Consider the following 72,089-nt stretch of genomic DNA (forward strand, 5'->3'; position numbering starts at 1 on the left):
ATACACTAATCAACATAATTACGATCAGTTCATTTCTGATTCAACATGGTGGAGATTTTGTTTGTTCATTTAGGTTTTTTTTTTCATATATAGATTTGTATGAACACTTGTTCTTACCATTTGGCTCTCGATCACTTGCTATTTCCAAATGCTAAATCGACATAGAAGCAAATTAAATGCTCAAGCAATCCCTCCGTTACTAGAAGATGCGATCCATGACAACAAGAAACGCCATGACGAGCTCTGCGTCCACCACTCCCGGTTGAATCACCAAGCTGAACACATCATCTCCCAGTGTCACTGAGTTGTTCTTCACCTTCTTCCTACTGATCCGTGCCACTTCCTCTCCCTTCCCGTCCTTGATCTTGCAGTTTCTTCTTCTGAAGCAGCCTTCGGTCCTGAAGCTGGCCGTGGAAGACGATGAATCTGCAGTTCTGCCCATGAACACCTCTGCTTGCTCACATCCGTTGAGGATGGACCTCCTCCTCATGGAGAAAACCTGAGTACTTCTGCGAGTACTCATTTCCAGACCATCTACGCATTTGAATCCACTCCATCTGCCATGCATGCTCAGAATCTGCTACGTACATAATTAAGATTTCTAAACTCATAATTCTCGAGCAAGAAACTAATCATTGCAAATTATTACATGTACCTGAGGCTTCAGAGCCATGAGAGCCTTCCCTTCTCCATCCATGAGCAGGAGCGCTCCTGCAAAGCACTTGTGCTTCCTCGAATAGTTGTCGACCCGGAAGGCCAGTCTCCCCTCGCTGTCGTAGATGGAGAACCCATCTGATCCTTGAAACGCCATGCTCGACTTCTTCCACACTGTCCACGCTGACGCATCATCGTTTAATTTGCTCAATGAAGGATGAACCCTGGACATGATCATCAATGGATGGAACAGCAACAAAGTTTATGTTTCGTAGATTTGTAGTCTTCGTTTCTTTGCGATTCGACAAGGTTAAAAGGTTTGAAATCATTGATCATACATTAATTAATTAACGTCGTCTTTCCTGTGAGTACTCTTGTTTAGAAAAATGCTATGAAGAATGTGATTCTAATAGGCTGTTTTATTTTACTCACCGAAAGAGAATACCACGCAACTTGTTATTATAATAGATAATGCCTTAATTTCTATTGATATTCAGTGCACGATGTGAAGAAAAGCACAATGATGTCAAATTTTAGGAAGATCTTGAATGGACAGAAGGTGGGGCCCGTCGAATTTGCATGCATCACGAGCTTTGCTGGTCTCCATGGAAGTAGAGGCAACTTGCAAAAGGACAGACAAGACAGGATGCACCTCGTTGTCTTAGATATGCCATCTCTTTTAGATGCTTCTGAAATATTTTAGTTTAAGTGTTTGATAACAGCTAGGTCTTTCTGATTAGAATCTTGTCTCGTGGCCTATCAATTTCAGAGTCATGCTGTTTGAGCCTTTTATGTTATGTCATTAGTGATCATATATAGATTGGCAAATATAAGGTTTTCTTTGAATTGGTTAGAAGAAAATATAATCTGATGTGGCAGATCCCGAGTAGTCTTACATGACAGCGAAAGTCAAGAAGCCGATCGATGTGGTGAGTCGAAGAGTCAATAGTCAACCTTTGGTGGATTGACTCGGCTCTTATCTTGACCACTCCGATCTCGATCATCTTAGCCACTCAGCTATCTCTTGGCCATCTCAACAAACTCGGTCACTCGATCCTTATCTCGATCGGCCACGCACTCTGATCTCAGTCATCTCAGCCACTCAACCTATCTCTCGACCATCTCGACAAGCTTGGTTACTCAACCCTTGTCTCGTCACTCCGACTTCGATCATCTCGGCCACTCGGCCTATCTCTTGGTCATCTCGACAAGCTCGGTCACTCGACCCTTGTCGCGGCCACTCCGACCTTGATCATTTTAGTCACTCGGCCCTTGTTTCGGCCGTTCCGACCTCGACCTGGTCTTTCTCCCTCTCGGTCATTCCCATCCCATAAGATGTCAAAAGCTCCCAAGCATGCGAACCTTGTCAAAGGATCAATGCGGTTACGAGGTTGTCAGACCTTGTCCCTTAGATCTCCTTGTGTCTACGCCTATGATCAAAAGGTAAGAATAATCAGCAATGTCAAGTCATCGGATGGTTACGAGGTTTACAGATTTGGTCCCCTAGATGCCACATGTCGAAGCCATTTTGATAGTGATTCTCAGAGCTTGCCTCTTCAATTACAACAGGGGTCTGCCCCCGGTACTGACGTGAATATTCCTTCCCGTGAGTATATATTTCCTCCTACAGGTATGAAACCTCTCTCTCGACTTCCAGCTACTTCATACACATCTCCTTCCTCTTCCTTGATTGACTTGAGCGTCAGAGTGGCTTGCCAGGAATTCCCGACACCCTATTAATCCATTTGCTCAACTTTTTTCAGGTCCCTTCGTTGGCGGAAGTGACATGACAGATTATTAACTGATGGATTAACCGTCCACGACATCCGGGCAGTTGGAACATAACCTTTACCCATATATATATACATATGACACTACCTAGTCAATAATAATAATTCATAATTAATAAACTTTTATTTGTTCTGAATTGGGTTCAGTAGTTCATCCGTGTGAAAAGAATTAATCCAAGGGAGTTGTTTAGGATTTGGCCCTTCAAATGGACGACCTGCTGATGCAATTCAATAATCCAATTCATGCCATTCTTTTCCACTTATTAAATACGGCGCCAAGGAATTGTTCTTTTGTTTGTTTGTTTTTCTTTTTTCTTCTTTCCAAAACAAAAGTAAAAAAAATCATTTACGTTTGCTAATTTGACAACGTCCTGAAAAATCATCGCTGACTTACCGCTAAGACTGAATTAGTCAGAGCAGCAGACGTGTGATATCAGAAAGTGTCGTGCCTTGAGTAAGCATTTTCTGAGGTTCATGCTGTCTGTCAATGGCTATCAATGACTGTTTCTCAGTTTCTACATGGACCTGCCTCCTTGTAGCAGATCCGCCCGGAATTGGACTTCGCCCACTGTATTGAGAAGGCGCCGGGCGCCCACCTTCTCACTCTGACACCGTCGGCTGGATCTCGTCCAATCGCCCGATTCGATGCGCACGATCCAAGACGAACAGATCCGTCGGTCTTAAACGCCGACGAAGCGGTAACATTCATGGAAAACACCCGATGGTTTACATAATCTCTCATAAAGTAAGAGGGCTTTAAGAGGAAGAACACAGAAAAATGATGGGCGTTGCTTTAGGAATATTAAATAGTACTGGGGTTTATTTGTGTTTTTAGTCGGCTGTCTTCTCACGTGAAATATATATTTTCTTCTAATTTTTCTTTCGTCCTTTTTCTCTCCTCGTCGTATCTTCTCTCCCTCGAGTTTCCATTCGGTTGTTTCGGAGAAATTTTAGGGGGTTTTCAGAGTCCCATCCCGCTTGGTTCGGTCGCGATCTTTGGAATCCAGTCCACAGCTGGCAAGAGTGAAGTTTCCTCCGGATTCAGCGAGATTTAGGACTTTCTTTGGGGAATTTTATCTTCTTCTTCTTCTGTTGCGGTTTTGGTTTCGGGTCTGGACTTGTTGGTTCTTCAATTGATTGGCATTGGAAAAAAGGTGGAATTTTTTTATTGATAGCTGGGTTTCTTTTGGGCTTCAGTGTTGCAAAGGTTTGAAAAGGAATTGTTGATTGCTTGAGGGGTTGTAGTAGTTCTTGAAGCTATACTGCTATTTCACTTAAAAGGATAAGCGAAGAGAGGCATTGTTCGAGTCCGAGTCGATCTTTGCTTTGTGGTGGTTTCTGTTCATCTTGCTTCAGGTATTTGGGGCAAATTTTAGCTTTTGAGCTTGCTTTTTACTCTTTATGATCCATAACAATGTGGCAAGTGTTTGAACCCTATTGTTATCTGAAAGTTGGGACCTTTCCAATTGAAAGGTCATATCTTCTGGTTAACCGCAATTATATTGCTCTCTGACTTCATAAAGATTTCTTCTTGCTTGTTCTTCTGCATTGCCTCCGCTTAGTCCTAGAAGACAATTTAGCAGGAAAACATATGTTATAGTGTCTGTTTACCAGTGTTTCATCCTCGTCTCTTACATATTGGTGAGGAATCTCAAGACTAACAAGAACCTGCATTGGAATTTAGCTTTGAAGATCTTGTCCATGAAGCTCTTAGGGTCAGTTGAGAGTATTCACCACTTAATGATTCTCCTTGGACTCAATGTATTGCTGTTTGCGTACCAGTATAAGGCCCAAGCACCAGGTGCATCTGCTGCGAGTTCATTGAATACACTTCTTCAGGATTATGCTTACCGTGCTCTGGTTCGCCCCATCACTGGAGTTACCTACAATGGTACTGTCCCTACGAATCTCACTGGTATCAGGATTGCAGCAGTAAGACTCAGGAGCGGGAGTTTGAGAAGGAAAGGTATAAGCTATAAGGAATTTCAGATCCCATCTGGGGTCATTGTGCAGCCCTATGTGGAAAGGCTGGTATTGGTGTATCACAATCTGGGTAACTGGTCACATTTCTACTACCCTCTTCCTGGTTATACCTATTTGACTCCTGTTCTTGGGCTACTTGCTTATGACGCAACAAATTTGGCTGCCATAAATTTGCCAGAACTAAGGATTCTGGTTTCAGGGTTATTGATCTCTATCAATTTCACAAGAGTAACTCCTGTTCGCAGTGGTGCCATAGCTAGATGTGTGTGGTTTGATGTAAATGGCTCATCTAATTTACAGGAATTGGTGTCAAGCAATACTTGTTCAACATACGGCTCAGGCCACTTCTCCATTGTGGTCAACTCAGTGAGTAGAGATAGCTCCTTCAGCAGCACCTAGTTTACCTCCGGGGCCAGTGCCAGTGCCAGTGCCTAGCACTGGTGGTTCAAAGATCAGCAATTCTCAGGCATGGAGAATTGTTGGGGGTGTCATTGGTGGTCTTGTGGCTCTAGTTGTCGTAATGCTACTTGTTTATTGTATACACCGCACTAGAAAGAAAAAGAAGATGGCACAGTTGGAGCAGCATGCAGATGCAGGAGTACCTCTGCAAACAGCAAGGGTTGGAAATACACCGATTCCTGCAGCTTCAGGGACTCGGACACAGCCATTCCTCGAGAATGAACTTGTCGCTTAGATGCTATTGCTTTTGCCAATTAAGGGATCACTTCAAGGATGGAACATCAGGACTAGCTGGAGACTGTCTCTTCAGGTGTTTCATATGTAAAAAACCAGCAGGCCACCATTTGCTATATTCCACATTGTCTTGCATTGGTTGAGATGGGTTAAACTCTCATCATATCTTTGCGGTATCCATTCTTTTTTGTAAAGTTGTTTGTGTTCAAATGGTTCCAGTATCTTGTTGGTTGAAATGCCTTATTGCATTTGTTGCAACTGGAGATTTTTCTATTATTTATTTGTTGGTTGTCATGCTTAGAGAAATCTTGCTAATAAAGCTGAGTTATGATTTGTTTCATGTTGCATTGTCCCATTCAAATAGATATGCTTTTATTCTTGACAAATCTCTGCTCATCAAGCTAGCAAAATTTCTTGATAAGATTGTGTTCTTCATTAGTTCATCATGCTATCAGTTTCTGATGTTGCCAAATGCTCATAGCTCGTCTGCATGTCTGACTTAACTATTTGCAGTGTATGCCAATCTTATTTAGAAAAGTTCCTTTAGGAATGTGTTTTAAAAAAGAGATAAAATTATAGTTTTATGATAGTGATAAATTAAAAGTTAAAATGGTATAAATTAATCTTTTCAGTACATTTGCTCAAACTTTTCATTCTATTCCTTCTACTTTCACTTCTGAGTGATTCTGATGAAGCAGTTTATGATACTAATTTCAAGGCATGCTTTTACTTCTTTTTCTTTTCATTTGTTTTAGTGAAGCGAAACAGAAGAACTCCTGATTCTTGACTACTGACGAGATTCATCATGTTCTTTTTACCCTTTTCCTAAGCTATTACTTCTGATAGATTATCTTCTCAACACTTTGATTGCTTCCCCATTCTTCCACCATTTGCTATTGCCAACTTAAGTTCTGATGAACAAGCACTTTTTAGAATGATGAGAAGCTTATGATATATGATTGTTCCGGTTGGATACCGCGGATGATCAAGCCATCAATCAATGAACAATCCGATGTGGGCAACTTCCTGGCGGAGCTCGAAGGAGAGGATGATAAGGATCTGAAATGCACTTCAACAGAAGGTGAAAATGGTGTCAGGGAGTCCCGGCAGACCACTTCGACGCTTAAGTTAATTTTCCGTGGAAGAAAAAATGAAAATGTCAAAGAAGAAGAAGAAGTTCAGAAAATTGAACCAGCCAGCGGAGAAGAAGAAACCCTCTAGAAAATCTTTGTTAGAATTTATATAGCCGTTGAGATAGCATTCCCACGTCAACTAGGGAAACATCATTATGGAAGTGTAATTTGATGGATATTAATCGTTTCCGTTTCTTTTTGACATTATGTGCAGAAAAGAAGGTATTCAAGAGAATCAGATCTGACAACTTCATAACTGCTCTTTTATTCTTATGCTGCTACGTGTCTCAAGAATATTCGCAGCCTGTTCATGGACCCGCAAAAGACAAAGATTCATACTTAGGATATGGAATGAGTCTGAAGGTGTGTGAAATTGGGACTCGAGGCTGAGATGACATCTGAGGCCAAGATGATCAAGGTGTTGAGATACTGAGGTGAGGTGCCGAGATGATCGAGATAATATTAATGTTTCCCTATTGTCTTATCCTAATTAACTCACTCTTGGACTTCCACTTTAACAATCGACACAGATCATGAGATGCTCCAAAGGCCTCATCAGATTAATTACTTTAATTGTGAGTTGCTGATATGTGGAATTAAATCCCTTTGCTTAATTAAGTGACCAATTAACTAATAATACAATATTTAGTTAAATGACTAGTGGAGAGAAAAGAAGTTACCTGTCCAGACTTTTGCTTTTAGCAAAAGCTTCTTTAGTCCTTATCAACTAAATCATCTCCCACAAAGAAGTGTTTGCACAAGGCTGAGACAATGAACCTGTGTTTTTTTTAAAAAGTATTTTAACATCTCTAATAATTGGAGAATTTTTTTCTTTTTTTAATCATTTCGCGTGGTTATAAATCTCGTTGATTCCTCCTTTGGTTAATAGAAAGGTGGATAATGAAGTGTGCCGATCGATGAGCAATGAAACAATTAATAGCTCACTTAGGAAGGCCAACATGAAGGCAGCGACATTGGAGGAGTTGGCCGAAGGGTAGAAGAAGGCCACTCTGCTGTTGTCGCTGCTGAAGGACGTGCTGTCGTCACCGGAGAATCAATCGGCGGCGGAGTTGCTGGTGGACGTTGTCGGTTGCTTCGCTAAGGCTCTATCTTTATTGGAGCTGGAGAGGGTGGAGGCCGATGAGCCGCCGCACTCTGTTCCCGCTGCAAACTCCCGGCCACGCTCCGGCGAACAGAGAAGCGATCGAGATTGGAATGGATGAAGGGAAAGATCCGTACTCCTCGAAATATCAATTATCGAGGAAGGTACGCATGCAGATAGATGTGCTCTAGTTTTTAATATCATATTAGTTCATAATCTTATTTATTAAATGTCTTTGTTTCTTTCTTTTTATGATAATTTATGAAAGGACATAAGTAAATTTAAAAAATTCTTGGATGATAAAAAAAACACCTGATTTATAATGATCTTCTCGTTTTACCTCCTGTCAATGTTAATTTTTTAAAGATGAATTTTCAAATTATATCATATTTAAAAAATTAAATATAAAAATTATTTATATAATTTGAATGTATGTAACTTCAACCTCTATCTTCTTCTCTCTTTCTCCACTTGTGAAAATTAAATCACCCTTCCTCTCACTTATTGATTTATATAATTTAAATTTATTTTTATTTAATTATTAAAATCAAAATTAAGATTTGAGATCAAATCTATATTCTCCAAACTCTACTCTTTTATGTGATTACAAATTCATAAAAATTTAAATAGTCTAGGTCTATCAATAAATTTTGGTCAAAATTCACTAATCGACCTATAGAGCTTTGATTGCAGCCATTTCAAATCCTATGAGTTTTTAAAGTGCAAAGAGTTTAAATATGTCATGTTTTACTATTTTCTAACTTCCCTAGTAGCCAAGGAGAAAAAATATTCAACTAGAACGCTTGGAAAAGTTAGCATAATGTTAGAGCACCTCTCGAGAGCTCAAAATTGGTATAATGTGAGCTCTCTAGGTCTACCTTTGAACTCCTTGCAACCTTAGAAACCCACATGACTTGAAATTGGTATAATGTGAGCTCTCTAGGTCTATCAATGGGTTTTGACTGAAATCCACTAATGGACCTACATTATTTGAATTTATATAAACTTGCACACATCCGGTATAGTTAAATAAGAGGAAGGTAAATATGATGTCAAACATTGATTCTAATCAAAGAACATTGTAGGCATGGTGTGGAGAGACCAAATCCAAATTAGACATGATATAAGAGCAGACCAAGACCAAGTTGAATCTGGTCTCCCAACATTAGGCCCTGATCCACATGCACTACCCCTTGTATATTTCACACTCTCAATAGTGACAATTTGAATTATTCTCCTCTGATCATTCTTTATTCTCTTTACTTCTTTCTCGTAAAAAGAAAAACTCTCATGTGCCAAACTTGAGTCTGATCCACATAACCTCACCTCCATTATTAATCAACCTCGACACCTAGGATTAGCAAGGTCAACCTTCCCCCCTTTTGTATCTTACACTAATCTTACGTGTTGACTTCACCATAAGCAAGATGACACTAACAAAAATAAATTAAACGTACTGCTAATGACTCGATATTTCCACCTTGATAATGTACCAAGGGAAAATGGAGACAAAACAAACAGCTTATATTAAAGGAAAGAAACAGAGCCTATTTATAGGCTTTTATCGAAGAGTATTTCAACCCCTATCTCCTAATTAATAGGATCTAAAAAAATCAATAAACTAAAAACTTGGAGAAACTATGACGTGGATAAAATTACTGACTACAACTTCCAATAGATAAAACTTTTAAATCTTATCACCCTCCCTTAAACTAAATGTTTGAAAAACATTCAGTTTAAGAATTATCAAATGAGCATACTCCAATCAGCCTCCTTAGCCTTTGAAATATAGATAACTTCAATGGCTTGGTCATAATATCAACAATTTGATCTTCACTTGTGCAGAAGTAAAACTCAATTACTCCATCCTTCGTCAAGTCCCTTAAAAAATGAAACCTGACATCTATGTGCTTGCTTCTTCCATGCATGACAGGATTTTTAGAGAGTTTAATAGCTGAGCTATTATCACAATAAATTTTAACAGCACCTTCTTGCTTGAAATATAACTCTTCAAGTATTTTCTTTAGCCAAATTGCTTGAGAAGCACAAACTGTTGCAGCTACAAATTCTGCTTCTGTTGTGGATAAAGTCACAATTGGTTGCTTCTTTGAACACCATGAAATAGCTGCTGAACTCATCATGAAAACATATCCCGAGGTACTTTTTCTATCATCGAGATCACCTGCATAATCACTGTCAGTAAAACCAATTAAATCTGATTTTTCATTTTTCTTGTAGAACAAACCATATTCAATGGTTCCTTTCAAGTATCTAAAAATTCTCTTGGCGGCTTGAAGATGTATCTCCTTTGGACATTCCATGTATCTGCTGATAAGACTTACAGCATGCATAATATCAGGTCTTGTAGCTGTTAAATACATCAAACTCCCAACAATTTGCTTATAAATTGTGCTGTCAACCTTCCTTCCTTCAGGATTTCGAACAAGCTTCAATCTTGCTTCAGCAGGAGTGTTAACAGAGTTGCAATTTTCCATTTGAAACCTGTCCAGAATTTCTTGAGCATACTTCTTTTGTGAAATAAAAATTCCAGCTGCTGATTGAACTATTCTAATGCCCAAAAAATAATGCATCTTTCCAAGATCAGACATATCAAATTCAAGCATCATAGATTTTTTAAATTTTGTAATCATGACACTATCATTTCCTGTAAAAATAAGATCATCCACATATAAGCAGACTATAAGCATTTTTCTTCCATCTTCAATCTTTGTAAAAAGTGTATGCTCATATGGACATTTTTTAAACCCCTCCTCTGAAAAATATGCATCTATGCGACTATACCAAGCACGTGGAGCTTGTTTCAGTCCATATAATGCCTTTTTGAGTCTATAAACTTTATTTTCACATCCATATTTTATATAACCAGGTGGTTGATCAATAAATATCTTTTCTTGAAGATCACCATGCAAGAATGCTGATTTAACATCCAATTGGAAGATAGGCCAAGATTGTTGTGCTGCCAATGCTATCACCAATCTAATTGTGTCAAGTCTTGCAACTAGTGCAAAAACTTCTTTGTAATCAACACCAAATTCTTGCTTGTAGCCTTTTGCAATTAAGCATGCCTTGTACTTGTCAATTTCACCATTTTCTTTTAATTTTGTCTTGTATACCCACGTGACCCCAATTTTTTTATGCCCTTTTGGAAGATCAGTTAACTCTCATGTATTATTTCGTTCAATGGCTTTAATTTCTTCATTCAGAGCGAGATGGCCTTTCGCCATTTTGATTCCTTGACAGCTTCTTCAAAAACTATAGGATCACAATCAGAAAATAGGGCAAAATATGTAAGTGGATCATCAGATTGACCAATTCTAGTTACCTCGTAATCTGCCATCCAAGCAGGTCTTCTTCTAGTGCGTTGAGGTAGTTCTTCACTTTCTATTGTTGGTAAGCTTGGAATGTCTACTTCATTTTCTGATGAACGTTGTTGGTTATTTTTTGTTGTTGATTGCTGCTCTTCATCAATTTCATCAAAGTTAGTAGGTATTTGTTCTTCAGTAAAGTTGTTATTCCATTGCAAAATTTTCTTTCTTCAAAAATCACATCTCGGCCGATAATAATTTTCTTAGTGATAGGATTATAAAGCTTATAAGCTTTTGATTGATCACTAATACCAAGAAATATACATTTTTCTTCCTTGTCATCAAGCTTGATCCTCTTCTGATCTGGAATATGAGCATAAGCAATACATCCAAAAATTCTGAAATAATCTACCTTTGGTTTCTGATTGCTTCATGCTTCTTCTGGTGTCATATTCTGAACTGCAAGTGTAGGACTTCTATTTAATAGATGAATACTCCAGTTGACTGCTTCAGGCCAAAAAAGCTTTTGAAATACCACATTTTGCCAAAAGACTTCACACCATATTCAAAATAGTGTGGTTTTTCCGCTCACAAACTCCATTCTGTTGAGAAGTATAAGCAGCAGTTAGTTGCCTTTTAATCTCATGATTCTCACAAAAATTTAAAAATTCTTTTGAGATATATTCTCCACCATGATCTGTGCGTAGAACTTTGATTGGACTGCCTATTTCTTTCTCAACTAGCGCTTTATAGCTCTTAAAAGCTGCAAATGCTTCAGATTTTTCTTGCAAAAAATATACCCAAGTTTTCCGACTAAAATCATCAATGAAAGTGATTATATATCTCTTACCTCCATTAGAATATGGATTAATTGGGCCACACAAGTCGGAATGCACCAACTCTAAAGCTTTCTTTGCTCTCCATGATTTTCCTTTTGGAAAATGGTTTCTATATTGTTTGCTAACAACACATTCTTCACAAACTTCAGAAGGAGCAATAATTTGAGGAAGCCAGTTACCATATGTTTCTGCTGCAAAGTCTTCAGTCCACCAAAGTTTAGATGGTCATAACGAAAATGCCATAGCCATGAAACATCATTCACCTTTGCTGAAAAACATGGATAAGTGATATTGTTCAAGTAAAGTGGGAACATGCGATTTGCTGTCATGTTAACTTGAGCAATTAAACTCATCTTTGCATCGTGAATTTGGCATACTCCATCTTTAATAGAAATCTCATACCTTTTCTTGTAGCTGACCAATACTAAGGAGATTGGTCTTTAGATCTAAGGATAAAAAGGACATTAGATATTGTATGAGAAGAATTTCTTTTGGTTTAGATAGTTACCATTCCTTTTCCCATAACAGAAATTGTAGAGTTATCACCAAACTTGACTGTGTTGCGTAATGATTCATCCAGTTCAGAAAATGTCGTCTTATCTCCACACATGTGATTGCTGTAGCCAGTATCCAGATACCACATATTTTGCTGAGTTTCTTCATTTACATGGCACACCATTAGGAGAGAGACTTCTTCTTCCTTTTCAACAAAGTTAGATCTTTCTTCATATTGTTTATTCAGATTAGTACGACATTCTGACTGATAATGACCATACTTATGACATCTATAGCATTCAACATTGGACTTATCTACTTATTTATATTTATAAGTTGTTGAATGATTACCTCCTCTTCCTCTTCCTCTTCCACGAGATTGATTTTCTTGGTGCTGGTGACGCTGTTGTTGGCCATCACGATAATTACTTCCTCTTGTTTTAAATTTTCCTCTTCCTTGCCTTCTATCTCCTCTTTGTGTTGATTGATTTTCTGTTGAAACTTTCAATGCTTGCTCCTCTTTGTCTTGCTGGTTGAGCTTTTGTTCATGAACCAACAAAGAACTCTGCAACTCATCAATTGTAAGTTCATCAATATCTTTTGACTCTTCTATTGAACAGACAACAAAATTAAAGTTTAGTGTCATTGATCGAAGAATCTTCTCAACAATGGTGACATCTTGCATTTTTCACCATATATCCTCATCTTGTTGGCAATTGTCATGGTTCTTGCAAAGAAATCTAAAGCAGATTCCCCAGACTTCATGCGTAAAGTCTCAAATTCTGTCCGAAGACCTTGAAGCTGCTCCCGCTTAACCTTGGCATTCCCTTGATACTTCTTCTTCATGCAATCCCAAATTTTAAATAATAAAAATCATAATTCAATAATTAAAATTTTTAAATAAGTTAATAAATTAACATATTTACCAATCATCCAGTAACTTCATCCATTAACATTAAAACAATAATGAACCAAACTCTCTTACATTCAACTTTTTTTTACTTTATAGAATTTTTTTAATGAACTTTGTTCATTATCTCTTGTATTTAAATTTTTATTTATATATTCTTTCAAACTAAATAAATATAAACAAGCTCCTATGAAATCTAAAATCCAGTCCGTAAAAAAGTATTACCACATTTTGTAGACCAACTGGCATACTATATCCACTAAAATTAGAGTTTCTTTTTTTAACATGAATGATGCATGCACGGGAATAATAAATCCTATAAATAAATACAAAATATTCAACAGCAACATTTGTCCATCAAACTCGGGGAAACCCCTGCTGTTTCCTATGACTGTGTTCATAGTAATGAAACTATGTGCCAATAAGGAAAACAGTGCTAATTTTAAAAGAAATGAATGCCACCATCTTAATTTTCATAACCCGAGATCAACAAGCAAGCTGTGCACCAAGAAAAATTAAGAAACTATTGATCTAGAAGCCCAACGTTACTGTGTTCGTTTAGTTCAGAAGTAACTGCAGTTATGAGATCAGTTGGCTGGTTCAAGGGAGAAGAAGTCCCAGATTTTAAGGTGAAAGAAGAGCAGCAAGGGTAAAGATGGAATGCAACACTAATTTCCATCAGTAATGAAAGCTGCTGTTAATGTGTTCGAGCCAGGCGCTAAAGAATTCTGTAAAAACATCATTTAGACCTGTTAAGACTTGAAACAAATGGATCTCAACGAAATAAAAGGAACAGTCAAAATAGTGAAGCAAAGAACTAAGATCAAAGACATGGCAAACAATAAGCTAGTGTCATGTGAAAATATAAAAATCCATTTCTTCCTATGCAAATAAGATTGCAAAAATAAACAAGTGGGGCGTGCAAATATAAATCCATGCGGAACCGATGGCTTTTATCTTTCTATGCAAACAAGCTTGGTCCACAGATTTATATGTTGATGCATGTTCATTCATCACCACTGAAAGCCATCAGTACATGATGCGAGCTATAAATAAATGCAGCACGTTAAAGAAGCAGCACTCACCTGTAATTTTCAAATCTAGCAGCAGTTTGGAGATTAATTCCACATGCATCTATAAAAGACATTCACACAGTACAAATAAACATTAGGATCAAACAACTTGTGAATCCACACAATTCTCAAGAAAAGAGGTTCCCTGTTTAGAGGATTAGAACAACCTACCTTAAGCTCCAATTTTGAGTACAAAGTGACTATCACTAGAAAGAGAACTCAGTAGAGATTCTCAGAACACATAACTCAGCCTAATACGGTCGAGATCGCTGGCCGCCGTACTGATGCCTATCAGGTCCACCACCACCATTATAATTATCTCTGCGTCGATCTCCTCCACCATAACCCCCTCTGCCACCACTGCTTGTGTACAAGCAAAAAATAGTGAAGCACAAAAGTTAGAAATTTGACATACATTTGAGACAATGGCCGCTTAAGCTAATCACAAAAAGGGTATACTTGCATAATTATACAATTTCAATTAGTCTATCAAACATACATGTAGTCCACAAGCTATTTAAAATTCACATTCATCATTGTTGATGGAGTCCATGTACGCAAACATAAGCAGCTATTTGTCATTAAAAAAAAAAAAGTTGGTGTCTGCTTATCAACTTTATTCCAAAAGATGTTTAAGTTAGATTGATGTTGAACGACCAATCTAGCATGGTATGGGTACATAACTTGAAAATTATAGCAAACACGAATGCATATGCAACAGTATGAACAACCAACATTTTTCCAATGACAAACTGACCCAAAAGTTCATTCTACTGTCTTCCATGAGGATGTGCCAAAAGCATGAACACAAGACTAACAAAGGCCAAGCCAAATGATAATATATTTGCAGAAAATTAGTTGCCTTCTACGATACCAACAGTTCAGAAAATTAATAAGGTTTAACAGAGGGAATTACAAAAGATAGTTACCTCTAATACAAGAACTTAAAAGGTCAGCAAATTTCATAGTTCTTAATAACTGATGTTCAATATCTACTATGATTTTGTAAAAGGGTTCAAGCAACAAATTGGCATATCCTTTTTTCAATAGGCTGCTTAATAATATCCTGAGCCAAGACTGATAGCCAATCCAAAGAGTAAACTCCTTGGGTTAACATTTTTGACAAATTCCAGCATAAAAGACAGGCTTGCACACCAAATATATCTTCATTGACAGCTAAACACAGCTTGCAAGGAGATAAATAAAAGTGCCCAGACTCTAGAAAATATAACAAAATGCACAAATACAAACGAAAACAAACAAAAGGATGAATGACCAGTCCATAAAAAGAAAAGCTTATTTGTATCATTATGGTGAAAAATGTTTGCGTTTCCAAACTACAAAAAAAGGAAACACCATAAAAAAACAGAACCAACTAGGTGGGCTCAAAATCTGAAAGAGATAACAACTAATGCTAAGAATGGATTTCAAGTTCATAGTTTCAGGCCCTGTAAAGAATTTAAGTTCAACTTCAAGCCAAAGGGGAAAAACAAATTAAAGTTCAATACCCATGGCCATATGAAGGAGGTGCTTTGAGTGCAGTCTTCTCTGCCATTGCAACATTAATCTTGTACCCTCTCATGTCGTAGTCTAAAAAAATAGTTGCACAATATATCAAAAAACATTGGGTGAATAATCACATCCTATGAATTGAAAGTACAGCTTACTGTTATAGAAGCCTCCGGCAGAATGTGCAGCAGCAGGATCTTCATATGAGAGCACAGCATCTCCTTTGTTATTCCCAGATTCATCTGTATATATCTTTATATTCCAAGGCCATTGATCTTTGTAGCCTCGCTTTTGCTTGATCTTGCCAACCTACCAAATGAGAGGTATTTTAGAAATTCTCTCAGTTTGTAAGCTGAACTAGAAAATTTCTTGTCCCAATTATTTTTAAAAAATGTGATTTTATCAAATTCAATATTTGGCAAAAAGAGATAAGGAATGTCAAATTCATATTTTTGGTGACCTCCAATAAGAAATTGAACAAATAGAAAATGCACGCACATTAACCATATGATTACCCTCAGTGGATAAAGAAGGAATATGAATATACCAGATCTTATTTTAATTGTGTTGACAGAGGGATAAAAAGATTGTGGATAAGGAACTGAAACATGAAGATTGCATGTGGCAGTAAATTTCATGTCAATGTTGTGAATCAAAGAAACATCAGAAATGCTATAAAAAACAGCTGAATAAATTGAGGTAATGAAAAATGAAACCAAAGAGTAATTAAAACTACTTCTAGGTTACTAACAAGTTTCAAGGTGAGTGTTACAGGCATAAATTGGCAGCACTCTGAAAAGATCTCATTTCAGTGAAAATTATAAGTCAATGAGAGTGCCTCATTAATCAAATAAAATGAAAACTTCACTTGCTAACATGATACAGTTAATTTTACAAACATGACAAGATAGTAGCATTTACGAGGTGAATTGTTAACAACTCAAAAATGGAATATAAGAATCCTACAGTCCTGTTTTTTGCTCAAATGCAGGTGAATATCCAGACAATAGGCAGACAAAAATACACAACAGTGTAATCTGAATTTTGAATAGATCCCAAGAACTAAACAATTAACATAAAATACATCTGGACATCCATCACCTAATGACTAACGAGATGCTAATAAGATCTAGGTATCTGAAAATTCCTCATAAGCAAACCATAGAGTACTCAGCTAATTTGTGTTTAAGATTGACAATCTGTTTCAGAAGACAATCAAATTGAGGCTCATTGTTGATCAAAACAACTAATTAGCTCCTAAGGCTTTTGCAACAAAATTTCATACAAACACTAACCAAGGTGCAACACTCTTGTACCTAAAGAGAATTAATATTGAGGGGATTACTTCTATGCACATTAGATCCTTATCTTTGCATTAAATTAAGTACAAGCTAGATAATCAGCCTTCCTTATAGTTGAACCATATATCAAGATTTAAGCAATACACAAACACACATATTCTACATTATGCAAAAATAAAATAAAATGAACCTAATCACGTATTAAGTCTGAATTCTTAACAAGACATAAGCCAATGTGATGAAGTAAAGTTCAAAATACACAGTGGTCACATAAAAAGTATGATGGTTATTTGTAGATACCCTAATAACAAAAAGATGACGATTGCAATCAAGAGGGGATTGTCATAACCCATGGGGAAAAGCAGTATATTTTCTTCGCCAGAACAATTAAGAGAACAGAAAGACTTGGAGTTTCTGAGATTGTGCACACAGTGCTAATGACAATCATCCTAGCCACTAAAGGTTGGAAAGTAATTATTAGGAAAAGTTAAACTGCAGAATAAACATCACAGTATCATTCCTAGGAAAGAAAATGAGAGATATTGGTTGCATAACCGATTATCGAGCAACTATTCCATAGATATAACACGTTAATAACATAATAAATAACTGCATGGCCTTCAATATCAAAACTTTCTGAACAATGATCTTACTCAATGCATTAACAACTAAATCAGTTACATGTACTTTCAAACATACAAGACTACAGTTAATAACAGTACAACACTATTTTTTCATCACCTTAATAATAGATATATGCACATCCTCCCACATAGAGTAAAGATACAATCTCAGCTTATAGATGGCTTGCATTGTAATTGGTGATGAGAAATATTGTAAACTTTTTTGTGTTTCCTTAAGCAAGTATCTTGCAAGTAAACCCTATTCATATCAAGGCAATCAAACTGACAGGTCAGCACTTCAATAGTACTGATTGCCACACTAAGTCTAATCATAGACTGTTCACATTTCATATTACTCTGTAATACTATAAAGTAAGCACATCAATATTTTATTACCATAGAAGACAATTAGTTGATGTAAATTAACCAATATTAATAAAGAAAATAATTGATGATATTCAATACCTGACCGATTCCTCCAAAAAGGTCACGTAGCTCATCCGTAGTAACATCAGGAGGCAAGTTTGAGATGTAGATCCTTGAGTTATCACAAGATTCTCCACAGCTTTCATCACATTGTTTGATCAGAGCACTAGCTTCAGTAGGAGCAGCACCATATGCACCACCCTCGTGGCGAGGTGGAGCACCACCACCACGGCCAGCGTTCCCACGATCACCATATCCACCACCATGTCTGGATGGTGGACCGCCATAGCTAGATGGTGGACCGCCACGAGCCAAGGAACCTTCATTAGCATATGCATTTGGAGGGGGTGCACCATATGGAGGGTAGGAATTAGGGCCACCATAGTTAGTAGGAGGTGTAACAGAATCACCAGCATAGCCACTATTTGCACCATAAGAATTGGGAGGAGGATAATTCCCGGCAGCACCACCAGGACCATCATAACCAGCAGAGGGAGGCGGTGCAACTCGACCATAACTGTCATCCTCTCGCTCTAGATTATTATCATTATAAGAAGCACCTCTTCCCCCAAAATCTCCACCTCTTCCTTCATAATCACTTCTACCACCACGGTTCCCAGAATATCCACCACCCCGACTGTTATAACCACCACGGCCACCACCTTGACCATCATTATAATCACCACCACCTCTATTGTAACCACCGCCACCATCACCTCCTCTGTTACTGTCACCACGCCCACCACCACCACCACCACCACCACCGGGACACGGAGCTCCACACTTGTTGCACTCCACTCTTCTTGCGAAGTTCAGATTTCCGCAACTGCACCAAGAACTTAACTTAATTCCACAAGAGACAGAAAAGAATCATACAGGAACATAACCTCGGAAACGGAAATAAACTTACCTCGAGTTGGGGCAGCGCCAATCTCCCTCCCGACCAACTCCGCCACCACGACCACCACCTCGGTGTCCACCACCACCTCCCCGATTTCCACGATCTCCGCCTTGATAGCCACCGCCACCGCCAGCCACCGCCACCGCCACCGTAGCCGCCACCTCCACCTACACAAAACGACGCGTCAAAACTCCAAACCCTAGATCTGGAAAATCTTAATGCTATCAGGTAGGCGAGAAAAACAATAAGAACCAAACGACAAAAAGAAAGAGTACATCACCTCGATTCCCCTGGTTTCCACCGTACCCGCCGCCGCCTCCACGTCCTCGTCCGTAACCGCCGCCGCGAGGAGGCTGCGCAGTGTCATCAGGTCCACCGGAGCCGTAGGAACTTGACATGAATTAGGGTTTTTGCTTCCCTTCCACAAAGGAAGAAGAGTGGCGGAAGATCGAACGAATAAAATGACGATAAAGAGAGAGTTTAGTAATTAGGATTTAGGGCACGCCGCCACGCAAGGTTGAGAGAGGTTATTTAAGAGTTCAACCCGAACATATATGCTCATTGGGTCGAATCTTACGTACCCGGTCGAGTACTGGTCAAGAAACTGGGTCCCGCTGACAATTTGCAAAGATGTTAGTTTGCTAAAATTTTATATTTCTCCAGTCCCAATTCTTAATTTTTAGAAAATAATAAAAATTGATATACTGAAATTAAAATATAAAAGTAAAATTAAATATTTATATCGAATTATAACTCATCGATTCAAACTCATTTTAACATATTTAACCGAGATTTATAATTTACAATTTATTAAAATTTAATCAAGATTATAAATAATTGTAGAGTGGAAGACGTCAAATTCTTAATTGTATAATTCCAATTAAAATACTTATCAAGGTATTATATGAACACAAATATCAGTATGGTAACAATTAAATATAGTTACAAATTTATTGAACACAATATGTATATATTATTCATTTTTGTGACAATGTTTTATAAATTCATAATACCTTCAACTACACGATAGCCTTCTTGTGACAGCAGACAGTTTAACTGCAGCAAAGCAGTTACTGGCAGCTTGGTTTCAGTAGCCTAAGAGCATTGCACAGGCATATGATCACTTCCGAGGTACCCGACCTCCTCAGCCAGGGTGCGGACAGTCTAACGACCTTCCATTCAACCGAGCCATGCCTTCACCCTATGGCTCCTGGTGAGAGGGCGCCTACCGGTGCGAGCTAGGCAGGACTACCTACCTGATCGCCAATGCCCCTTTTGTCACTAGGCGGAGGAGACGCTTGAGCACATCGTCTTTCAGTGTGACATCACAGGACGATTATGGGGGAGAACCCGAGCATGGTTGCAAATGCGACCGGCGATGAGCACATATCGAAGCATGTTGTGCACAATAAGACGACTGTATAGGAGGATCTCCATTGCATCTTCAACACGCATGTGACCATGGCAGCCCTAATGCACCATCTATGACGTGCTAGGAATGCCTGTGTGCATGAGGGGAGACGCCTGGATGAGGAAATGTTGTTTCGACAAATTCAGACACACATCTACCGGTCACTAGGCGTCTACATGAATCGAGAACTACGACAGGGGTAGCGTCCACCAGAGCGTTTGCAATTTTGGATATTTATGTATACATGCATTCACGTTAACCTTACTCATGCATTGGAGATCCACACTAGTAGAGTTAGTGAGTCACATTACACATTCACGCATACACATGTACATAGTCACAGTCACACATAATTACTTAGCATATGTATTTATTTCATCATTAGCACATTAGATTGCCTACATGCACATCTCATACATGATCATACATACATAGTTTTGCATTGTGTAAAAAAAACAACAAAAAGATGAATAGATCCACCTTGGATGATCCATCTAGTTCACAGCAAACGTCTCATGGTAAAGACGCCCCAAATCCGTTGATGGCTGAGGCTTTGCCAAAAAGCCTATGAGGGTGAATGAGTCCACCAATTGGCTCATCTAGTCTGTAGTAACGGCTACGGTAAAGATACATCAAATCCGTTACTAGCTAGCCACTTATTAAAAGTGTGCAAGGGTTGCTGGAGGTGGGTGATGGATGAGGGAATTGATGCTGACTGGCGGCACAGGCGGGCTAGCAGCAGTGGAGGAGGCAGCATGTGACGTTCCGAAGGGGATGATGTAGCATGTGGTGACCTGTGGAGGAGGCTGAGGCGGCCATCTTTCGGGGGTGCTATTGACGTTTTGTGATGAGGGCATGCGAGGGACTATAGATGGATATTGTGCCTCACCCTTGGGGGGGCTTGTGACACTTGCTCCTGGTGGCAAGTGATGGACTGCAGATCGGTACTCTAACGTCTCCTTTGGCGATGCTTGTATCCACTGATGCTGGAGGCATGGAGTGGGTGATGATAGATGATGAGATTATCATTGGCGGTGATGGTGGTGCTTTTCACTGGATCGGCATCCATCACTGACAACAGAGCAGGATAGTAGCTCTTACAGTTACACCTGCGTGATAGATAGTGTGAGAGGCATACAAATAGTGTTAGTACACACGTGAGCACATCTATGATGCACCTTTGACTTTTACTCACATCTGACATATCGTCAAACATGATATGAGATAGAGTCATTGGACCTTTTGTATGCTTGTGCATTTTTCTATTGATGATATATATATATTTATCTTTCATAAAAAAAATACCTTCAACTAATAATAATGATGAAAAGGTTATAATAAAAAAAGATGATGTATATAATTCATTGTAGTTTGAAATTTGACAAATAAGATAAAATATATATATTTATATGCCCTATGGGGATAAAGGAATTAATACAAATAATTATAATTGATTTCTATTTTTCATTTCACTTGTGTTGATACAACCACTCTTGACGAAGATTAAATATGGTGTAGAATTTTGATATTTGAGTAATATGGCTGAATGTATATAAAATAGTTCAAGTGGATTAAGTAGATTGGATACTTGATATTATTTATAGACCAGCAAATGTAGGTAGAAGTTAAAAATTCAATAGAGTTAGTGAAAGATAAGTCTAAATGTGTCAAGGTTAATCGAATAATTAGTTGATAAGAAGTCAAAGTGGATGGGTTAAGGATAACTAGGCACTTGATTGATAGGAATTGATATAAAATTTAAGTGGGCCAGGTTGACCTAACATTTGATAATAGAAAATCCAAATGAGGGGGAGGGGGGACATTGGAAAGTCATAACATGTTGTGGAAGACTATATATAGACATGTGATAGAAAGTCCTAACAAGTCATGAAAAATTAAATATTAGGCAAGTGAGAAGAAGTCTTGACATGTCATGCACTTGATGTCAAGCAATTAATAAGTCATAATAGGATGTAGAGAACTATTGTTAAACATGTATGTGGAAATCCTGGAAGAGTGAACTGCATGCAAATGTGCATGTGAAAGTCCTAAGCAAATATGAAAGTGCTGAAAAAGTAAACTCTATGCAGATATGAAAGTTATGGATAAGTGAACTTTACGTTGATGTGGAAGGCAGAGAGAAATGAACTCTAGACAAGTGTGAAAGTCATGGAAGAGTGAACTCTAAATAAATATGGAAGTCATAAAAAAGTAAACTCTAAATAGGTATGGAATGTTAGGACAATTGGTGTCGATAGAGAGGGGTGAATAGCAATTCAAAACTTTCATCGATTGTGATCATCGATCATCAATCATGTGCTCATCTACAATAGGTCAATATATAGTGGAAACAAAAATAGACAAGACAAAAGAAAAGACAAGCATAAAGAAAAATTAATTTACTTGATTCAAAACCCCTAGTTCCTACTCCACGACCTACTGTTTAGTAAAATCACCACTAGCTCTCTCTTTATCAAATTCCTTTGGGAGACGAAGAAATTTCTTATAACATATGTTGTTATAAAGTAATGCAACACAAAAATAAAAATACAAATATGATCAAAGGTAAATAAAATAATTTACAAACTAAATCTTTGCTTTTAATACCTATCAGTTGCTTTAGATTGCCGCTTATAGTATGGAAATGCAATAACACTTGTCTCCAAAATCGTCAAGAATTAACTTCAAAAATCTCATTAAAATCCTTCTTTTATAGCCTTCAACTTGACTATTCATCAACATCAGTCGATTGCTCTACTGAAAACAACTGTTACACCTGCAAAATAACTCTTACCAACTCTAGTTTGACCATGAACAGTCGATTATTACTGTTCATAATTCGATTGATGCTCAAACAATCGAGTGTCACAACCAACTCAGAAACCTTCTGTTTGATGCTACATTGCCATTAGTCGACTGATAAAACATGTCAATTGACTGATGGGCAACCAATCAAGTCCCTAGTAGGATTCTAAACTTTTTATTCGCTCGAATAGTGACAACAACAATCGATTTCCTAGCTTTCTACTACAGTAACAATAATAGTCAATTGATCAACTCGACTGATCGGGAACAGTTGAGTTGATCAACCAATTTCTTATCTCTATGTTTGCTACGATAACAACAATAGTTGATTCGATCAAGATCAATTGAGTTGATCAATCAATTTTTTATCTCTATGTTTGTTATAGTAACAACAACAATCCACTGATTAACTCAATTGATTAGGATCAATTGAGTTGATCAATCAATTTCTTATCTCTCTATTTGCTATAGTAACAGTCGACTATTACTATAATATAACACTATAACAGAAATACTATTCACGTTAGTCAATTGATATTATTCACACTCGACTGATGCAGTATTCACAATGTTAAAAATACTATTTGTAGTGAATTCGCGACCCTCATGTCTTCAGAATTTCTTCGTACGATTAGTATCAATTAATCTCGACTTACTAGGGTCTCATCCTTGCCTAGTATCTGATTGACTTCAATTTAATAGGACTTTCTTTGTCCTACATACGATCACCCTAGATCTGCCAAATTACCATTTGCTTAGCATCCAATCAACCTTGACACGTCAGGACTTTACCATTGCCTGACATTCGTCAATCTTAACCTGCTAGGATTTTTTTTCTCATCGTCAAGTGTCCGATTAACCTTGACCCACTTGAACTTCACATGTCATGCTAACTCCATATGGGACTTCCGACTATTAAATGTTGAATTAACCATGACCTACTTAGACTTCTCCACCGTCAAGTATCGATCAACTTTGATCTACTTGACTCTTCGCTCAATAATTCACCTTTAAGTTAATCTTGATCAACCTAACCCAAAATCGATTATACCAACTATTTTTCTCTTCAACAAACTCTCCTTCTACTTGTTCTCATCAACAAACATATTGATCAAACATCGAAACTCAACTCGAGTCAACTGGAGCTTAATGGACCAGAGGTCGATTGCAACAACCTAGTAAACCTTGAGAAGAAGTATTCACATGTATGATGGATCAAAGTTCTAATCAATTAAGAGTAGCATTCTACTCGACTAGGATGGGTAGTCAACTAAAAGTGACATTCTAGTCGACTAAAGACATAGACAGTGGATGACACAATCTTAGTGTTAGATAATCTTTATCAGAGATATAGGGGATATTCTAAATTAAAAATTATAATAAATTCAACTTCAGATGGCCTGAGTTGATAATCTCAAGATATCAATAGGAAGGATGAGCTATCAGGTTGTCCGAGCACAAATGGAACGTCGCTGGCTGACTGCCGAGTGCTTTCTTGTCTGAGTGGGAAGCTGAGTGATGAGTGTTCCTGAGTGTCTACTTCCTAAGTCCAAGTAGGAAGCCGAGCCTGAGTAGGGATGTCACCCGACTGTCGAGGTCGAGTGAGCCAAGCCTCAAGTCAAGATGTTGAACCGCTCGAGCAAGTTGCCAAGTACCAGATTGCCGAATGTCACTCAAGCCTGAATGGGTCACTATACCCAGTTGGAAAAGCGACGCAGATTATTAGGAATTAATCTCGAGTCCGAGTGGATTTTTGAGTGCTCAGAAACAAGGAAGTCGAGGCTACGTTCAATGCAGTTTCCTTAAAACACATTCATCACCCTCCAGCATTGCTTAGAAATTACATGGAAAGTTTATTTCTTAGGATACAACAACTCATCATGATCACCACCAAGCACAAGTTGATCGCAATGAACTTAGCTTGAACTCGAATGCTATCACAAGGATTCTGTCGAACAAAATTGCACGACAGAGAATAAGAATAGGGGAACGAAGTGAATGAATTCCTTACTATTGCTTCTGCTCTTTTCTGCATGAGATCATGACCTCTTTATATAGGAGATCCATACCTCCACTGTAACAAATGACCAAATAAAAGTCATTCATTGTCTTTACTCGCCAACCGTGAAACGTCAGCCGTTGGTCGACCATTTTAGTCAACGATTATGTTACACTTAAGCAACAAACAAAAAAATGATTCGGATGGCAAAATATTTATTTATTCGCTTGGATAAATTTTATCCCGATCAGTCCAACATTCGACACACACAGGTCGTGCTCGCACACGAGTCAACTTAGTTCAATGCAATTCGAGTTTTGTATTTGCACCCCCCTGCGAGCTCACATATGTAAGAGAATTTCTCTCATACATATGTTCACAACATCAATACTTATGATATATTATAAACCAACTATAAAACTCCCAATGTGAGACTAAAGTCCCATACTCCCGTTCACAATGGAGTCTCTTCCTTTCATCCAGCTCCTTTTTTCCATTCACTTTTTCAATAATTCCTCACATGAATGAAAATAAAGTATGTGGTAATGTTTAACATTTGAGTCCAATATAGGACAGATAGATTTTACCCTTTGAACCTTCTTCCCTTATGAAGACATATTTGCTTACTGACAGTAAACACAATGTCCTTGAATTATTCTACTGTATGTGAAAGTATTGCCATATCTCATCCAAGATTCTCCCTGATACAACTTAATTCTCATGAGTATGTTCGTTATTGCCATGAACATATCTGATTCTGTGATATGTTCTAAGAATTGTATCTTCAATTCTCTTTAAAGCGGTCTCATTTCTTTCTCACATAGGTGATTAATAGATCGCATTATCGTGATACGATTACAATTCAAATTGATACTAAACCCCCTAACTATAATAATGCAATATAGAACAACTCGAGTCGCCTCTCACAAAGAATATAGCTAGTGATGATAAACTTAGAATCAAATTATTTGAAAATGGAGTTTGAGTTTGAGATTCTAAAATTAATAATTGAAAGACATTCTAACCTAACGTAAGCTACAATTGCAATGAATTAACAAAGGCACATAGCATCTAATGAAACTTAAAGCACTTAACAAAACCTAATCTAATTCAACCAAATTACATCAAATGAATGACTCAAACATAAAGTAAGAAAACTAACATTTAGAATTAAACAAACATGTAAGAGGAATTTCATCAAACAAGTAACATGCATCATTCAATTCCAATCTAATACATGAAATCCTAATCACGGGAACCGAAGCAATTACAAGCATTCAACAAGAACTCATACCAACGATCAACATATCAAAAGAAAACAATCAACACATCAAGAAGTGAACCAATTCGCATCAAATCAACTCAAAATAGTGTTTGGGGAAATTCATCGAACACTTTGGATGCATCATTCAATCACAACCTAATGCATAAATTCTCGACATGGAACTTAACCCCAATTACAATCAAGCATCAACATTCTCATACAAACAAACCATACATCAAAGAGGGAAATTATCAAATCAAACTTCAAAAGATCGAATCTGAAAGGAGGGGCTGATCGAAGCTTGGAAGTCGTCGTTGGAATCTGGATGAAGGCTATTGTGATCCGAATGTGACGGTGGCAACCCCCGTCTCTTTACGGTAGTAGTGGAAATGAGGATCGCAGGAATTGGGTTCGGTTGAGAAAGGATATGGATGATGACCGGAATTGATGGTGGGCAACGGCTTGAGGATGGCGTAGCCTAGGTAGGGAATCCCCTTACCTCGGTGAGCCGGTGGTGGAGATGGCAGGATGAGAGGTGGATGGTCGGGTTGAAGAAGGGAAACCCCTTGACTTCCGTCCGGTGGTTGACGGTGGAAGAAGAGAAGATGGCGCCAGACGCCAGTGAGGATGAAGGAAGTGGGATCGCCGGTGGGACCAAAGGAAGGGAAAACCCCTTGACCTTGTGGCTTCCGTCGGTGGAGAAGGTGGTCGGTGGGGGTGGCGATGGCGTGGAGGAGTTCGGCCGGCGGTGAAGGAGGAAGAGGCGTGGGATCGCGGATGATGAGAAATCGCGAATGAGAAACCAAAATGTATTATGTATTCCGTTAAAATCCAATTGAATTAATTAAAATTGAATCAAATTTCTTTAAACTAATCGGATACGATGGAATTTCTAAATAAAAATTAAATAAATTAAATCGATAAATATCAATTAATTTAATTTTAAATTGAATTAATCTAAATAATTAAAATTTTTAAATATTATAAAAAATTTATCAATTAATTAGAGATTTATAATTCATTAAAATTTTAAAATTAAAATCAAACTAAATTAATCGATTTTTATTAGAAAAACTAAAATTTTGAAATAATCAAAATGAATTTTGAAATTCGATCGGTTTGGTCGATTTATTCGATTTAATCGAATTTTTACTCATCCCTACCAGTAGTTTTTCTTAACAGGTCAGGTTAAGGAGTTGATCCATTGGATTTTGGGTTGAGAACATAGGAGAATAGGATCGGGGTTAAGATCCGATCCATTAAAGAAGAAAGAGGATCTATTAGAGACAGAAATTGGGCTTTTTGGATGAGTTGGGCTCTCTTCTTTCTTAGATGGATTGGGCTGGTTTGGATTTGGATCTTTGGATTAATAAGATGCGCCCTTGTTGGATACGGGTTGAGGAAGAGGGTTAAAACTCGAATCCATTAAGGAGTTGGACTAAATTGTATGTGAATCATCTTGAATTAAATTGAACCAAGCTCCCAATTGAACTTAGCTTCTTCTTGATGAACTCCTTAGGCTAAAATTGGTTCGATCAATCGAGTCTGTGGCTCATTTAATCCCCTACAAAACAAAGGTTAAATTTTGAGAATTAATACCATAAATATAGAAAGAATTGCATCAAGGTTCAAAATGAATCCAAAATCATAAAATACGATATAATTCAATAATTAATCATATGAGAGGATTAAGAACGCTAAATATGAGCACAAAATGATATGTTAAAATGTTAGTTATCAGCGATCTCTTCAGAGTATTTTATATTACGATCTAAAAGTCGTAAGCTTAACTTCCATCTTTTCACTGATTCGTTGGGTTGTTCTCTCATAGTAATGGACTTAGTCAGTACAATTAGATTGTCCCTTTGAACCTATTTCTTGGGATATCTAGTTTGCATAGGTTGGATTTCATTTACACTAATATTTTTCATTGGCATCAAGCTCATCCTCGCGATGAATTTTAATTAACTCTCTGTTCAACTCTTTTAGTTAGCGAATCTGTTAAGCTATCCTTTGACTTTACATAGTCAATAATAATAACTCCCATTGAAAGTAGTTACTTACTAGTATTATGTCTATGACATATATGTTTAGACTTGTCATTATATAGATGATTTTATATACCGTCAATTGATGATTGACTATTATAATGTATGTGAATTGTTGGCACATGTTTCAGTCATCTAAAAATATCTTCTAAGAATTGATGAAGTCATTCAACCTTTTCATCACACTTGTCAAGGTCCTTCTTTTTATGACATGGTAGGCTAGGACATATTTATTGGATCAAGAAAGGCGAGAGGGAGGGTGATGTGAATCTCGTATTTCAAAGCTTTTGTTTTTGTAATCAAAGATTGCAGTGGAACAAAAATACATAGATCATTTTTTTACTTAATTCACAATCCAACGATTGCTATTCTAAGGCTCATGATCCCTTGGACCGTTTGTAATTAAGCAATCTACTAAAATTCTCCTCTCTGAATACTTTCGAAGGAGGAAAACTCGTATAAGAATGAAAAGAGTAGTAACACATTACTACTCCCTTTAAATTAAAATGCAAGAACTTAAGTTTACCTACAACAAAGAATGTAGTGTATAGGCAAAGGTTACCGGAGAGCCTCACAGCGTAGCAGTAGATGATCTTGCATCGGCAAAGCAACAAGAGAGACATATTAGTCATTCAGAATTGATGATGAGCCTCAAATCTCGAGGCTTCTTTTATAGCCTTTATCTGATCGTTCAGTCGGCCGATCCTTTCGGTCGACTTAACCTCTTTATCAAGCGATTGGACCTTCAACTTTTCTTGTGTGCTTAATTCGTTCTCATCCAATCTGATCTTACCATACTTTATCGATCAACCGGTAGCCTTATCGATCGACTGATAAATGATATTTTCTTTTTGAACAAATCTCGTCTTATCCGATCACGCTTTCCATATGAGTTCGATCGACTAATCTTGTTGATCGATCGATTGAATAACTATTTCCTTCTTTGTTGGATCCATATTTGACTCATGCATATCTGCTTTGATTGATCCACTGAACCACTAGGTTTGGTCGATTGAACCCTTAAATTTCACATAACTTTATTTTGCTTGCAAAATAAAGTTAGCACAAAATATAATAGTAATCCTACAAAATAGAGTTAAAATAGTTTATGTATGCATGGATCATCTTACAGTTTAGATTGTCTAATCTCAACATAGAAACCTCCAGTGATTTCTTCAATCAGATTAATGTCTAAGGTTGTCCGAACCAGGACACGTCTTCACTACCTCTCAATTTGATAGAAGCAGTAATGCAAAATATTATTCTTTGATTTATCAAATATGTTGGTCTGATCGACCGTATGTAGTCGATCAAAAATCTTGTTTCAATCACACTTGTTTGTGTAGGATCTTCTACGCGCTAGAGGGGGGGTGAATAGCGCATTGTCGCTTTTAAACTTGTTCATTTCTATCAAAGTACTAAGCAGCAGAATTAGAAAGAAACACAGGGACACACGGATTTACTTGGTTCCTAACCCCCCCCCAGGGTTAGTACATCCAAGGCTATGTACGGGAGGCGTCCATCCACTAGTGGTCTCCTTTCCGAACATTGTTCGGAGGCGGAGAAACCCGTCTTACAATCCAAAATAAATAATAACTAGAACTTAAAGTAAGAAAGAATAATAAATACAACCAAACTCTTGTAGATCCGATCTGGAAGTCCTGAGCGCCTCGCACTCCTCCTGGATCTTCCCCGGTTGCAAGATCTTGGCCTCGTTCGCGTTCAGAGTCGCCGCTAGTTGGAGAGAAGAAGTTGTAGATTGATTCCCTTGTTGATGCACGTTCACCTTCTTTTATAGCCTGCTCAAGTCGACTCGAGCCAATCTTGAGTCAACTCCACGTAAGCCCGATCCACTTTCTCCGCAGCTGACTTGACCTTCAAGTCGACTCGAGTCCCTATCCGAGTCGACTCGAAGCTGACGTGGCATCTCTTGATAGACTTGGCTTCCGCGGCTCTTATCTCATGCTCAAGTCGACTCGACTTCCATCTCAAGTCGACTCCATCCACTCAAGTCGACTCAACTCCTTTGAGTCGACTCGAGTCACTTTGACTCAGGTTTGACCTGAGTTGACCCTGGGCTTGGTTCAACTGTCTTTGTTTGCTTTACCTCTGTTTCTTCCATCTTGCTTCCAGTTCCTGGTTCCTGCAAGACAAACATACAAACAAACAAAGAACCTAAACCTTACCTTGCGCGTCTAACTTCGTCTTGTGGGTCTAACTTCAGATTTCTACCAAAATCCTGAGTTAGTCTGATGTCTACTGTTCTACTCCGGGAACGCGCCCTTACCAACTCCCCTCGGGAGAATTTGTGCCAACCAAGTCCTCCTGACTTGTTGGACTTTTGCTCGGCTCTGTCCTCAGCCCCTAGGATTTATGCTGCCTGCAGCTTGGTCTTCTCTGACTAGCCCAGACTTCTGCTGCGACTCGATCCTCCAGATCAGCCCAGACTTCTGCGGTGACTCGGTCCTCCAGATCAGCCAGACTTCTGCTGCGACTCGGTCCTCCAGACCAGCCCAGACTTCACCTAGTGCTTCGACTCTGCTAAGACTTCCGCCTGATCCTCCAAACCAGGACTTCCCTTTGCCTAACCTCACTCACCAGGACTTCCCTTGCCCGATCGTCCAGATCAGGACTTCCACTGCTTAGTCTAACTGACTAGGACTTCTCGCTAGTCATCTGACTAGACTTCACTCACTTCCACACATCCAAACATCAAGTCCTGTTTGGATCAATCCTTGGTCAAACTGACCAGACTTAGTTGTATTATCAAACATCGAAATCCTAGGAAAGATCTAGTGCTTCTTGCACCAACAGTTTAAAGTTCATTTCTCCAAGACTTCTTATTACCTAAGGTTCACTCCCTTAGGATTTTTCTTTTGCTTAGACTTCACTCCTCCAAGACTTCTCACTACCTAAGGCTCACTCCCTTAGAATTTTCCTTTTGTTTGGAGTTCACTATCTAATACTTCTCACTATCTAAGGTTCACTCCCTTAGGATTATCCTTTTGCTTGAAGTTCACTCCTCCAAAACTGTTCACTACCTGAGGTTCACTTCCTTAGGGGTTTTCTTCTTATTAAACATCTAATCACCCTTGACCTACTTGAACTTTTCTCTTTATCAGTCATCTGATCAACCTTGACTTGATTGGACTTTTTTATTTATTAGTCATCCAGTCAGCCTTGACCTACCTAAACTTCTCTCTTGACTAAGTTAATCTTGATCAGACTCTATTAAACATATTGTCAAATAAACATCAAAATCCTAAATATCAATTGCACCAACAATGTTAACTACGATGTGTTACGTAGATTAATTAATATGCAAAGCATACTACATTCAACCTTGACCCGAAACACAAGTATGAGACTTGTGTTGAAGCGAAAATGACAAGGTCATTCTTTCAACACGTCGTGTTGAAAGAAGCAATGAGCCACTCAACCTAATCCACACTAATGTGTGTGACCTAAAAGGTACACCGATACGTAGTGAGAATAAGTACTTTATCACTTTTATTGATGATAATACAAAATATTATTTTGTGTATCTTCTCAAAAGTAAGGATGAAGCAATAGAAAAGTTTATTATGAGATCAGACATAAAACAACAGCTCCCTATACTCCTCAGCAAAATAGAATTGCTGAGTAAAAGAATCACACTCTAAAGAAGATGATGAATACTCTTCTATTGATCTTTGTACTGTTAGGTGATGTGCGTAGGATGTATATATGTATTTATGCTTTATTTGCACATCTTTCTGAGTTTATTGCTAAATTCTTATGTGCATTGCATCCCTTATTTATGCATTTAGGCACATATCTTGCATTTCCTAGTTCGGAGATCTGCTCGTGTTTTTATATGTTTCAGGGTGGAAAATGGAGCAAAAACGGGCAAAACGGAGTACAATTGAAGACAAGGCAAGACAGGGCCGTGCCTCATAGGCACGACCGTGTCCACTCAGCTTGTGGCCGTGCTTCACAGGGCACGGGCGTGTGCACAAACAGAAGACCATCAAGCCTGGGTCGTGCCTCACTGGCACGGCCGTGCCAAAATTCCCCTCAACAGCAGTCAGAGGCCGTGTCTACCAGACACGGCCGTGCTTCAAAACAGAAGCCAGCCAAGTCATGGTCGTGCCTCACAGGCACGACCGTGTCTCCATCCAGAAGGAAGCCACTGCTGTTGGCCGTGCCCACAAGGCACGGCCGTGTGTCAAAACAGAATGGTCCCAGCAGCTGGCCGTGCCTCAAAGACACGACCGTGTCCAGCAAATCAAGGAGAGTCAGGCTGTGGCCGTGCCTCACAGGCACGACCATGCCTTCAAACAGAACAGAGAGAAGTCTGGACCGTGCCCCCGGACAGAAGTTTCACTGCCTTAGGCCGTGCCCCAAAGGCACGGCCGTGCCTCCTCCATTGTCCGATGCCCACACGGGGCCGTGCCTCCCAGGCATGGCCGTGTGAGCGGGGGCGTGCTGCCTGCGTGACCTGCCTATAAATAGGTCCTCTTTGTGACCTAAGAAAGGGGGAGACTTTGGAGAGCCATCGGAGCTGTTCTAGAGCCACCGACGCCTGTTTCGGAGCGAGATTCGACGATCCATCCATCGAACCGACTGCTCCAGTCCATCCTCATCCCATCTACGCCGAGATTGCAGTCCAAGGAAGAAGATAAGTCTTGTTTCCTGCATTTCTTTGTTATATCTTTGGAGTGAGATGTATTCTTCCCTTCCTTTGGCTTGTAACCTCCACGCTATGGAGTAGATTCCCTAGATTCTAGGATGTAGGATAAATCAGATGTAATGGATGATTGTATTTGGATTTGATTAATCTACCGTTTTCAATGATATAACTGTCTATTGCTTTGTGGATTTATGCTTGTGATTGATGATAAATTATGTGTGTGTGAATCCATGAGGGTAGGGATTAACTATAAATTGGGGAATCATTAGGCCGTACACCGGGGCGCCTGAGTGACACAGGAATGCCTTGAACCGGGCGAGTTCCGAGGGGTTTCCTAATGCGTAGTTAATTCTTATGAGGGATAGTTAGCGGTCATTCGTTGTTGGGGAGAGGTCCGTAAAAAGATATCCTATGACAGGGGATAGGGTTCTTTTAGTACTCCGGGGCGCCTGAGTGACACGGGAATGCCTTGAACCGGGCTTCTAGAACCATCTCAAACCGATAACGAGTGACGTAAGAACACCAATGCATTATTTCGAGGATACCTGACGAGGTTGAATTGGATAAATTGGTTAACATCCCTACAATTGAACAATTATTGAGGAAAGGTAGAGGATCCAAGTCAATCAATCCATACTCTGAGGAGTCCGAAGTCCTAGGATCGTTTCACCACCTAGTGTCACAGTCGATCCCTTTCTCCGAATTCTAGGATAAAGTACTTTAGATCACTCCCATCTCCCCCACACAACTCATGCTCAATATTCTCTCCACCTTTTTGTGCTAGATCTAGTAAGTAATTCAACGGTCCCTGTGGATTCGATCTTTTTATTACTTGACGACATTCCGTATACTTGCGGAACGTTATCATTAGGGTACATATGAAGGGAAGTTGTGTTACTAGCTAATTATCTTTTAAATAAGATGCCTCGAAAGAAAATAGATAAGAACTCTTATGAGTTATGGAATGAAAGATAATCATCCTATAAATACTTATGAGTGTGAAGGGATCTTATCAAAGTTTTGGTGCTCGATCTGAAAAGGATCAAGATTGGACCAAAGATTATTAATTGCATATATATTGGATATGCACATAACAACAATGCATACCGGTTCCTTGTGTATAAATCTCAAATTTCGGAGATACATAAGAACTCAATTATTGAATCGAAAAATATCTCATTCTTTGAACATGTGTTTTCATATAAGATCCAAGAGGAAGCAAATTCCTCAAAATGGGCATAGGAGAATAGGACCCAGGTCGGGTTAAGGAGTTGATCCATTGGGTTTTGGGTTGAGAACATAGGAGAATAGGATCCGGGTTAAGATCCGATCCATTAAAGAAGAAAGAGGATCTACTAGAGAATGAAATTGGGCTTTTTGGATGCTCTCTTCTTTGTTAGATGGATTGGGCTTGCTTGGATTGGGATCATTGGGTTAATGAAATGCGTCGGTCCTTCCTCGATCGGTCTCCGGCCGCGATTTAGTCGAAAACAACACTGCCACTGTGGACCCTATTTCCGATCGAATTCCGCAGGATTCCAACCACTATTCGCCTGGAATCCGATGCCGGATGGAGCGCCGGCGAGCGGCGCGTCGATCGCGCCCGAGGTGGCGGCCAGCGGTGGCCAGATGGCGCGGTGAGGGTGGCGGCAGCGGCAGTAGGTCGCAAGTGTCGCGCACTGATCGCGAATTTCTCATCGCATAGCGTAGCATTTCTCTCTCTATATATATAATATAAATAAATGTACTCAATAGATATATAAAATGTCCATCTATATTAGCCTCTACCGTATGATAAACCATCTATTTCATTCATAAAAAATTAATATATTTATAAACTAATATAACCTGGTCCATGTAAACCACTTATTCTACTATTTTATCTCTCTATCTCTATTAATGTCACATTACCATCATTATTTATCATCTCATCAACATATTAATTTCATATACTATATTATTTTAATATCATAAAATAAATTTAATTTTTAACACGGAGAGTAGTGGCGATCAACGCTTATTTTTAAATGGATAAAAAAATAATTTAAATTTGATCCATTATTGAATTTAAAATCCGTTCGCTCATATATATTTTTTAATATAAGTAAAAAATCATCGACGCTCCTGAATAAACAAAGCATTAATGTTAATGACGTTGAGCGCGTGCCAGCCACGGGTCTAGAGAATACTGCCACGAATGGAAAGGGAGGCGAAAGTGGAAGAGGAAAGAAAAGCCAAACACGGACGGAACTCATGTGGTGGTCGATAATCGCGTGATCCATTTGCAAACCGTGAAGGCGATCTCTCCGCTGGCGGACGCAAAACGGCCAACCATTACGCGAGGCCACCACGCGCCCTCTCCTTTTAATATCTTCATTTTTTTATTTGATAAATTTTTTTTTTCAAAAACATTAGACGATCTTAATCTTACATAGAGGAAAATAAATTAATATGAATTTAATTTAGAAATACAATTTACAAATAAAAACAGTTAGAGGCTGGACATTTTGATTCCGCATGGTCCCTGACTGGCAGTCTGTCACCCATCTCCACCCACAATCACGTGACGAGCACGGACGTGTGAAGGCCACGCGCACCGCCTAGCGAAATGTCTACCTCCGCCGTCCGTTTCCCCCCTTTAAAAGCATCTCACCATCCATTCTCTGCTCCTCTCATCCATTTCCAAATCCTTTGTTTGTCTTCCGCTCGCTCCACCGCTCGCCGACATGCTGCTCGAGGCTCCCCCGCTTGCTCTCCTCGCTTCGTCCTCCTCCGTTTCTCTTCCGGCGGGAGTCGCTGGTGGTGCCAGATTCCGGTTTCCCTGCTCCTACTTGAAGCTGACGAAGGGGGAGCGTCGTAGAGGACCCGTACTCGCCGCTGCCGAGGGCAGCCAAGCTATCACTGGCGTCGTGTTCCAGCCGTTCGAGGAGCTCAAGAGAATCGAGGCGTCGCTCGTCCCCATCGCCCTCGATCAGTCCCTCGCTCGCCAGAAATACACCGAAGACTGCGAGGCGGCCATTAATGTTCAGATCAAGTATTTTCTTTCACCGATCTTTGCTTTCTTTTTTTAAACTTGTTTGTTGTTTCGCATTTTGGCTAACCTTCTATGCATCATCCGACCGTTTGCTTTCTCTTCTTTGTTTTCCAGATCGTAATCCGATTAGTGAGAGAATCAGTTAGCTTGTATTTTTTTTATTTATTCCCCATATTTTTTTGTTGTCTGATGTTGCTACGATTTGTTGAATAGAACCTTATGGCTGCAAAAGGTCATGAATCTGTCGCAGTGAATGTCTTATCCATCCACGGAGTCCATCGCTACAGAAAAGCATTGAATCTTTTGAAAGAATACTGTCCGATTTTTTAAATCTTGTTTTTCTTGCTCTTGTCTTTGTCGATTAGCTATGATATCTGTTGCATGAAGATCTGATTGCGATCTTTGCGCATCAACCATGACTTTTCCTATTATCCTTTTTTGCTAGATACAATTTTGCAAGGACACTGATACAACTATTTTAAACAGAGTGGTCCATCCATTGGATTCTGCAATCCTGTAATAGGAAAAAAAAATCTCATTCTGTTTCTTCCTTTTGCCTGCTTTCGATTCACTTGTTTTATTAATTGAATTTTGCTTGCCGACTTTCTATCCTTTATGACTGTTTTAATAGGATATTGTGATCTGTTGAGATGATATTGTAGGACTTCTGTTATTATTCAATTTGGATAAATAATTCATATTTTGAAACTATTACTCTAGCTATTTGAATGCTTGAATTCTATACAGAAAGGATGCAATTGTTAAGTGAGAGTTATAACTGATTAGATTCCAAGGTTTTTCTTGCTGATGTTCTTCTCATGGTCATGAGTGCTTTTATTCAGCGTGGAGTACAATGTGTCCTACGTCTACCATGCTCTGTTTGCTTACTTTGATCGAGATAATGTTGCACTAAATGGCCTGGCAAAGTAAGTCTCTGCGAATCACAGTTGTATCCTTGTATTGCGAGGGACTGAGGCTTTATTGTTGTCTTATATTTAAGATTCTTCAAGGAGTCAAGCGATGAGGAAAGGGAACATGCTGAGAAATTGATTAAGTATCAGGTATCTAGCAAATTTGTAGTCCTCAAGAGTTTTCATCTTTATTATTATTATGGAGGATTGTTCTTTATGATAAATAAATAAATTTTTTTTTTTGTCAACCAGAACAAAAGAGGAGGAAGGGCTAAGCTTTTGCCAATAGTTACACCTCCGACTGAATTCGATCATGCAGAGAAGGGTGATGCTTTGTATGGTAAGGACAATGGAGTTTACTTTGGGCTTAGATCTTTCTTTAACATATATCATTCTTCACTATTTGTGCATTGGATGTGAGTTATCAACTCATTTAGAGGAATCCTATTTACTAGTTTTTGTTCGATGCTTGTAACTGATTAAGTGTCTAGGATCTCACTTCTTATGGTATCTATACAGCAATGGAATTGGCTTTGGCTCTCGAGAAGCTGACAAATGAGAAACTACTTCAGCTGCACACTGTAAGCGAAATTCTCCTCGATTGGATCGAATGTTCTTAAGCGCTCAGTTTCAATTGATGATAAATCTTGTGTAAAATTTGGAGGAACAGGTAGCTCAGAATTCCAATGATCCTCAACTGACAGACTTCATCGAGAGTGAGTTTCTGGAAGAACAGGTAAACTTGCTTTCTCAGTTATCAGAAACTAAATGCTGGAATTCGGAACAACATTTTTCACTTGAATTTTTTTTTTCAGGTGGAAACAATTAAAAATGTCGCTGAATATGTTGCTCAGTTGAGGAGAGTTGGAAAAGGGCATGGTGAGACCAGATTCAACATCCCCATGCCCACTTTCCTTTTAATCGAGATTTATATCGATGCTTTTTTTTAAATATGTAGCTACTATTTGTCTTGCAGGAGTTTGGCACTTCGACCAGATGCTTCTCCATGAAGGAGATGCAGCCTGAGCTTTACTAGGAATATTCTTATCCTCCGTATCTAGTCCTAGATTGTTGTTGTCCCGGTCTCGTGCCTGTGTGAACCTTGTGATGGTCGTCTTACTTTGGTCTGTCTCTTTTGCATGCAGTATTGTACTCGTCGTAGTGTAATTTCCTTGAAGGGCAATGTTAGTTTTGGCAATTGGACTCCCACGAAATTTGTGGTTCAGCCACTGGTGATTTGCAATTTGGTAAACCGATTCAACAGATCTAAAACCAATGCCAAACAAAACATTTAGGAACTTTGTTTACTTAAAAATATATATTTTTGGTATTTATGATTTTTTTTTTTGTTTACGAACCAAGTGAATGACCCTTCCTTTAATTTGTCCACCGGATACAATCGATCCATCGTGGTAGAGTTATATTTCACTTGAGTATTAGGGGCAGGGAACACGATCGCTTCATCAGATGAGGCTGTTTGATCTCACGAAGTAATCATATTTTTCACATATATATGTAGATATATAAACATATATATTCTAGTTGAGAATCTACTAGTTGAGAATCTAACCCCAAATGATTTGTCGCTGCATTATGCCCTAGGGCTGCTTAAAATTTTAACAAATATAATCAACGCATAGAATTTTATGCTTTTAGTTTGTTAATTTTTATAAACAAAAATAATGAATTAATGAAAAAAAAAGGTGAGGGAAAAGGAGGAAAGGATAAATAAGAGGAAGAATTGTTTGAAAAGGAGTGAGAAAAGATGAAAGAAGGATAGAGAAGAGTAAACTTTAATCTTCCTTATCCATCAAAATGAAGTTTTTTTTATACTCAAATTTAGAATGTAAGAAAAAGGAAAAGAACTCTAAATATTATTTATTCTAATTTTCTTTTGATTTTAAAATATTAATTTTTAAATAATTCAAATAAATTCATCAAAATTATTTAATTTATTTAACCTAAGCTTTTTCAATTGCTCCCTAGGATGTTTCCATTCTTTCCCTCTTCATCGAAATTTCTACTTATTGTCAGATAACTAATTTTTTTCAATAAATTCATAGATTAATTATTCTTATATTATAAATATATCCATTGCTTCAAATCATTATCATATATTATAACAATATAGCATTTGTACTGTTTCATAGAAAAGCTTATAAAAAAAAAAAAAAATCAAGAGTAGAGTAATTCCTTTTGAAACCGATGAGTCAAAGTCCACATGCTCAACATATAATTCATTTAAAATATATAAATTAAATTTATAAATATAATTTATTAATTCACAAGTAATAAATGAACTCTTCAATTATTTTTTTATTAAAAAATAATTAATTTATATTTATAAAATAAATAATATTATTATAAAAAATCAAATTAGTATAGTGAAAATATTTTTATATTTTTATATATTTAACTTTTATTTTTCTCTGATTCTTCTCAAATAATGTTAAGTTAATATTAACCCTTTCTTTTTTTAAAATAAGAAAAATATGAATACTTTCCTCACAGAGCGTGGTTACTGAGCGCGACGAGATGGACGACTACGCAAGGGAGATGATAGATCTCAAGGCCCTCGTCGCCCGCACCCTCGAGAAGAAAGGCGTCCTCGCCAAAAATAGGGTAGATCCTCACTCACCTCTCTGTTTCCTCTGTTTTTCGCTTGATCAATGCAGATCTTCTCATGAAAATAGGGAATTGGTTCGTTATTTGTTTTGGAACTAGGACGAATTCGATTTTGATGTATTCTGAAGTTGCCACCCTTATAAATGACTGTTTTTTTTTTTTGAAATGCACTGTTCTTACGGAGCTCCATCGAGCTATTCGTTTTGGGGTTTGTTCTCTTCTTCAGGGAATTTCTTTGGGGGTTGGATATTGGTGTGAAAGTTTTCTTCTTTCTGTCATCTGATTGCGGATTTGCTTCGAGATATTTGAGTGTCGGGACGCAAGTCTAGTTTGCTAAACGAGATCTAGAACACATTTTGCTTATCATGCATCCTTTCTAGTGAACAAATATGCCTTTTAACTTGATTTTGTGTCTTTTAGGTGTTTTTGCGAATGTGGATTTGATAGTTTAAAGGGCTTTACTCCGTCATTGGCGGATAGGGAGCCACATTCCTTCGTAACGGCTCAATGGTTTTTTATACCGTTGAGATGTCTCTTCTTGATGCTACTACCCGTTTTCAAATTTGAGTGGATTAACCAATTGTAGGCCGATTAGAACAACTAAGTTTTTTTTTTCAGATTGCCGAATTTAAAATCCTTATATGATTAATATTCATTTATTTTTGTTGGTGTTTTTGACCATTCGCTATGGTCAATACTTTATTTGCTGCTTGTTTGACTTATTCTGGTGCATGTTAGGCCAAGCTCAGAGCAAGTATATTTGAGGTCATAGAAGAAGATAAAGTTCTTGTAAATTAGGACAATGCCCCTCCTGCACTATTAGGAAGCTGCAACGATCAGGCAAAGCAACTGCATGTCTCTCCTTCAGGTTCCATTTTCTAGTATTGAATATCTCTATGGAATGTACCTAAAGTTCTTTGGTTGTGCTTTAACTGAAACTTATGGAGGATTCAATACCAGTCTATTTGAGAGTGAGAAATTGATTTTGGCTTTTGAAACTAAAAGAGTACAAGTATTACTTTTCTAGTTGGTGCTTATCGAGTGAAAACATAGTAATGAATTTGTTTTATCAGAAAACATGCAAGGAAATGCAATTTCTAAAAGATACAACACTATTTGAGTTGTTTCATTAATTTTGATTTTCTTTGTAGTAAGTATAAAAGGAAGGGGAGCCTTGGTGCAATGGTAAAAGTTGACTTTGGTACATAAGTGAACCAGTCTGGATCAAACACATTATGTGTCGAACTTCAACTTTAGATGGGAGCTTCATGTACTAGGTTGTTCTTTTTAAGAATGATTTTTTTATCAAACACAACATTTTACATAATCTAGGTTAAAGAGATACTAGATTATATTCTTTTCCTATTGAAATAGGAAAGCAAAAATTCTATTGTTGTATGAGGAATTTACATATATTTGAACCCCTATTAGGGACTAAGCTACAAACCATTCTTTTATTAAAGCTAGATCAACATTTGGAAAATCCATTGCCTATCCATTTTTGATGAAAACAGTGAGATGAAATTTACGCGGGAGTTTGTTAACCTATTTTTTCTTCCAATTCTTTATTTAATCTCCTATCATATCAACATTAAGAAGCAGTGTTGTTCCCAACTATTTGGAGTAGGCTGTAGATGGTATCTCACTAGTTATATTCAAAACTCTTAAACATATTTTAGTGTATTAATTAAAATTTGGTTTGGTCTTTGTCTATCCTTGACACCTTTAATTCTTATCCATTCAACTTGTGTACCTACAAAATTTACCTGCCAAATTTGAACATGTTTATACCATCTTTATTTATTTTCTCTTATTTTGATCTATTGCAACTACATCTAATTGTTCCGGACAGTAGTATCTTTGATTTTTATCTTTTTCTAGTAATATCACACATACATTTGAGCATTCTCATCTTCTATTATATGCAATATTTGTTTGTCAGCATCAGAAACTTAATTTGAAATTACTGTAACCATTTGGATCCTTTTTCTTATATTGCAATATGCAATTCTCTTTTATTAATACTGAATTCTTTTTGCTTGCAGAAACGTTATTAACAGCATTAGTTTCTGAATACTTGGAACAGACCCAGTTAGATCATACTCTCAAAGTTTATTTGCCTGAGTGTAATTTGGTAAGTGCGTGAACTTTCCTGGCTGTATGTTGTGCTTTATGATGATTTAGATTATGAAACAACAGAATTATAGATTTCTTGTTGATGCTTTCCTTCTTTTTTCAGCCAAAGGATTTCTGGAAAGATGAGTTTAAGGACTTCTGTACCAGAACAAACATAAATGGCGAGAGTGGTCCACTGCTATTAGATGTCTTGAAGATATCTAAAATATGAGGTTTGGGGCTTGGTGGCTTGATTCCCCTATGTGGTCAACTTTCTTTTGTTTTGTTCCAAGTCTGGAAAAAAAAAAAATACAATTTACTATATGTTTAGAAAATTGGTAATCGCAGAATCATCTTCCTTGTTGCTATTTACTATCTGAGATTTTAGAAACTAATTTCTGAAGCAAGAAATTCAGACTACAAATTTCTGAAAACTTGGTATTATGAACTTATCACACTGGTAATATTTTATTTTGTATTTGTGCTTGAGTGATCAAAAGTTAATTGATATAACATAAAATGGTTCCTAAATCACTATAAATGTTACTCTGAGATTGTACACTGGTTTAGTTACTATACTGCAGCTCGAACATCTTAGACAATTAACATTTTATGTTTCCAATACATCACTAGTATCTAAAACCCAACACATTTCCTTGGTGGAAAGCATATATTTCAACTGTTGTTTATTTGAGATGGATGACTTGATTGTGGAATTAGAAACTATGTTACTCGGACAAGTCTTGATCTAAGTGTCCATCATGGTTAAAATTTTTAAATGTTATCAATATGGATTGCTAGTATACTTGCAATGTCTGTGGTATATAGGATGTAGATGAAGAATCCATGTTTTTGAGATTAGAAATATGTTGCTTACATTTATTAGATGTGTTTACTTGACTCTTGAGCTGTTGTTTATATGAGGTAGGTCAAGAATGATTAGATGTATGACAAGTGGCAAGTCTAAGCAGGTCAAGGTGATCGGATGTTTGACAAAGGAAAGCCCAGACAAGTTAAGGATGATCGGATGTCTGACAAGGGCAAGTCCAAGCAGATCAAGATGATCGAATGCTTGACAATGAAAAAAATTGTAAGGAGTGAATCTTAGGTGGTTAAGTTCCAAGTAATAGGTAAACCTAGTAGGTCAAGCTTACAAGATAATGCTTATGTAGGCCTGGTAGATTAGATAGATTACATGTTAGACTTATTTGTTTGCATGGTTGTATGCTTGTTTTGTAGGAATCTGGACCAGGGAGCAAGACGGAAAGCAGACAAAGACAACCGGATACAGTCGGACCAAATTCGGGGTCAATCGGACTTGACTTAGGTCAGGTAGACTCACAAGAGTGAGTTGATCCTAAGGGAGTGAACCTTAGATGGTAAAAGTCTTGGAGGAGTGAATTCCAAGTAATATATAAACCTAGTAGGTCACACTTACAGGATAATACTTATGTAAGCCTAATAGGTTAAATAGACTACATGTTAGACTTGTTTGTTTGCATGGTTGTATGCTCGTCTTGCAGGAATCTAGAGCATGAAACAAGATGGAAAGCAGACGGAGACAATTGGATACAGTCAGACCAAATTAGAGGTCAACTGAACTTGACTCGGATTGAATCGGATTCAAATCGGTTTGGTAGACCGATTCCAAGGATCGATAGACCAATTGGGTTCGGTTGACCAGGTTTAGGTTCGAACAAGAATCGATGACGTGGCAAGGATTGGTAGACCGATCCCAAGGATTGGTAGACTGATAAACTTGATAATGATGAGATCGTAGATTGCGTTGAACTCAATCGTGGAGATAAGTTTATCCAAGATCGATAGACCAATCGGCTAATCAATAGACCGAAAAAGGTCTATAAAAACAACTTTGAGCACAACGTTCAACACAACAACTCTCATATTCAGCTCTACGAATCTGTGCTCAAAAGACGATAAAACTCTGCTTGTGCGATCGAGGAAGCGCTAGAAGTGTGAGACGCTCAAGGGCTTCTGGATTGACCGTCGACAAACCTGTTTGATTTTAGTTACAAGTGTTACTTTATTGTTTTATTCCTTTGTTTTATTTAAATTGTAAGACGAGTTTCTCCGCCTTCGGAATGACATTTGAAAAGAAGAACACTAGTGGGGGACGCCTCCTTTACATAGAATTTGGAGTACCAACCATGGGAGGCTAAGCACAAAGTAAATCTCGCATATCTTTTTTTCTTATCTTTATTATACTTCCGCTGCGTACTAACCTGATAGAAACAAAAGAACGATAAGAAACGAAAAAAATGAACAATCCATATTCACTTTCCCCTCCATCAATCCCACTAGTCTTATTTCACAAAACTTGCCATTGTGAGGGAGAAGTGGTAATAAGCAATCTCTTAGAGTTATATTTATGAAAAAGAATATATTGATTCTCTCTCATAAAATTTTTTTTTTAATCATAAAGATGACACCCCATGTTTATTTATTTTTATTAAAAGAGTGTCTCATCCTTGTAAAATGATACAATTATCTTCTATTATACAATAACAGTTTATTTTATTATTATCTCTCTCCTATTTTTTTCTCATCTAAATCGGTATATTGAGTAGCTACAAAATAGCTACTACACAATTATAGCAACTACGATTTCGTAGCTGTTATAATATGAAAAAAATTAAGACTAAAATTGTTCAAAAGATTTAAATGATATTTTTTAGCCTAAAATATGATTGTTATGGGTTCTACCTCGTAATAGTTGTAGATTTTTAAATGAGTTTCGATATGATATATTGTGTATCCGTAGTTCAATCTGAGTCAAAAATTTTGATCTATTAAAATTTAAGATTTAATATTCACGTTGTAGTAGCTACGAACCTTAGCTGCTACAACTGTGTAACAGTTATGAAATAACTATAACTATTACAACTGAATGTTAAATTTTAAATTTTGAGAACCCAAATAAAAAATTATGACCTCTTAAAATTTAATATTCACGTTGTAACAATTATAAAATCGTAGCTGCTACTAAGCTACGATTTCATAGCTGCTACACAATTGTAACAGTTATAATTTCGTAGCTACTACAATGTGAATTTTAAATCTTAAATTTTAAAAAATCATAACTTGTAAATCGAGTTGAACCACATGATGCATATTATATCAAATCGAAGCTCGTTTAGATATTTTCTATTTTATATATTCTGCACTTTGTGGTTCAATCTAAGTAAAAAATTATGACCTCTTAAAATTTAAAATTTAACATTCACGTTATAGCAGTTATGAAATTGTAACTATTATAATTAAGCCGTTAAATATTACAACCTCTTCAAAATTTAAGATTTAATATTTATATTATAAAATTGTAACTATTATAATTATGTCAGTTAACAGTTACATATTAGTAGCTGCTCGTCGATTTAGATAGAAAATTTATTTAATTAGTTACATATTAGTAGGGGTTGCAATGCGTCGACCTAGATAGGAAAAAAAAATATAAATGAGATAATAATGAAAATAAATTGTTATTGTTGTGTAGCAAAGGTAAGGGTCATTTCAGAGTAGGGTGTTTTTTTAATAAAAAATTAATATGGGACGTATTAAAAAAAAGGACACGTTTGCTCTAAACTGGCTCTTTAAATATTAAACTAGCTTAATTCATCAGTATTTATGAAACAAATCCCTTTTCTTCGAGGTGTCCAATACTTCTTGGTCTGTATGTTTACTAAAAATTTTTCCCCTGAAAAATATTTTCTCTATTTACCCTCATTCGGTGCATGATAAATTTGATGCCAATGAAAAACTTTAAGTCAGTCAAAGGAAAATGATAGGTTTTTTTTTCAGAAATGATTTATATAATGTATAATTCCCTCTTTAACGGTTTCATTTCTTCAAGATATTATAATTTAATGTGGTCCTTCACGATTTGGCAATTGAATGATAGCGACATAATTAAATCTGATTGATGCTGACTTTTACCTGCTTCATTGAATTCTCAAGATCAAGATTGAACACATATTACGTTTATTGAATTATCAAGAATCTTCAAGTATTTACATTTAGATGATGACAAAAAAATAATGTAGAATAAAAAATTAAAAAAAGATTTCAACAGACTGTGTGGATGAAATAGAGAATACTTTTCTTAACATATCACTATAAAGAAAACTCGTGCTGGAGTTCCAAGTGTTTGAACTGGGGCCCGCTTGTAACCTCTATAACGAGTAGAGGAGGCTAGTCAAAACAAAAAGTCACACTCTTGATTTCTAGTCAATAATTAGGGATGGATCCAAAAATTAAAGTCGGGTAGACTTTAGCGTAAAGAATTAAGGAGGCGGATTGAGTTTAAGGTGTGAAAGAATTATATGAAATAATTATATTTTTTAAAAATATAAAATTTTAAAATAATTAAATTAAAATTTTAAATTCAGTTAATTAATTATATTTAACAGAATTTTTACTCATTCCTAATTGAGATAGTAGGATATGAGTGAGGTACGAATAATAATCACTTCAATCTTATAAGTGAGTAGGAATGAGGTTTTTTTTTAACCCTTAGGCATCAGTCTACGACACTTTGGCCAAAATCCTAAGACCCCTCGTTTTTCTACGTACTCTGATGAACTTGGATCTTACACGACGTTTACTCCAACCTTTCACTCAACTCAGATGAGCATATCATTTGTTAAGATAATAAGTATATATATATATACACACACACACGTTTGATTTGTATATACTTTTTATTTTTATTTAAATTCTAATAAAAAATAAAATTTTATATTTTATATTTGGTATTTATGGTGGTGCTCATGGTGTCCAGCCTATCGTTAATTAAATTATTAGATGTTGACTTGGTAAACAATGATTGATATCTATAAAAGAAAAAATACCAAAACGCTGTCGAATATACGCCTTTATATTCTTCCACATATTCAAAATCTTCACCCAATTAATTATTTTCGCTATGAAAAAAAAAGCCAATTTTTTTTATTGTGTTTCTGCTTTCTCACTCAAGTCAACGAGGCAGATCCGAACTCCGGAGTGCCGTTATGAACTCGCCGTTGACTAATTCGGTTTCGCGAGTGCCGGGTCTCGCCGTGCATCTGATCAGCTGTTTACTTTGTTAGGTGTTCCCGCGCTGACTGACTCACCTAAAACAATTGTCAACGTGGACTGAGAAAAAAGGATTCGCGTTGGCTTTATTCCTGCCACATAAGAAAATTACGTATATTATCGGTTTTTATAAAATACATTTATTTTTCAATTCAAAATTTAATTCCACAACAAATTCATAAGACTTTTATTTCCGTAGAAAAAACCTACAAATTTGACATTTTCTCATGCAGATTCCACATTAATAATAATAATTATTATTTATAATTTAGATGGCTCAAATTCGCCCAATTAATTTTGAAGCTAAACAGTTTGTCTTCTATCGACTAAAATTTAAAATACAATTTATTAATATATTAAATAATAATAATAATAATTATTATTAATATTATCGTTTGTTGGAAACTTTGTCCTTCAATGGAACACGAAGATGGAATCTTTGGTTCTTCACCAGAAGTCTCCTTATAAGTTTCATCCAACACCGCGAGAGACAGAGAGAGAGAGAGAGAGGAGGAGGAGGAGGAGGAGGAGGAGAGAAACCAATCCTCGATCCATTTCCTTGAGCTCTCTCTCTCTCTTTGGGTTGTGAGGAAAGAGGACGACTCCCTCCTCAGTAATCGCACTGCAAGGCCATGGATGTGGAAGGCAAGCTCGCGTTGCCTGGCAGCGACTACGCGGAGAAGAAGAAGGTCGCTTCGCTGAGGGCCCTCGTCGAAGCCGAAGACCTTGACGCCCAGGTTGCAGCTTTATTAGTTCTACGCCGTCGATCGGCTATCTGAGTAGACGATTGGCAGATTTCTTTTTCTTTTTGGTTCCTTTGCGAGTCATGTTGTTTAAATTTTGATCGCCTGTTTGCTCTAGATGCATTTGGTTATCGAGGAACTTCTCTGCATCTTCATCTTTTCTGATCACAAAATCTTACCCTTCTTGCTGAAATTGCAGGATGTGGACAATGTGACTCTCAGAAGGTTTCTTCGTGCACGAGATCTAGATGTCGACAAGGCATCTGTGCAGTTCCTAAAATATCTTCGATGGAGGAAGGCGCTGATGCCTCATGGATCCATCTCCGAGTCCGATATCCCTAACGAGCTTGCCCATAAGGAAGTATACAAACAGGGATTTGATAAACAAGGGCGCCCTATAATTGTTTATCTTGTTGCTAATCATGTCTCAGCTGGGAGACAAATGGATGAGTTGAAGCGTAAGTTGTCACAAACAACAAGTGAAATTCTAGTTAACTATGGTGCTTTTATGCACATTTATTTTCTTTTCTTGATCTGAAATGATCTTACATCATGGGTTTCTTGAACTTTCAGGTTTCATTTCGTATATGCTCGATAAATCCTGTGCCTGGTGAGTGACCTAGTGTTTCTCATTCAAAGCCCAAAATTCTTAAGAAATTTGAGTAGAAAACCTCTATATATGCCTAGATTTTTAAGTTTTCCACCAGATAATCTGACACTTAGCATACTCGCAGCATGCCGAACGGTCAAGAGAAATTCACCTGCATTGCAGATCTTCATGGTTGGGGTTACTCCAGTAGCGATGTTCGGGGATACCTCGCAGCTATAGACATCTTACAGGTTTTTTCCTGATCTTGATTTAACTGATTACTTTTGTTGAATAGGTTTTTCAACAAGATACTAGTTCTTCTTTGAAAAGGGTATGAAAAATGCTTCAATCTGTTTTCGATATAGAGAAAGGAGTTTTATGCTATTTATTGTTTTATTATGATAGAATCACAATCTATGAGGGCACTGTAACATGAATCCAAATTTGGATATGTTCAAAGTATTATGGTTACCAAATAGCTTTTATATAATTCTTTCAATCCAATTGATTCACAAGGTTCTTCAGCTAAAATCATTCAACATTGGTTACAACCCATAACTTAACTTATGAAACCTCTTTGTGAATTTCTGAATGTGAATATCTTGGATTTCTGGTATCTGTAATGTTAACTCGGATTGCAACTCTCGATCTAAAGAAATATCCAAAAATAACAAAGAAGATTCATCATGTAGAAAAATTCTATGGTAGCTGAGATAAGAACTTATAGGAATGAGATAAGAAACTAAAATTTTAAACAAGTAGTTAAACTGTACGTGATGAAAATTCTTGCAATAAAATCACAGAAACTATAATTTCAGGATGAACTATATGACAAAAACTATAATTACAGGGATGAACTCTATTAACCATGTATTTGCTTCACCTACACGACTAAGCATTGTGCAAGGGCGATACCAGTAGTCAGGATACTAAACATGCTACAACTCTTTTTAGATTTAGAGTCCATTTACTTGGTTGAAAGGCCAAGTGGAGAAGAGAAAGGTGCACAATATTACATATGGAGCTCCATTATTTGTATGCATCTTAATATTCTCCATCCAAGTAAATGGACCCTTACTCTTATCATTCTTCAAAATGTTTTGGTTAACTCTCAGACTGCTCTATCTTTCTATATACACACTTTCAGTTTACAGTGATTTATTCATCATAAGTCAATGTATATATTGGTCTCTTTGAAACACAACTATTCTTTCTTTAACTTTGGTGCCTTGTTTGTTACCATCTAGACGTATTAAAAGTGAAATGATATTCTTATTTCATCTCTTTTTAGCAATCAGTGACATTTTAATTCATATGCATGAAAACTATCCAACAAAAAGCTAAATGGGTCTGCCTTGTCCATGAAGTTCCAAGAAGTGTTCAAGAAAAGAACAGTAGTTAATCATTGTACGCAAGCAAGACTATACCTCTGTCAATTTAAACTCGTTGCGCCAAGGCTCCCCTTCAAGAAAAGTATATTGCAATTTAAACTCTAAGGCTTTAACTGTAAAATAAGAAGACTAGAGAGAAATTCATGATTCCATTTGCTCTTGGCATAAAACATATAAATACAAGAACTAAGTGCAACAGATAAAGAAGCTTAAATAGCATGAATACACTGAAAATTGTAAATATTATAAAATTCAACAGTTAATGTAGATGATAACATAGCCTACTGCTGTAAACATTACTGACATGAATTTAACACCCACCAATTTCATCATGCAATTTGCAGAACTACTACCCAGAGAGGTTGGGGAAGGTGTTCTTAATCCATGTACCTTACATCTTCATGAAGGTTTGGAAGATCATGTACAAATTTCTCGATCCAAACACTAGGAAAAAGGTAATCTTTACAAATAGTTATATAAAAATCAACACCACAATGGTGTTGATCCTTCGAAATTAGCATTACTGTGTTGTGATTTCTTCAATACGGTGGTGCTAATATTTAACAACACTACAATGGTCTTAATCTTTCAAAACTAGCACCGCCAATGTGTTGTGATTTGTCCAACACAATGGCCTTAATGTTTATAAAACAACACCGCTATGGGCCACCATTATGGCTGGGATCACATTTTAAATATTTAATAATTAATTATTAATTTTAAAATAAATATATTAAAATATTAGTAATTTATTTCAAAAAAATATTAAACCAACACCCATAATTTAACCAACACATATAGGAGGCTCAGAACCAGGATCACACACCATCTATACCTTCTCTATACTCTCTTCTTTCACTCCATGTAAAGGTTTCAAAATTTGAAAATCTTTATATCCATTAATGAGTTTCGGTCAAAACATATTGATGGCCTATTCAGCTCTGATAGGACTCAATCCAAGTCCTATAAGTTTCTACAGTGCTCCTCAGTCTCACTGTGCCTTAAAGTATCAGATTCAAGGTCTTCCTAGTTGTGCACAGTATATTTTTAAAAATCCAATCGACGTGTCAATTGGTATAGATCTAGAACTTTATGTAGGAATCTCACAACTAAGGTTGCACACCATATCTACCTTCTTTACACTCTTTTCTTCCACTCCATAGTTTTCAGAATTCTAAATTCTCTAAGTGCATAAATAAGTTTTGGACAAAACTTATTAATGACCTTAAACGGCTTTGATAGAACTCAATTCATGTCCTGTAGGTTTTTACATTGCTCCTCAATCTCATCGTGCCTTAAAATCTCATATTCAAAGCCTTCCTATCTGTGCACATTATATTTTTAAAAATTCAACACAGTCCTATGGGTGGTGATGCTACGACAAAATCATTACCAATGTAATAATACTTTGAAAAAATAAGCACCAAAGTAGTGATGATTTTAAAAAATCAACATGAAAATGGTAATCCTTTAATCAAAATAACACCAAAATATTTTTTTATTTTTAATTATTTAATTTATTATTTTGTATTTTCATATAATTAGGTATTAAAAATTTAGGAATTTTAAAAAACATTTTTATTTTTATATTTTTATTAACGTTCCTTTAATTTTATATTAACCTTTTGCATTTTTAAATTTTTTTTTTTTTTATTAAAAGTCTTATATGTAACAAAAATATGGATAAATTTAAAAATTATCATGAGTTAAATTACATAATTTTTATAAAAAATAAAATTTTTAAAATCATCAATGACTTTATACGAAACTCTTTGTGAAATAATTCCATTTTTATTTTTTTAATTTAATTTGCTTCAATCCAGTTTTTGATTTAAATAAAATTTTAATTTTTTATTTTAATTTAAAGTTGAAAGGCGGAAAAGGTATTTTTGAAATTAAATGTGCTTTTGAGAAATATAAAACTGCGATGTATCCTTTAGAAATTTCACAATTTTAAATACTCCCTTTCATAAATTGCCGTTGATTCTTATGTATCTGAGTTTAGGGTTTTAGCACCGTAAATGCGCTAATTTTGGCCTTTGGTCGAATCATCATCAATTTCAGTTGGGACTTTGTTCGTCTATATGCTTTTTCTTCTGTAAAAGGTGAAATCGAGAAACTGCAGTTAGTTACGACGCAGGAGGGTACTGCCTGACTTCGGCAGGATTCAAACCCTTGCCCTCTTCTGCAACTCTACTGCGTCGTAACCAACTCAGCTATGCCCCGAGCTCTTCTACAACTCTACTGCGTCGTAACCAACTCAACTATGCCCCGGGGGCTATTGCTTTTTCTTCCTTGCACAGTACATTGTGAGTTCTCTTTAGTCGATGAAAAGTGCAGGTTACATGGTAGTTGATGCTTGTGATGTAACAAGTGGAGCCGTCACTTTAGGTTCGTTGGATTAATCTATCCTATCAAATAATTTAAATAGATTAGATTAAAATTTTATCAATTTATTTTAAAATAAATTCTAATAAGTCAATCTGTCTAGACCCACAATCCATGTGAGTCAACCCTCAATTTGTGTGGATTGATCCGTGAATTAAAAAAAAAAATTCTTCTAAATTTAAAATTAAAATTAAAAATTCAATGGACTAATAGAGTTGACCTATTTAAATCATAATCTAAAATTAAAAATTTCAATTTGATCCATTTAAACTGTAATTTAAATTTAAAATTTTTAATACTTTTTTATTTTTTGATAGGTTTGTGGGTTGACCCGTCTAAACTTACAACTCGTCTTGGATTGAGTTGAATTGGAGATTTTTCAATCCGTCAAATTAGTAGACCATCTCGATCCGTCATATATCGAGTTTTTAATGGATTGATCTATTCCATCATTAATTGACCTGTTTGATAGCTCCAGTATCAAGTAATACTTTGCTTGACATCTTAAGTATAAGCCTAGCAATAAATTGAATTAAATTTTAGAACAAGTTATAAGGATAAAAATAAAAAGACATCCTAAATTATGTAAATTATTAAAAGAGTCTCTTTTTGACTTTTTCTTATGAGGTGTATTTTTATTTTTTATTTAAAAAATCTCTTTAAAAAATCAAAAATACACCTCATGGTATGTTTATCACAAAAATATCTCTTAATTTCAATATTGTATCAACTATGACTAACTCCTATAATGTACTATAATATTTCTTACAGTGCTATTATAGTTATTACATGTAACTTAATATCATACTGTTGTAATATTGTAATAATTATAGTGCTATTATAAATAGTTATTAATTAATTTTTACAATTGTATAACAGCTACATCAATTATGTAATAATTTATTAAATAATTTTAATCAATTAATTTTTAATGAAATTTAAATAATTTTGATCAAATTAATAAAGATTATTTTTGATATAATAGTATTCAGATTTAAAATTTAACATTTTAATTTTTAAAATTTAAAATTTAACTATAATTGTATAGTAATTATCTAAGTAACTTCTACAACTGTGCGATCATTATTTAATAACTTCTACAACTGTATAACAAATACTTAAATAATTATTATAACTATTTTAGAATGATTTTGATCAATTTAAAATGATTTTAATAAAATTTAAATAATTTGATTGAGTTGATAAAAAAGTATTTTTATATAATAATATTTTATATATAATAATTTTAATTAAAATAAAATAATTAAAATTTCACATTATAACAAATAAGGAGTATTTTGAGTATAAAACATTTAATAAGACATCTTTTGAGTTTTTTAATAAAAAAAATGTCCTTTTAATGATTGGTACAAATTGGAGCATCCTTCCTACAAAATAACAAACATATAGACTAAATAACAAATATATCGACTAATAACTATACTTTACTAATACCGAAATAAATGTTGTGCATTGGAAGGAAGTATTGGTTCTAGTAGGATCCTAGCACAATCAACTTAACATCAAGATATGGAATTTTATCTCTATCGCTAATGATGTACGTAGTGTTTCATCTACTCGTGAACAATTAATTGTATGTATCAAAGGATGAGACATGAGAAAGAATCTTCTTGGCTGGGTTGGTGCCATCAGGAACTAGCCGAAATAAATAGGGATTCAACAGATGGATGAGTTGATGCGTAAATTGTCATTGTATAACAAATGAAATGCTGTTTAACAAAAAGTGTATTCCTTTCCATGATTTATCATAATGATCTCAGTTTTTCTTTGGCTTCCAGTTTTTCAAATGTTTTTCATGGAATTAACCTGATCTTTAGCATACTTTCAGCATGCCAAATGGTCAGGAGTTGTTCAGCTGTATTGCAGACCTTCATGGCATGCCAAATGGGGATACTCAAGTAGCGATGTAGATGGATACCTTGCAGCTATAAACATCTTACAGGTTCTTTTCCTGGTCTTGCTTAACCTAAACGCTTAAGATGAATAGAAATATAGAATGCCCATGAAGAATTTGACAAGGACGCTAACATTCCTTGTGCATTTAGTTCAACGAACAGTAGTAACTGAAGACTTAGCAATTTAAACTACAAGGTTTTAGTGGCATGAATTTAAACTCACCAATTTCATCTCGCAACCGCAGAGCTGCTACACAGAGAGGTTGGGGAAGGTGTTCTTGATCCATGTACCATACATCTTCATGGTGGTTTGGAAGATCATCTACTGATTTCTCGATGCAGACTAAGGAAAAGTAATGCTTATGAGTAATCTTTTTCACTAAATGCTATTTTTTTGCTTCTGATGAAACAAGTACAGAGTGATTAAGTGAGGAGGTTTTGATCTCTTTTATGTCTGAACTGCTCAACTGGTGTTGTCACTATTAGCAGATATTGATGAGAGCTAACTCCCTGAGAAGTATGGGGGAAGGTTGCCCTTGGTGCCAATTGAAGAATCTGGAGCATAATTCATCATGCCCACTTGTATACAGTCCTTGAGAGTATTGAATGTCATTGGCACATCAAAAACATTACAATTGGGAAGTGTCACTTGTAGGGAGACCTTATAAACTCATCACTGGTCCAATCTTCTATGGAGATGAACTCTGATCAGCTTCACAATTCTCAGGTTGATGATATATTAAGAACCTGGCTGATAAATGAAAAGAAAAAAAGAGAAACAAGGTATCTGTGATCATTGTTAAATCAAAGAAATATTAAGATTTGGTTGACCTGTTATAAATAATTTTGTTCACTTCAAATAACAAAAACACAAAAAATCTAGTTAGAATACTAAATGCATTGGATGGTTTCTGTTAGGATCCGCTACCAGTTGCAAGAAGAAGGATTAAGAAACATTTAGTAAGAAAGGTCTTCTAAATGAAACTAAAAAACTTAACTGAATAGCTCCTGATACTTCATACTTCTAAGACAAATCACCAACATTTAGTGTCATTTAAAACGTGAGATGAGGCCAGAAAATACAGAGACACTATTCTAATACAGTCGATTAATTTCTTCCTCCACTAAATGTCCTGATTTCTGAACCATTTTGGTTATCAGTGTTTTTTAACATCACAGTTGAACAAGATGACACATGGTGAAACAGTATGCAAATGATGATAGCACTCAAAAAAAGCAAAGGTAAACAAATGAAACCTTATTTCTCAGTTCAAATTGTCTGTCTTCTTGCAAGTTGTAACCAATGATCAAGCCCTGACCGAACTGCAAAAGAAAGTCCCAATTCGCAAGTCCAAATAACCATACCAGACAACATGTGTTGTTGATTTTTCTTTACCCACATGAATCTCTGATTACCTCATCATTCAACAATGATTCATTAAGTACCAAATGAGACTTGTTAATGGCATAAAACCCAAGCCATCCTCTATGACATGGTAATATAACATTGATATTAATTGCTACAAAAAGAGTTAATTATAAAGTAATTAAATACACATATTCAGGTTTAAAGTTAACTCAGATTTCAGAATGTACCAATTTAATACAACAACAACCGCCACTAAATTTTATTTCACTAGGTGGGATCAACTATATGGATCCTTCTATGTCATTGGGCTTTATTTCCTACTATATCATCATTTATATTTAAATAAATGTTATTTATTTTATTATTGTTAATCAAGTCTTTTTTCTTTTTCCTCGTTTGATGTGCATATTTATTATAATTTCACATCGTCTAATTGAAATATTTATTGATCGTCTACGTACATGTCCATATCATCTTAAATGTGTCTCATTGAATTTTTCCTCAATAGATGCAATTCTGACTTTCTCTTTAATATTTTTATTTTTATCTTGTCTATCTTTGTATGTTCGCACATCCACTTTAACATCCTCATCTCTACAACTTTCATCTTCTGCTGATGTACTCGAGTCATAGCCCAACATTCAACTTCATATAACATAGCAAGTGAAAATATAAAATCTGTATATGATATGGCAAGTCTCGAATGGTTTGATGTGGCAAAAAGAGGTCAACAATCGATCCAAAGTGACATCCGACCTAGCATATACAAGGTCAAAGGGCAAATCATGACTTGGTCCCGGCCTCACGAGCCGACCTTATGACTTAGTCCCGGTATCACACGCCGACCTCATGACTTGGTCCAGGCCTTACGAGCCGACCTCATGACTTGGTCCCGATATCACACGCCGACCTCATGACTTAGTCCCGACCTCACGAGCCGACCTCATGACTTGGTCCGGTATCACATGCCGACCTCATGATTTGGTTCCGGCCTCACGAGCCAACCTCATGACTTGGTCCCGACCTCACGAGCTGACCTCATGACTTGGTCCCGGTATCACACGCTAACCTCATGACTTGGTCCTGGTATCACACATTCAGGTCAGCTCAGTCACACGCTCAGTTCAGCCCAGCCACTCATATAGACGAGCTCAGCCACACGCTCAGTTCAACATGGCCAGTTCAGCTCGATCGCCAGTTCAGCTCGATCGTCAGTTCAGCTCGGCCATTCATACAGTCCCGCCACATGCTTTCACAGCTCGGCCATTCCTACATCTCGGCCACATGCTCTCACAGCCTGGCCACTCATATAGACGAGCTCAGCCACACGCTCAGTTCAACATGGCCAGTTCAGCTCGGCTGCCAGTTCAGCTCGGCCATTCATATAGCCCGACCACATGCTCTCACAGCTAGGCCATTCCTACAACTTGGTCATTCATACAGTTCGGTCACATATCTTCCGACCTCACGCATCAGGTTAGCCATCAACGGACAACTACGCTGACTCTTTCTCCTCGACTCAGGCTTATCAGCTCATCCAAAAAGATAAGGACGGTGACCAAGTTCCCAGACTTGGTTCCTCGAAAATCCCTCAAACTTATACGCGCAACCATCGAATGAAGATAATCAACCCTGCTGAGCCGTTGGATCGTGTCGTTAATGGCGTAGTGACAACCAATCACACGCGTTAAGATCTGAAGATCACGCTCCCTCTGCTATTATATAAACCTCGCAGGTATGAAGAAAGGTATCTTGAATTCTTTACGTCCACATACTACTTCTCTCCTTCTCTTTTCTGACTTGAGCGTCGGAGTGGCATCGCCGGGAGTCCCCGGCGCCCTGCTGCCCGTTGGCTCAGCTTTTTCTTTTCAGGTTCCTTCGTTTGCAGGACCAATAGCGGTTGAGGTGGCATATTCTGGTCTGGTGGCTTGACCGTCGACGGCATTTAGCCGGAACAATATACTTTAATACGACAAATGATAAATCAGTATTTTTATATATATTTCTATAAAAATTTACTGATGTAAGAAAGGAGTGAAAAGATCGTGCTCAACTAGAGAAATTTAAAAATTTTAAGTTAAATAAATTATTTGAGAATTAATATTTTAAAATAGAGATAAAATTGAAACAAATAATATTTAGAGTTGTCTTCCCTTTTCTTATACCTCAAATTGAAATGTAAGAAAATCTTCCTTTTCATGGGTAAGGCAGGTTAAAACTTACCTTTCCCTATCCTTCTCTCCTCTTCCCTCACTCCTTTCTAAATAAGGTTCAAAGTTCCCTTCCCCTTATTTACCTTTCCCTCAAAAAGGTGGATCCGTCACTTACTCATCAAACAAAGCGTAAGAATTTGATTCGAACTTTTTCTGTTAATATCCTTACTCTCAAACAAAGCGTGAATTTAAAAACCAACTACAATTTCTCGATTTTTTATGAGACCGACCGTGTGGAACTGTTGGGTGGCGAATTCCACTTTTTTTTTTGTTAAAATGAAACTTTTTCTATTAAATTTAACTTAAAAATAATTTACATTTTCACCCGTTACAAATTAAAAAAGATTTTTATTGCATTAGATTTTGCTCTTTTAAATTCATTGGTATTTTTAATTGTATAAAATAATCAAGATCCAACCTTCAAAAACAAACAAATTAGAAAAAGGAGAGATCTGAAAGCCATGAGTAACTGAAGCAGAGAGTTTTTTAATGTTTAACTTTTGAGGGAAGTTTGGATATTTAAACATAAACGAACATGGAAAATTATGACTTAAAAAAAAAAATTAAAAACAATAATTATTTTGCTTTTTGTAACTAATATTTGCATTGTTTATACAATCTTGCTTCTAGTTACATACATCTGAATAGTTATCTCAATGTTTCAGATTAACAAAGACTAACTGATATTCAAGCCAACTAAAGATTCACTATGATTCAAACAAGATCTTTTTTCTTTTTTCTTAGATATAACCAGATATATATTACTAAGACAGCAAAATTAATACAACCATGATTTCAGAAATGGTCAGTTATCAGTCCTGGTGATAAGAAGTGAACATAATTTGTTCTTTGAGGAATCTAAGAATGTAGACAATCTAAGGATGAAAAGCTCAAGATCTGCTCAGTGGTGTCCCTTCAAAGGGAGGCTGGCCTACTGCCATGGGAAAGGAAGAACTTGAGATGTGCCATCTGAGGACCCTTCATCCCCGAGCCGGAAAACACTTTGAGAATGAGTATCAGCATCTGAGACCAAGACAGTCCTCACATTCTCCATGCTTGAACATGAGTACCCTCCTACTGGCTCGGAAGCGGAGTGACCGTACTGCCTGAGATCGCCATACTGCAAGCTCGCAACGAGAGGCTGGACTGTGCAAATCTGATTGGCCGATTGCATCATGGGGCTTGGGTTGATACCTGATGTCTGATTTGGAGATGACAGAAGAGAGAGAGCACAATCAGAATGGAAGACTCGAGTTACATCGTCGGGAAACAACTTGCTGCTGCTACTGCCAACAACAGATGGAGTGTTTCCCATTAGATGTGTTTGGCCTACTAAAGCTCCGATTGTGGTTATGCTGCTGAGGTTGGTCTCACTCTCTTGCAAGAATGGGAACTGCTTTCTTTCTTTGCTGTAGATGTGAGAAGAGTTTGAAAAAGAGAGGTTTCTGTCAAAGTGATTCGGTACTGTTGGGTGTGTAAATCGTGTATTGTCGATTCCAACCCAGTTTGGCTCTGTTGTGGAAGTCGGAAAGACATGAGAATATGCTGGGAACCTTGTTCCTGTCAACGCAAAAGAAATCATTAGGACATGTCATATCTGTATCAGCAATAGTGTCTCCTCGGCGACTATAGAGAATTGCAGTTGCTGAAGTTGGAGGCTTAGGTTGGCAAGTAGAATGTGGAGTTGCTTTTCACACTAAAATTCCTTAAATGTTATCAGACTCACATACCTACTAACTGTAATCTGACTGTCTGCAACGAGAGCAACAACTATAGAAGCATCATTACTGCTGAACTACTGCTTCAGGAATTCCTAGTTTATCTTACGAAGTACATATGATTCATGAACTACTTCCTAGGTGATAATTCAGACTGTAAAAGCAATCAGCCGATATGAACAATTCAAATACAACTGCGTGCGTGAATGAAAACTTGACAGACACAGGAAGCATTTATGTAAATAGAGGAATTTGCATTAGAATTTGATTACATGTATAAAAACTATCATGTTTTTAGCATGTAGAGGAGGCAAAATATTAATTTTATGACAAGCTGCAGGTCTGTAAAAGACAACTCGAGCTTTGTGAACTGAGACTAAGCTACCTGAATCTATAGAATTTGGCTGGGGTTTCCTTCGACGTCTATTATGCCCATCGAGACGTTTGCGACAGCTTCTCTTTACCTCATCAAATTCCATAAGCGAATGAAATCTGCAGTAATAATTTATTCAGGGCAGGAAACTGAATTATTCCTCAGGGAGAGGCAATAAATATACCCCTAAAGAACAGTAATGGTCAAACATTAGATAAAAAAGAATTTCACTTCAAATATATCTAATGGAGAAAATTTGATCTCAACACTTTTGCCTCCCTAGATGACCACGTGTAAGGCAAGGAAAAGATATCCATCAGAATAGATCATCAATGGAATCAATTAAGCTGTAGCCAAAAACTTACAAAGAGTTGATCATTTTAATTGACGAGGTATAGTATAATGATATGCTACAAATCATATTATTAAGCCTGAATATTGCGAAACTAACATCACACAGTTTTCCTCTTCAAACTGAAAGGAAATAGGGTGCTTAAAGTAATCTTCAAGTCATGAACATGTTTACAGGAATGACACATAACCCCTAATATCAAAATGATTTAGCAGCCATAAACTCAGAAAGGATATTGCAGTCCTAATCCTCTGTCGAGCTCTAATTCAACAAGTTGGTTCATCTTCATAATTATGATACAATTCTTGTTAACTAAAGACGATTTCAGGTCAGGATAGGCTAACTAATTAATATAAAATATGCACATCCCTTGACACCAGAGTCTAATAAAAAACAAATCCCTCTATTGTCCTCAGAGTCAGGCTTCCAATTGATTCAACTGTTTCCCAAAAAAGGCCTTATTGTATATTTACCTCAAATGTTACATTGTTCATAATATGGAAATTTTTTTACTCATCTTCTTGAGCTCTTATCCCTTTGCATGATTTTCATATTTTGATTTCTACAAAAAAAACACTTTTAAACGAAATAACAAATGGTGGCAAAGGAAACAACACGAACATCCTGAACGGTTGCTTAATCACAACATTAACAAGCAGCAGGTTGCAGTTTAGAATGCTAAGACATCAGATGATAAACAATCTATCCATGTTGTAGATACTGACGTTGTTGACTTTTGTCCTGATTTACATCACATAGGAATAAACTGTACTAATTCCTACAAAATTGCTTTCGTAAAAATATATCCAACAAAAAGGGGAATTTTACTTTATCATCCATGGATTCATAAGGATTGATGCTAATAAATGGTTTAACAAAACAGCCATACAAGTATGAAAGACTTAAAAACTAGTGCATGACATAAAACAATCTGACCTATGCAAATCAAAACCATCCCTTGTTCCTTTACCTGCTGCACTGCTGGCAGAATCGTTGCTCCTGGCCTCCAACCACAACCACAGGAGTCTTGGAATGAACCTCACAGACCTTGTGACGGCGATGGTACTCCCTGCATTTGCTGAGATCTGCTTTGCACCCATCAACCATGCACGAAACAGTCTGGCCTACATTGCTTGGGGCTCGCTGCCTCTTCGATGGACCAGATGAAGAAGATGCTGCTGTGGTTATTGTGGTTGCCGTGGATATTCTTGGTTGCTCCTTACACTTGTATGATGACCCAGAATCACCCAATCCCCCGAGCTTGAGATCGACAGAACACTCCATGCCACTCAATGGCAATCGCTTAGCGAAACCAACACCTGATCCGTCCAGCACAGAGCCAAGGTTGGCTTCAGTGCTGCGGTCCAATTCCGGAAAATCCCATGGAGGCATCTTCGGATCCCAGTCCATGAAACCAATCCTCCTAAGAACTCTGCACGCTATGTCAAGCACCACTTCCTTTTCCCTCTCCTCTCTTGTCACTCTCTCTTTGCACCCATCCACACTTGTGTGTTTGCCAAAATGTGTCAAATCTTGTTCCTCTTTTCACAGGCAGATACAAGAAATCACTAGGCCGTTGCAACCACAGCGCCCTCGACTCTCAACTATGAGAATCTAACACAGTTATGTAAACAAGCATATAAATTATGTCCACCAATAAAACGAGCTCAGAATCAACAAAAATAAATAAACAAATTTTGCCCATCCACCAAAACCAACAAGTCTAATCTCAACAAAAGGTCTAATCTTACAACACAAGTAGATAAAAAAAAAAAAGCTGGCACAGATGTTCAAGAACAGTCGACGTCAACAGCAAGCCAACTCTAAAACATCAAAAAAAAAAAAGGGATTTTTAATCCTTCCCTCAACAACAACAACAACTACTACTACTACAACTACTACTAAAGTAGCAGAGAGATTCCGAAGGAGAATGAAAAATCGACTAAAGCAAAGAGCAGCCAAAAAGAGGGCAGGTTGTAGCAAGCAAACCTCTCCGCCGTGCTCACATTAGCCAACAGCTTCACACAGGAAGATCGACCACAAGCACAGTGTTGAGGTGCAATTATTGGCAGGGGAAGATGGCAACAGTGAAGATGACCAGCCACTGGTGGCAAGTATTAAATGGGAGGGGGGGGTGAGTTGGAATGGAAGAGACTAGAGAGCAGCTGAGGGGCAGCAGGGGAAGGAAGGAAGCAATTGACTTGATGACAAATGAGGATGTCTTTGTTGTGAACTTTAGGGTTTACTGTGGATCATTATATATCTGGTAAGTGGGACTATTTAAAAAGAAAGAAAGAAAGAAAAAACAAACAAAGATGAACAGGAATGACTAGTTGTTTTGGAGTCTCCAATGGGGGAAGAACATGAGGAGAAATGGCAAGGAAGGTGTGGGCGAAGTTGTGTTTGGTAGGGTATGTGTTGTGTTTCATGTTTTGTGACATTAATTTGATTTTCTCCTCTCTTTTTTTTTTTCCTTTTCTTTTGTTGTTTCTTCACTTTGGATCCCTTTTCTTTGAGTAAACAGTTTGGTTTTTGTTTTCTTGTTGAAAACAATATATATTATTTATGTGTTTTAAAATTTTGATTGTTTAATTTGTTGACTAAATTGGTTTAGTTTGAAACACAAGAATTTATGTTTGATTAAATTAATACAATTGAAAATGATCAAATTATTATCGTGTGACTATATGATCGTTTATTTATTTTGATTTCTAGTATTTTATTTTATTTTCTCAATATCATGTTGTTCAAGTCAATTTTATGAGGTCTCCACAAGATACGTGTTGACTCTGAGTCAACTCGATTGCATTGAATTTCCTAATTTACCTTATTAAAACAAATCTATGGTCGGCGATGAGGAATTATTAGTTTGGTCTAGCTATCTTGCATCAGACGAGGATATGAGTTCATACACAAATAGAGTTCACGGACGCAAACGCATGAATGTTAACTTGAGTATGTACAAATGTTCATCTTCCCTCGCTCATTAATAGAAATATTTCATTCACATTATTTACACTACCTCTTCATTAAATCATTCAATTTTTAAATAGAGTTTTCTCTAGCTACTTGAGTTCTTCAATCATCATAGGCTAAGCTTTTTGAAATTGGGTTGCATGTGAGGTGATCATTAAATTAATTAGCTTATGCTTTAATTAAATTATATATATGTTTCAATGGATTAACCATATTCTTTTATGAGTAAAGTGAGAATAATTTTGGATTAATCATGAGTTAATTAAAGTGGTGCTAGTTCCCAAGTTTGTTGAAATGTCAAATCATCTTAATTTTTTTAATCACGAAAACTACAAAATAAGAGTCAAAACTCAAAAGTAAAACTAATATCCTAAATCTTAAAAACTAGAGAAAACTACTATGAGTTTCAGTTTTAGTCAATATTTTTGTAATTTTTTGATTTAGTTCTTTAGAATCGACCATGAGAAAACTGTAGATTATTATTAAGATGTAATAATTTTGTTTCAAAATCTCAAAAAACATCACATTAATTAAATTTTAAAACAGGAAATGAGGTTGTTCAAGTCAAACTGAAAGATAAGTACAACAGCAGTGAGTTGCTTTCCAAGTCATCTGATTGCTGAGTTTGTTTTCAGACAAAAGGCATCTCAATTTTGGAATGCATTCTTTCTTTCCATTATAAATTGAAAAAAATAATGGGTAAAAGTTATAAAGATGTCCTTTGTTTTTTAAAAAAATATTTTATTTTACTTTGCTAAGTTGCCAGATGTTATTTTGCTGGATCTCCATCAGTGCCTCCAATCAGTGAATGCATGCTTTCCTCTTAATTTATTTATCAAGTAAATCAGAAAATGCTCACGATATATAAATTGAATAAAAATAATGATAAAAAAAGGATCGACTATTAATTGAATTATTATCATTATTATTATTATTATATTATTTTGTTTTTGGCAAATTGAAGTGAAGCCGCTGGACCACTCTATGCCTCATCTGAAAGGGATTTAATAAGTTAAGCAACAGAGGAATTAATGGTGGTACTGGTCCAGCATTCTGGCGATGAACATTAGAGCAGCAGCCATGAGTTAATTATAGTTTTGATTAAATAAATGCGGCACTAATCGGGATTTAATGAGCATCGGATCACTAATGATTAGGCAGATTTGTGCTAAATTCTTGTGGTCCTCTGTATCTTTGTTTTGGATTAGCTCGGTGTACTTTCAAGTAGTGTAGTGTTGGATAGAAGAACTCTCTGCTAGCAGTGACGAATTTTAAATTGTAAAAACACTTTTTTTTAACAATAAAAAGAAATATAAATATGAATAAATCTTGTATAACACTTTAGATAAATGTAGTAATTAAAAATGTTTCAAGAATTAGTATCTAAAGCATTCCTGAGTGAATTGTGTTTAGAGTTTAAGGTTCGATTTAAAATATATGGATTGTGTTGGATACTACTCAACAAGTAGTATAATGAGCATGAGCTCAAGTGCATTGTGTTGGTACATGAGCTCTACGGTGTGAATATTAATTAAAATCGATGTTAAATTGATATATATATATATATATGATTTATATTATTAATCATGATATTCCTCGGAGCCTATGCAATGCTTAGGTTCCATCTATTTTATTTAGATGTCTAGGAGTTAGATGTGGACCATACGAGGAATAATTATTCCTCTGCTTTAATTCTTATACATAATGTCATTGGGTGGTCCATCTCCACAATGGCAAAAAAAACATGGGTTGTGACAAGGATGATTCCTCTTCATAGTTTTTTTTTAAAAAAAAATTATCTTTTAATCTGGAGGAAAAAAATCATCCATCTCTAAAATTAATCGGACGAAATTTAAATACTTAATCATAAAAAATAAAAAGCCATTCTTTGTTAGACTCATTGGTTCAATATCTTAATGATCGAAGCTAATAACTCTCCATCTCAATATCTTAACGAATCTAAGCTAATTAATAACTCTCCATCTCAATATCTTAATGAAGCTAATAATCACTCTACATCTGGTATCTCTAACTCCACCTAACAGACAAGACTTTACATGAAGAAATTTGTACCATACTTCATTGAAGAACAACTTTTAATAATCGATCTAATTAATCATGGAGATCATTGATCCGACTTTTATAAATTCATCGATAGTTAAAATAAATCAAGAAATACGATGAATCTTAAACGGACGATTCAATGTCATAAATTTTTTAAATAATAATATGCTATAAAGAAATTGAAGAAATCCAAATCGGTTTCTAAAAATATTTCTCGTATATAAAACTCAAAACTTTTAGAGTTCCGATCATCCAAAGTTTTAGTGTGGCATTGGCTAGTAAGGATAGGAGGAAGGCTTTTTTTGCCTTACTCTTGAAATAAAACTATTATTTTAAATCTAGTTGTTTTATAATTTTTTTTTCGATATAGATCATTGTTTATGGACAATGGATGGTGATCTTTGTCAAGATCGGAGGATGGATGGACTCCTCGGTGTATCCACAGCTAAGTTCTTTTGATAAGTCGGATGCACATTAGGTCGGTTTCTATCAGATAGATAGATAACTATCAAGTCAAACAATGCAACGAGTCAAGGCCATTTGGTGAGAAATTATTTGACTTTGATGATGGTTTTCGACGACGTCAACGAATTAGTAAGGGAAATTGAAATGATTGAAAAAGATTAGAAAGGAGATTAAGACGGACTTTGAAAAAACTTTTCTAACACTCATTAGAGAGACTTTGGAGAGTTTGAAGAAAAAAGAGTAATAAAATGAAATAGCACGTCACATTATTTGACTTTGATGAAGATTTTCGACGTCAATGAATTAGTAAGGGAAATTGAAATGATTGAAAAAGATTAGAAAGGAGGTCAATGAATTAGTAAGGGAAATCGAAATGATTGAAAAAGATTAGAAAGGAGGTCAAGACTGAGCTTGAAGAGACTTTTCTAACACTCAGTGGAGAGACTTTTCCAACACTCAAATCAAATTCTGAAAGAGAGTTTGAAGAAAAAAAAAAGTAATACCTCTGATTAGGATTGAGTATTCAATTAAAATTAAATTGAATTGAACTGAATTAATCAAAATCAAACAAATCAAATTTTTTCGAACTAATTGAATTTTTAAATAAAAATTGAACAAACAGAATTAATAAAATATCGATTAATTCGGTCAAAATCTGAATTTATTAAAAATTTCAAATATTATGAGAGATTTACCTATTAGTTAGGGATTTATAAGTTTACTTATTTAGAAATTTATTTAATTTATTTTAGTTTATTCAATTTAACTAAATAAGAAATTTTAAAATCGAAACCGAATTAAATTAATTGATATAAAATATTTTTAAAAAAAAAATTAAAATTTTAAAATAACTAAATCGAATTTTTAAATTTGATCGGCTTGGTCTGTTTGTTTAGTTTATCTAAACTTTTGCTTACCTCTACCTTCGACATCATTACCTTATATAGGAAGTGAAGGGTGATTAAGATTTCTAAAGGATGCACAATTTTCCTCTTCATCAAAGAACGTACTCTTTTGTAACAGACGTTATCATAACCGTTGTATTGCATTCAAGCTTGGGAATGATCTGACTGGTAGGACTCAAGCTCGATCGTGTGTCGATTTGACTTGAGTTTCACTCGATTGCGGATTAGGTTGACTTAGCCCGATGGTTCAATTAAACTTTTTTTCCTTTAAATATACCTTTTCAAAAATTATTTAAAAAGTTTTTTTTTTGTTTTAAAAAATGATCAATTAGGGTCACGCGTATGCATAAAATTGCATATTCTACAATGTCCATCGAGCGGAGAAAAAGGTGCGATTCCTAGTGGGGTAGGCCCATGAAAGCCCATTTAGTTTGTAGTCATTTGATTAGTAGCAATACTTATTCAATTGTTTATAAACTTCGATGAATTAAATATTTTTACGTGTAATTAAAAATAATAATTTCTATGTGATTCTCAAATTATCCTTTCCAGATGCTTTGTTTGGTATTCATATAAGGAAAACAAATTAAATAAAAATAATCAAGCAGAACAAGTGAATTGGATCGATCAAATTAAGTTTATTTGAGTGTATTGATCAAATCTAAAAGCTCACTAATAGATCATTAAGGTCGTCCATCCTAAGTAGAGGTGTCAAAAATGAATTCGATCTCTTAATTCAATCTGAACTAATACAAAAAAATATCGGATTACTCAAAATTTAATCTGAATTTTTTATTGAGTTGGGTTGAATTTGAATTGATCGGACCTGAATTTTCTATAGAAACTACTGTCTATTTGAAAATATTATAAATTTATTCATAAACGAAGTGTTGGATAAAAACTTCTACAACATATGATTGATTATTCTGATCAAAAGTAAGTGAGGCAAAATTTGTTAATTAAAAGTTTTTAAAAAGTTTTTAGATTTTATTTTATTTTTTATTTCATTCATCGTTTTGAGGTTTGACTTGTAAAGAAAAAAAAAGTAAAAGCATAGAGAAGTGGAGCTTGAAATTTAAAAATTATTTTATGATGTTTAAAATATTTTTTAATTTTTTATTCATCACGTAATATTTATTTTATGAAAGATTTAAATTTTTAAATAATTATTGAGTAATTAATAATTTAGATAATTAAAATTTTAAATTTAAATATTTAAACTCATGAAATATAATTAGACGATGTTTATTATTATGCATTTAAATTAAAATATTATTATATATTTTAAATTTTTATTTAATTATTTTATTAAAGAATAAAATAATATCACACATTAAAAAATTAGATTGGGTTGATGGGATTATTCGAGTTGCTTCGGATTCAAGTTTAGGTTTATAATTTTCGAGTTGGTTCGGGTCTGAGGTGGAAATTTTTTATAAAACTCTTGCTTTAATCCGATTCGAACTCACTCGATCCATCCGAATTGACATCCCTAACTCAAGCACAATGAGAATCATGCAAGATACAATAAAACAAATGAATTTTAGTAATTTAGAAAAAACAATATTTTTAGAATATTTGATATCATCAAGGTTATTATTTGTTTATTACATATAGAATCATATTGTTAGGATCGATGAGAACTAGAGGAGAGGAGGAGGAGGTAAAACTTCAATTTCGAAGTTTGGAGTCTATCGGTTGATTAATTACTATGTCAATCGACTAGTAGTCTTGTTTTAGCCTTATCATGAATAAATTTTCATCTTACTTAGTATCTGATTGACCTTAATCTATAAGGACTTTCTTTGCTCAACATACGATCAATTTTGATATACTGAGATTTTCTGTTGCCCAACAGCTAGTTAATTTCTACAATTGATGTATCTATACTTCCTATGATTGTAGGACTTGTTACCTCTCAGCAAATATGGGAGGCTCTTGCTCGAACCTTTGCCTCAGATTCTCAAGCACGTGTTCTTCAATTGCGCATGCAATTACAATCAATTCATCGAGGAGAAAAGTCTATCAATGAATACATGCAATCTATAAAGACAATTGCCAATAATTTAGCTGCGATTGGTCATCCTGTTTCAGATTTAGATTTGGTGGTTCAGGTTCTTACAGGATTGGGGCCTCAATATGACAGCTTTATTCCCAGCATAACTACTCGCATTGATTAAGTGTCTCTTAATACCCTACATGGATTACTATCTTCACATGAGATACTTCTACAATTGCAATCTCATAGGGTTTCGGATTCTCTTGCTCGTTCGGCACAATCGGCTTATAAATCTGATAACACTCATCATCATCAAGAGAGTCCAGGACGACGAAATAGAGGTCGAGGCCGAGGTCAAGATCAAGTCTTCTTTTTTGCCTATTTGAACTGCTCATCTCATGCTTGACATTCAGTCAACCATAACACATTAGATTTTCCCTCATTTCTAAGTGTTCGGTCCTTTATGATCCACTTGAACTTTTTTGTGTCATACCAAGTGTCCGGTCTTTCATGATCCACTTGAATTTCTCACCTTCATGTTAGGTGTCGGATCAACCGTGGTCCACTTGGACTTCCGATTACCAAGTGTCTGATCAACCTTACCCACTTGAACTTTTGATCACCAAGTGTCTGATCAACCATGATCCACTTGAATTTCTCTCTTATTAACTCTTAGTTGAACTTTTCTACCATTAAGTATTCGATCAATTTTGACATACTTAATGTCTCACTCAACTAACTACCATATTGCTCACACATGTTCATCATATTGCTCAAATATCTCACTATATTGCTCAAATATCGAAATTTAATATAATTCAACTCGAGCTTGATCAACCTTGATTAGAGTTTGATTGGACCAACAAATATGAATCAAACATAAAAATTATAATGAATAATTGATTTTATTTTTCCACAACTCAGCTAAAGAAGTTTCATTCCTTCTTTATTCTATGTTTAAAAACAACTATTATATTTCTTATCAAGTTCAATATCCAAACCAAACTCACCAATAAATCCAATAAATCTTGTGAAACACTTTAGATAAATGTAGTAATTAAAAATGTTTCAAGAATTAGTATCTAAAGCATTCCTAAGTGAATTGTGTTTAGAGTTTAAGGTTCGATTTAAAATATATGGATTGTGTTGGATACTACTCAACAAGTAATATAATGAGCATGAGCTCAAGTGCATTGTGTTGGTACATGAGCTCTACGTTGTGAATATTAATTAAAATCGATGTTAAATTGATATATATATATATATATATATATATATATATATATATATATATATATATATATATATATATATATATATATATATATATATATGATTTATATTATTAATCATGCATGATATTCCTCGGAGCCTATGCAATGCTTAGGTTCCATCTATTTTATTTACATGTCTAGGAGTTAGATGTGGACCATACGAGGAATAATTATTCCTCTGCTTTAATTCTTATACATAATGTCATTGGGTGGTCCATCTCCACAATGGCAAAAAAACCATGGGTTGTGACAAGAGGATGATTCCTCTTCATAATAAAAAAAAAATCTTTTTTAATCTGGAGAAAAAAATATCATCCATCTCTAAAATTAATACGACGAAATTCAAACACTTAGATCATAAAAAATAAAAAATCATTCTCCGTTAGACTAATTGGTTCAATATCTTAATGATCGAAGCTAATAACTCTCCATCTCAGTATCTCATTGAAGCTAATAATGTCCCCGAGGCCATGGTACTGCGGTAGGACATTCAGGTTGTCATCCAGGCACCAGCGGTTCGATCCCCAGCTATAGCGTATTTACAGGAATTTTCCTCCAAATGGAGATCACAATCAAAGGATGCTAGGCATCTGGGTTAGCCGCTGCGTGCGCTTCCTGATTTACTCTGGTGGTCAGTGGAAAACTTCCGTGGGACCAGACCGGTCACCGCTAGGGATTGAGTCAATGCGATTAACTGGGATTATCATTTTTTTTCTCACTTAAGCTAATAATAACTCTACATCTGGCACATGCATGATTTCTCTAACTCCACCTAACAGACAACTTTACATGAAGAAATTTATACCATACTTCATCGAAGAACAACTTTTGATTGATTTGATTTTATAAACTCATCGATGGTTAAAATAAATTAAGAAATACAGATAAATCCTAACAGATGATTGAATATCATAAATTTTTCAAATTTTAATATCCGTCCCAATTTAATGTAAAACTTGGATATCAAATCAAATGTTCTACGTAATTAATATATCCAAAATTTATAATATAATTTCATAAGAATTTTCTTTTAAACGTAACTGCGACGACCAGTGGTGTGGTAGTACTCTTCCTTAACTAAAAGAGAATACATTTAAAAGGTTTAGTTAAATACCAGAATTTTTAATTTGTATAATAATATTATTAAGAAAATGTTTTTTTTATCACTTTTACTTTAAAGGAAATAATAATATGCTATAAAGAAATTTAAGAAATCTAAATCGGTTTCTAAAAATATTTGTCGTATATAAAACTCAAAACTTTGAGAGTTTCGATCCTCCAAAGGTTTATTGTGGTATTGGCTAGTAAGGATAGGAGGAAGGCTTTTCTTTGCCTTACTCTTGAAATAAAACTATTATTTTAAATATAATTGTTTTACAATTTTTTTTTCCGATATAGATCATTGTTTATGGACAATGGATAGTGATCTTTGTCGAGATTAGAGGATGGATGGACTCTGTGGATAATCCACAGTGTTAAGTTCTTTTGGTAGGTCGGATTTATATTAGGTCGGCTCCTATCAGATAGATAATTATCAGATTGAACAATGCAAAGACTCAGAGGCACTTAGTGAGAAATTATTTGACTTTGATGAAGGTTTCAACTTTAACGAATTAGTAAGAGAAATTGAAATGATTGAAAAAGATTAGAAAGGAAGTCAAAACGGACCTGAGAGAGACTTCTCCAACACGTAAGTCAAATTTTGAAGGAGAGTTTGAAGAAGAAAAGAGTAAAAAAAATAAAATAGCACGTCACATTCTATCTTTGATCAGGATTGAGTATTCGATTAAAATCGAATTGAATTAATTAAAATCAAACAAATTAAATTTTTTCGAACTAATTGAATTGATCAAATTTTCAAATAAAAATTGAACAAATCAAACCAATAAAATATCGATTAATTCAGTCAAAACTTAAATTTATCAAAATTTTCAAGTATTATAAGAGATTTATCGATTAGTTAGAGATTTATAAGTTCACTTACTAAAAATTTATTAATTTATTAATTTATTTTAATTTATTCAATTTAATTAAAAAAAAGATTTTAAAATTAAAATCGAATCAAATTAATTGATATAATCAATGTTTTTAGAAAAAAAATTAAAATTCTAAAATAACCTAATCAAAATTTTAAATTTGATCTATTTATTTAGTTTATCCAAACTTTTACTCACCCCTACCTCTACTCTGAACATCATTACTTTATATAGGAATTAAAAGGTGATTAAGATTTCTAAAGGATGCACAATTTGCTTCATCATCAAAGAACACACTCTTTTGTGACAAGCGCCATCATAACCGTTATATTGCATTCAAGCTTGGGAATGATCCGACTGGTAGGACTCAAGTTTGATCATGTGTCAGTTTGGCTTGAGTTTAACTCGATTGCGGATTAGGATGACTTAGCCCGATGGTTCAATTAAACTTTTTTTCCTTTAAATAATCCTTTTAAAAAATTATTTAAATTTTTTTTTTTCTAAAACAATGATCAATTAGGGTCACGCGTATGCATAAAATTGCATATTCTACAATGTCGGTCGAGCGGAGAAAAAGGTGCGAGGCCATGTGGGGTAGGCCCATGAAAGCCCATTTAGTTTGTAGTCATTTGATAAGTAGCAATA

The 72,089-nt window shown here is 35.9% G+C and overlaps 5 protein-coding genes and 2 pseudogenes across 6 annotated transcripts in view; 4 read left to right on the top strand and 3 right to left on the bottom strand.

Annotated features, from left to right (window-relative positions):
- The window catches only part of LOC141827256 (uncharacterized), an 8,812-nt gene extending 7,926 nt beyond the window's left edge, over positions 1-886 (bottom strand). Inside the window, exons 1-2 of the mRNA XM_074714483.1 lie at positions 656-886; positions 201-577 (exon numbers count right to left, since the gene is read on the bottom strand). Coding sequence (XP_074570584.1) covers positions 201-577; positions 656-886 — 608 coding nt within the window. The remainder of the gene's footprint in view (positions 1-200; positions 578-655) is intronic.
- A 2,539-nt stretch (positions 887-3,425) lies between these two features.
- Positions 3,426-5,439, top strand: LOC141828269 (uncharacterized; annotated as a pseudogene).
- An 8,623-nt stretch (positions 5,440-14,062) lies between these two features.
- On the bottom strand, positions 14,063-19,266 carry LOC141828520 (transcription initiation factor TFIID subunit 15b-like). Its single transcript, XM_074715959.1, is given in 7 exon segments — positions 14,063-14,358; positions 15,507-15,588; positions 15,666-15,816; positions 17,897-18,683; positions 18,768-18,890; positions 18,892-18,925; positions 19,039-19,266. Coding segments are annotated over 7 exon segments (1,404 nt in total). The 5' UTR covers positions 19,157-19,266; the 3' UTR covers positions 14,063-14,249.
- A 16,378-nt stretch (positions 19,267-35,644) lies between these two features.
- Positions 35,645-38,127, top strand: LOC141826438 (ferritin-4, chloroplastic-like). The gene is made up of 8 exons (XM_074713681.1): positions 35,645-35,991; positions 36,834-36,917; positions 36,992-37,052; positions 37,155-37,242; positions 37,422-37,483; positions 37,573-37,638; positions 37,718-37,781; positions 37,879-38,127. Exons 1-8 carry the CDS (start codon positions 35,684-35,686, stop codon positions 37,926-37,928), a joined length of 783 nt encoding a protein of 260 aa, XP_074569782.1. The 5' UTR covers positions 35,645-35,683; the 3' UTR covers positions 37,929-38,127.
- Positions 38,128-39,437: 1,310 nt separating this feature from the next.
- LOC141826532 (protein TONNEAU 1a-like) lies at positions 39,438-42,014 on the top strand (annotated as a pseudogene).
- A 5,211-nt stretch (positions 42,015-47,225) lies between these two features.
- Positions 47,226-49,974, top strand: LOC141827257 (SEC14 cytosolic factor-like). The gene is made up of 5 exons (XM_074714484.1): positions 47,226-47,470; positions 47,676-47,934; positions 48,050-48,086; positions 48,211-48,316; positions 49,801-49,974. The coding sequence occupies exons 1-5, from the start codon at positions 47,366-47,368 to the stop codon at positions 49,972-49,974; spliced, it is 681 nt and encodes a 226-aa protein (XP_074570585.1). The 5' UTR covers positions 47,226-47,365.
- Positions 49,975-57,961: 7,987 nt separating this feature from the next.
- On the bottom strand, positions 57,962-61,894 carry LOC141826533 (squamosa promoter-binding-like protein 16). 2 transcript variants are annotated; one of them, XM_074713785.1, is made up of 4 exons: positions 61,775-61,894; positions 60,756-61,399; positions 59,446-59,552; positions 57,962-58,902 (listed from the first exon to the last, which is right to left on the bottom strand). In XM_074713785.1, the coding sequence occupies exons 2-4, from the start codon at positions 61,193-61,195 to the stop codon at positions 58,274-58,276; spliced, it is 1,176 nt and encodes a 391-aa protein (XP_074569886.1). In that variant the 5' UTR covers positions 61,196-61,399; positions 61,775-61,894; the 3' UTR covers positions 57,962-58,273. The 2 variants fall into 2 exon arrangements, with proteins under 2 accessions (XP_074569886.1, XP_074569885.1); XM_074713784.1 differs by having other exon boundaries at positions 60,756-61,894.
- Positions 61,895-72,089: the final 10,195 nt, after the last annotated feature.

Source organism: Curcuma longa, chromosome 4 (genome assembly GCF_044706935.1).
Source record: "Curcuma longa cultivar G26 ecotype Majalengka, Jawa Barat chromosome 4, ITB_CL_G26_1.1, whole genome shotgun sequence".
Classification (NCBI taxonomy): domain Eukaryota; kingdom Viridiplantae; phylum Streptophyta; class Magnoliopsida; order Zingiberales; family Zingiberaceae; genus Curcuma; species Curcuma longa.

Excerpts from the sequence above, each read along its gene's own strand:
- LOC141826438 (XM_074713681.1), top strand. The coding sequence starts at position 35,684 with ATGCTGCTCGAGGCTCCCCCGCTTGCTCTCCTCGCTTCGTCCTCCTCC. Across the intron at positions 37,243-37,421 it reads GAAGGGTGATGCTTTGTATG|CAATGGAATTGGCTTTGGCT; the intron begins GTAAGGACAATG and ends GTATCTATACAG. Across the intron at positions 37,639-37,717 it reads GTGAGTTTCTGGAAGAACAG|GTGGAAACAATTAAAAATGT; the intron begins GTAAACTTGCTT and ends TTTTTTTTTCAG.
- LOC141827257 (XM_074714484.1), top strand. The coding sequence starts at position 47,366 with ATGGATGTGGAAGGCAAGCTCGCGTTGCCTGGCAGCGACTACGCGGAG. Across the intron at positions 47,471-47,675 it reads CCGAAGACCTTGACGCCCAG|GATGTGGACAATGTGACTCT; the intron begins GTTGCAGCTTTA and ends CTGAAATTGCAG. Across the intron at positions 48,317-49,800 it reads CAGCTATAGACATCTTACAG|AACTACTACCCAGAGAGGTT; the intron begins GTTTTTTCCTGA and ends TGCAATTTGCAG.
- LOC141826533 (XM_074713785.1), bottom strand. The coding sequence starts at position 61,195 with ATGGACTGGGATCCGAAGATGCCTCCATGGGATTTTCCGGAATTGGAC. Across the intron at positions 59,553-60,755 it reads TTCTGCCAGCAGTGCAGCAG|ATTTCATTCGCTTATGGAAT; the intron begins GTAAAGGAACAA and ends TTATTACTGCAG. Across the intron at positions 58,903-59,445 it reads GCCAAATTCTATAGATTCAG|GAACAAGGTTCCCAGCATAT; the intron begins GTAGCTTAGTCT and ends TTGCGTTGACAG.